The 72,089-nt window shown below is 39.6% G+C and overlaps 1 protein-coding gene across 1 annotated transcript; it reads right to left on the bottom strand.

Annotated features, from left to right (window-relative positions):
* Positions 1–7,469: 7,469 nt before the first annotated feature.
* EDNRB (endothelin receptor type B) lies at positions 7,470–41,853 on the bottom strand. The gene is made up of 8 exons (XM_075850261.1): positions 41,699–41,853; positions 40,508–41,043; positions 20,518–20,630; positions 19,753–19,957; positions 15,378–15,527; positions 14,629–14,762; positions 11,641–11,749; positions 7,470–9,466 (listed from the first exon to the last, which is right to left on the bottom strand). Exons 2-8 carry the CDS (start codon positions 40,964–40,966, stop codon positions 9,329–9,331), a joined length of 1,308 nt encoding a protein of 435 aa, XP_075706376.1. The 5' UTR covers positions 40,967–41,043; positions 41,699–41,853; the 3' UTR covers positions 7,470–9,328.
* Between the last annotated feature and the right edge of the window lie 30,236 nt (positions 41,854–72,089).

Raw genomic sequence — 72,089 nt, forward strand, 5'->3', positions numbered from 1 at the left:
CTAGACACGTACACTGTGCAATCAATGCTGACAGTCACACTGTGTGGGGACATGCCCCTTTGACAAGAGGAATGGAAACGCTCAGTTGTCAATTTATTCAAATATTTCCAGGAGGAATAACAGAAGAATGACACAATGAAGAGTTGTAAGAAAAGGTTTTAATGCATTGATATTTTATGGGGAATATAAATATTTACTAGAAAACACATGTCATGAGAGCTGACAGGTCCCTTTAAAGATGGACATCTCTAAGATGCCAATAATGGTTAAAGTATAGGGTGAATTTAAAAGTTTTTCTTCTTTGGTGATTTTGTCTATGTTTTGCAAAGTAAAATGAAACGATCTATAGACTTCTTTTTTTTGAGTAACAACCCTAAAATGTATAATACCAATAAATTACATAACAATCAATTTTCTCTAGCTAAGATCTTTTAGGAAGATGTCCCTGATTGGAGATGCTGACTCTAGGTTTTCTCATCGAGGACAACATAAGAATATTTAGTTGTGTTTTTCAGTAAGGAATATTAGGTATAAAAATCTAGTAAACATTATTTCATCCATAAAAAAACAAAAACAAAAAAAAAACAGCCCTGATATTTGACATTTTCTCTGGAACTGATACAATTCCAGGCACTTGGCAGTTCTTCAGATGATTGAGCTTCTTTTTCTAAAGTCAGAGTGACTAAACTTAGATGGAACCTGAAAGTGTCATTGCTTAAGTGCTTATGCAACACTTGTGTTGTTTTGTATTTGTTTGTAATGAGTTTGTATCAAGGAATCCAGCAACTTCACAGGACCAACTTATCAGAAGAGGCTATCTCTTTTCCATATTTTCTTGGTGGATTTCAAATAGCCATTGTACACAAATCACATTGATATGTCTTCTGTTTTATTTGCTGGGTGGAATGTCTCATATACGTGATCATGACCTTTGAACTTGATACATGACTGTTTGTCTTCCAAATTTGTTAAATCTTTGGGTTGGCACCAACAGCATAAACATGACTGAAAGAAAAAAATGAAACATATAATAATTGGTTGGTATATGAGCCTCATACGTAGAAGTCCTTTTGATGCCATGATATTTTCATAGCAGCGTGTGCATAGAAACTTTGGCTTGTGTTAATGGAATTTTTTTCTTACCAAAACAGGGATGAACCACAGGAGGGAAAAACTTACCATAGTTATCAGTTGGAAACTTTTATTTTGTTCCCTCTCAATGGAATAATTTCTCTTTAGTGGGTATAATAGAAGGGATAGTAGATCGAGTATTGGAATTGGTATTGTGGGCTCACTAGATAAAATTACTCTGAGTGATAACCCTACAGCTATACAGAATGTGTGTATGCCCACTGCATGCCCACTTCATGCCCACTGTTATTTGCATCCTGATCATATCATCAGCAATGACCAATGGGCTCTTTGTGAATTAACGAAGAAAAGAAAAAAGATAGAGCCTATCAGTGAGTGCCTAGTTGTGGTTGGGGACTCGTAGATAAAAGTTCCCCCAGCATAACATGTTTCTAATTACCTTTTCATTTGATGTTTTATTCAGGAGAAACAAGAACTTTAGACAACAAGAATGCTACATTTAATCATCTTTATAATCTTCAAATATGAAAGTGCAGAAGCCAAACAGGACATCTGATAGAAATCCTAAATATGTATTGTTAGCAGGGATAGCATTCAGCTGGTTCTTTCAAAGCAGTTGTTAAAATAACAGCTGGTTTGCAAAACTAGGGAGAAGCAAGACGCCGACCTGGGTGCCCCTTGGATTCTGTGTCCTTAGGATGTGGATACAACAGGCACTGGCAGGTGAAACTGAGCACACAATGATGCAGACAGGACCAGAGAACATGTGAGTATTGTTTTTTTTTTAGTTGGAGCGGCACTCGAGGCACCTTGTGCAGCAATGTGATTTTTATTTTTTAAGGGGGCACTATGTGTTGCAATGTGATTTTTTTTGGGGGAATGCTATATGTAACATGTATTTAAAGGGTCACTTTGTATGCCCCCGTTATTTTTTAAGAGCATTAATTTAAAGTGATTAGTGATTAAGGCCCCATGCACACGACCGTATTTTTCATCCGTAATTACGGACCCTAATTATGGACCGTAATTACGGACCCATTAATTTCTATTGGCCACTAACACCTTTCCGTATTTTGTACGGATGGGTGTCCGTGCTGAAAAAATTATAGAACCTGTCCTATTCTTGTCCTTAATTATGGCACATGCTCTCCCATAGAAGCCTATGGGCACTTCCGTAAATACGGACGACTACGGATGTGCATCTGTAAACCATCCGTATTTACAGAAGCGTTGCTCTGCAACATGTTGGTGACATCATTTTCCGCCTTCCTCTGTTTTTATAGATGCAATACGGACTGTATTTGCGGATACCGTTCCGTATATGCGGATAAAATACAGATGACTACGGATCCGTATTTACGGACAGTATTTACGGATAGATGAAAATACGGTTGGGTGCATGTGGCCTTACAGAAGCACTACATTTTTCCGGTCAATACAGAGATCTTTCTTATGAAGTTTTATACACGTCATATCAAGATAACAATAAACTTCATCTAAAGGAAAGACATTATTTATCTTCTTTTTTACTATAAGACTATGGATCAAGTTGTATGGTTGATTCATGAAATAAATATTAAAGTGATTTGGATGCTTTTTTGAAAGACAACATACTACAAGTTCTCTGCACTGGATTGTTTGAGATGGGTTGTTGCTTGAGATTAGGATACTATTGGCCGAGCATGCATGTGCTTTCAACAGGGAGAGGAGAAAAAGCTGCTGCCAGACACTTCTGGCGGCAGCTTATCTCCCATGGGAACAAAGGAGATCGTAGATTGAAATTCAACATGCCTAATCCTTCTTTCCCCTGACATCTGCCATTAGAAAATGTTGCGGCACCCCTATATACATTAGAGAGTAAGCCAGGTTATAAAGACTTTCATCTAATGTGTATGGGCACCTTAAGTGTTCTACAATTTGTTACTCATCCAATTTAGAGTTATTTACATAAAATGGCTTAATATAACATTTGGATTTTAATTTTACTCTTTACTTTAATTTGATTAATTAGAACTCATAAAGAATGGATTAATAGATTGTTCCAGGACCTTATCCTAATTTTTAGGCATTGTTTGAAAAATCAATCACTCATCTCTAGTCATCAATATACTGTATCTATGAAAAATTCGATAGGAATATTTTCACTTCCTGGAATTATATGTGAGTGACCTGATAGCATTGTAATAATTCTCATATGTGGTTACAACTATCCTGGGTCCTATTTTCTGCAATAAAGTTGACCTGCTGCACACAATCTAGGGAGAGAGTCTGGAAGAAATTGATTTATATGACATTTATTCCAGTGTAGTTATGTATGTCTATATTATAATAATATGCATATGTTGGATGTTCCATAAAATAGAGGACTCCAGGCTAAACAGCGTGTTTTTAGCATGAAATAACAACTGATCACATTCAATTTATATTTTTTCACAATTGTTTAAATCATATACTGTATGAGAGGCTTCTTTGTTTTCTATTGCTAAGGGAAAATCTAAATGTAATCTCTTACCCAGCAAATCCAGTTAGACAAAGCCATTTTTCTACATAGAACAAAATTAAAGTGTAATTGTTATTTAACTTTTTCCTCATAAATCAAAAGTACAAGCGTGGATAAGAAATCTTGTAATTTATCTTATTATTTTTTTTTAATTTTTTTTTTAAATGCAGCTTTCTTAACTTATCAGACTCCTCTCCTCCTCTCCCGTTCCCCCTGCACTGATCATTTACTCTAAATTCACTTGTAGAATATGTATTCAGTGAGGATGAAAAACAATTTTCAAATCACTGAAAGATTAGGTTACAGCTGCCGCCCATAGAAGTCTATGGAGAGGGGTTGGAGGAAGAGGAGGCAGCTACTGGAATAACACAGGGGAGAGAGACACATGCTAGTGATGCTTCTAGTAAGTGCTTTACTAGAATCTAGTACTAGGTTAAGACACTAGGTAAAACACTTACTGCATTCGGTGGTACGTTGGTATTCCCGGGCGTGACGTCAAGGGGTGGTCGCGGGGGCGCATCCAACACAGACGGATGCACACATCTGCAGCTCTGGCATTCTGCACTGAACCGGTATGGCTGCCCCTGTGCATCTGTGTGTGGCGCATGGACTGTCCTGACCCCTACCTCTCGACAGTGCATGGAGATGTGGGCGCACATAGACTTGTGCAGTCCGCATCTTCCGGGACACAGGGATGGGGCGGTCGGAATGGGAGTGTCTGCCATAGACACGCTCCATAGGACTAACATTAGGACCCTGGTTTGAGGCGTTTCTTGTAGTGCACTGATATGCAGTGGTTTACTGAGTGTATACATTTTTTTTTCCCAGGAAGTTTATACTGTTTTATACCATGCTATACTCATATTGTGATTCATGACTATTTGTACTGTGGTCCCCCAACCGCCATCACATTATTTTAAAATTCTGTGTATTTTTAGGTCTTGATGGCCAATCTGTTTTTATGTTATCTCAAATAAAGAATTTATTTTTTGTATGGTACAAATTGTGTGCTATAATTTATTTTGAATTGGATATGAATATGTCCACATATATGTTTATAGGTATTATTACTGCATTCACAGTAGCCCATTAATCACTGCCGATAGGGGCGGGGAGAAGCAGGGGACGGGCTCTGCTCATGAATACACTCGACTCATAGTTATTTTATATTCTTAGATGTCTCCTAATAGCCAAACAGCACAATACAGTTTTGGGTAAGAGGAGAACAGGCCTGTCCCTCTAATAGAGATGTATCCACCCTTTGATTGAATTTGTCTCCTCAAACAAATTCAATACAATATTGCAACATGCTAGCAAAACCTTTGACAGGCTTCAACTCACATCACAACCATTTAGTGGCAACACATAGACCCATATACGGTAGCATAGACATCTCGTGACAGAGTTTCGTGAAATCATGGTTAATTTCAAATCTGGCACCAGAGATATGTTGAGACATGATGAAAGTTAAAGAAAAATACATCTTTATGCTGCCATTATCTAGGGCAGCATATTCAGCTGACAGATCGACTTTAACTTTTACATATTCTAATTCTCTAGACCCCTGAACTGAAATCAATAAAAGCAGAGTGTTTGAGAAGAATAATTTTATTATTTATTACTATATAAAGAGCATTTTTCCCTAAAAATATAACAATATAGATCCTTGGGTTATTCTTTTCTGTCTAATTGTTTCTTAGTTATATCTGCATCTGGAATACAATAACAGCTTCCGCACGATGTCACCTAGTTTTTGCATAACTACTGAATGGTGATATTGACTAGTAATACCCCTCCCCAGTACTGCTGCATTACTAAGTTAATTATCTACAAACAAGCCACTATTACAGTGAAAGGAAACATCTTGTGTATAGTATGACAATTTCCTATCCTAACATCTCAATGCATTTCTCCATTGTTCCTCTGGCTTGGCTACGGCTCTCGCTGCTGGCCTTATGCCCGCTTTAGCGCGATCCCGCTTGTTTAACCCGTTAAATGCCGCTTTCAATACAGATCGCAGCATTTAAATTACTAAAAACAGGGGGGGCGACCCCCTGTAACGTCCCAACGCCCCCCCGGCGGCGAGATTGGGGGGAGCCGTTGGTTGGCACGGCTGCCTGGGGGCCTGACGAAGTCCCCCAGGTCCGCCATCTTTGTACTCCTATGAAGCGCTGCCTCCGGCAGGGCTTCATAGGAGACTGTCAGAATCACGATATACTGTAATACATTAGTATTGCAGTATATCGTGCAAGCGATCTGACGATCGCTGGTTGGAGTCCCCTAGGGGGACTAATAAAAAAAGTAAAAATGAGTTAAATGAAGTTTTTTTTTGTGTAAAAAAAAATAAAAAAATGAAAAGTAAAAAAAAAAAACCCTTTTCCCATTTTTCCCCTAGAGCATAGTAAAACAATTAAATAAATAAACATAATTGGTATCGCCGCATCCGTAAAAGTCTGAACTATCACAATATATAATTATTTAACCCGCACGGTGAACGCCGTAAAAAAAAAATTGTAAACGCCAGAATCTCTATTTTTTGTTCACCTAATCTCCCACAAAAAATGAAATAAAAAGTGATCAAACCGTCACATTTACACCAAAATGGTATTATTAAAAACTACAGCTTATCCCGCAAAAAATAAGCCCTTATACCACTTAATCGACGGAAAAATGTAAAAGTTACAGCTCTCGGAATTTGGCGAAACAAAATAAATTTTCTTTTTTACACTTAGGTTTTTACTTGTAAAAGAAGAAAAATATAGAAAAAAACTATATATATTTGGTATCGGCGTAATCATATTGACCCATCGAATAAAATTAACATGTTGTTTTAATTGCACAATGAATTCTGTAAAAATGGCGTGCAAAAAACCATAAAGGAAACGCTGTTTTTTTCATTTTCTACCCCAAAAATAATTTTTTTTCTGTTTCCTAGTACCTTATATGGCAAAGTAAATGATGCTACAAAAAACTACAACTCGTCCCGCAAAAATCAAGCCCTCATAGTATTATATCAACGGAAAAATAAAGGCGTTATGGCTTTTGGAAGGTGGGGAGGAAAAAACAAAAATGAAAATCTGAAAAAGGGCGTGAAAGTGTTAAGATGCCATTGCCATGTGATGTCTACATGGTATAGACTGCTAGCCTGGTCAATCAGATTCCTGTCATCTGTATTTAAATGAGATGCTGGCACCATGTTATAGTCCTTTGAACTTTGCTGGCTCTCTTTCTATTGCCAGACATTTGACCTTTGAAGTTCCAGAGTACGACCCAGCTAGTTATACATCTATCGTCTTATCTTGTTCCCATTGCTGATTACCCACATGAACCCTGGTAAGCTTTGCCTCCTCATTTCATACTATAATGGCTGCATCTGCCGACCTTTCCAGAATCTGACTCTATTATTCTCTTCTGAATAGGTACCGCCTTGATCTCTCCATAAAACACCTGTCTTGATGAGTACTCTCATGTTCCCCATTGCTAGAGGTTACCATTTTTTCTGTTAACAATGTTATGCAATAAGCCTGGGAAGAACCTAGTGAAACTCAAATCCCAGGCCCAGAAGAATACTGGTGATGTGAGCTGAAGTTTATGGGAAGCGGGGGTCCAAAAGGTGGAATGTAAGATCTGCTGGCCTATCTGAATACCCTGAATATCTGCAGGACCAGAAAGCAATGCAGCAATACTCTTAAACTGACATAAAAGCATTTTGGTTTTAGTTAGACATACCCTGATATTAATACATACCACCATTTTTATAATATTTGCTCTGTATAGAACTAGTTTAGAAACATATGATAAATATTATCATATAACAGAGCGCACATACGCTGTGCATTTTGCCATTTTGCAAAATTATGTACAAAAGAATCGCAGACAATAACTAAAATAGCTTTATTGGGCACTTTATAAAGTTGCATATACTGCATTGTAAAAGTTCTATATAAAGTCACATAATTGATTCCCTTACCCAAATGAATTTTCGTCAATATATAACATAATAATATACCATGTAAGTTACTTTAGGAAATATAACAGTTTTGTGTTTACCCGTTTTGAATATAAAATGCATCTGTACAGATACAAAATAATATAATTGTGACACAAATACACTTACATACCAGCCGTAGTCCATTGCTGAGCTATTAAATCCTCTAGTTACTACAAATTATGTAATATTTTAATTAGTTTTATAATATATAAATATTTTTGTGCTCTTCTCAGGCCCACATATAGTTTGGCTGATATGACCAATAATAAGCATTTAAACTTGTAATCTGTGCATCTATGGTAGAAAGACAATGGGGAAGATTTACTAAAATTGAGCCAGAATTTTGTCGTACATGTAACAACTGTTTTAGACACTTTTTGCCCCGTGCTCAACATGGGGGCTTGGCTTAGTAGGGAAGGGTGTGGTGTCTACCAGAAAATGCTTGGCTTAAAATGCGACACCTTGTGGCTAAATTGTGCATAAAAAAACTAATGCAAACTAAGTAAACCAGTAGGTTATATAAGGAAGAGAAAAGTGTCTAATATTTCTAGCTAGATGTGACAAATTTAATCATACAACACTTTGATAAATTTGGTGCATCTTCTAACTGCCTTGTCTAAGTCTACACTATCTAAAAATTAGACAGTATTATTAAATCTGCCCCCAAAGATTTGTAAATGAAAATGCCACTGTTGCCCAAGGCCCTTTAAAGATGACTTTCAGCTCTCCTGAGATGGCTGCTTTAGTTAAATACTTTTTATGGAGCATCTAGTATTTGAACTCTGCCATGTGCCATTTCTTTGCTATTCCTCCTGGAAATGTATGACTATATTGACTACTGGGTGTTACTATTTCCCTTGTCAAAGTGACCTGTACCTCTAGACACGTACACTGTGCAATCAATGCTGACAGTCACACTGTGTGGGGACATGCCCCTTTGACAAGAGGAATGGAAACGCTCAGTTGTCAATTTATTCAAATATTTCCAGGAGGAATAACAGAAGAATGACACAATGAAGAGTTGTAAGAAAAGGTTTTAATGCATTGATATTTTATGGGGAATATAAATATTTACTAGAAAACACATGTCATGAGAGCTGACAGGTCCCTTTAAAGATGGACATCTCTAAGATGCCAATAATGGTTAAAGTATAGGGTGAATTTAAAAGTTTTTCTTCTTTGGTGATTTTGTCTATGTTTTGCAAAGTAAAATGAAACGATCTATAGACTTCTTTTTTTTGAGTAACAACCCTAAAATGTATAATACCAATAAATTACATAACAATCAATTTTCTCTAGCTAAGATCTTTTAGGAAGATGTCCCTGATTGGAGATGCTGACTCTAGGTTTTCTCATCGAGGACAACATAAGAATATTTAGTTGTGTTTTTCAGTAAGGAATATTAGGTATAAAAATCTAGTAAACATTATTTCATCCATAAAAAAACAAAAACAAAAAAAAAACAGCCCTGATATTTGACATTTTCTCTGGAACTGATACAATTCCAGGCACTTGGCAGTTCTTCAGATGATTGAGCTTCTTTTTCTAAAGTCAGAGTGACTAAACTTAGATGGAACCTGAAAGTGTCATTGCTTAAGTGCTTATGCAACACTTGTGTTGTTTTGTATTTGTTTGTAATGAGTTTGTATCAAGGAATCCAGCAACTTCACAGGACCAACTTATCAGAAGAGGCTATCTCTTTTCCATATTTTCTTGGTGGATTTCAAATAGCCATTGTACACAAATCACATTGATATGTCTTCTGTTTTATTTGCTGGGTGGAATGTCTCATATACGTGATCATGACCTTTGAACTTGATACATGACTGTTTGTCTTCCAAATTTGTTAAATCTTTGGGTTGGCACCAACAGCATAAACATGACTGAAAGAAAAAAATGAAACATATAATAATTGGTTGGTATATGAGCCTCATACGTAGAAGTCCTTTTGATGCCATGATATTTTCATAGCAGCGTGTGCATAGAAACTTTGGCTTGTGTTAATGGAATTTTTTTCTTACCAAAACAGGGATGAACCACAGGAGGGAAAAACTTACCATAGTTATCAGTTGGAAACTTTTATTTTGTTCCCTCTCAATGGAATAATTTCTCTTTAGTGGGTATAATAGAAGGGATAGTAGATCGAGTATTGGAATTGGTATTGTGGGCTCACTAGATAAAATTACTCTGAGTGATAACCCTACAGCTATACAGAATGTGTGTATGCCCACTGCATGCCCACTTCATGCCCACTGTTATTTGCATCCTGATCATATCATCAGCAATGACCAATGGGCTCTTTGTGAATTAACGAAGAAAAGAAAAAAGATAGAGCCTATCAGTGAGTGCCTAGTTGTGGTTGGGGACTCGTAGATAAAAGTTCCCCCAGCATAACATGTTTCTAATTACCTTTTCATTTGATGTTTTATTCAGGAGAAACAAGAACTTTAGACAACAAGAATGCTACATTTAATCATCTTTATAATCTTCAAATATGAAAGTGCAGAAGCCAAACAGGACATCTGATAGAAATCCTAAATATGTATTGTTAGCAGGGATAGCATTCAGCTGGTTCTTTCAAAGCAGTTGTTAAAATAACAGCTGGTTTGCAAAACTAGGGAGAAGCAAGACGCCGACCTGGGTGCCCCTTGGATTCTGTGTCCTTAGGATGTGGATACAACAGGCACTGGCAGGTGAAACTGAGCACACAATGATGCAGACAGGACCAGAGAACATGTGAGTATTGTTTTTTTTTTAGTTGGAGCGGCACTCGAGGCACCTTGTGCAGCAATGTGATTTTTATTTTTTAAGGGGGCACTATGTGTTGCAATGTGATTTTTTTTGGGGGAATGCTATATGTAACATGTATTTAAAGGGTCACTTTGTATGCCCCCGTTATTTTTTAAGAGCATTAATTTAAAGTGATTAGTGATTAAGGCCCCATGCACACGACCGTATTTTTCATCCGTAATTACGGACCCTAATTATGGACCGTAATTACGGACCCATTAATTTCTATTGGCCACTAACACCTTTCCGTATTTTGTACGGATGGGTGTCCGTGCTGAAAAAATTATAGAACCTGTCCTATTCTTGTCCTTAATTATGGCACATGCTCTCCCATAGAAGCCTATGGGCACTTCCGTAAATACGGACGACTACGGATGTGCATCTGTAAACCATCCGTATTTACAGAAGCGTTGCTCTGCAACATGTTGGTGACATCATTTTCCGCCTTCCTCTGTTTTTATAGATGCAATACGGACTGTATTTGCGGATACCGTTCCGTATATGCGGATAAAATACAGATGACTACGGATCCGTATTTACGGACAGTATTTACGGATAGATGAAAATACGGTTGGGTGCATGTGGCCTTACAGAAGCACTACATTTTTCCGGTCAATACAGAGATCTTTCTTATGAAGTTTTATACACGTCATATCAAGATAACAATAAACTTCATCTAAAGGAAAGACATTATTTATCTTCTTTTTTACTATAAGACTATGGATCAAGTTGTATGGTTGATTCATGAAATAAATATTAAAGTGATTTGGATGCTTTTTTGAAAGACAACATACTACAAGTTCTCTGCACTGGATTGTTTGAGATGGGTTGTTGCTTGAGATTAGGATACTATTGGCCGAGCATGCATGTGCTTTCAACAGGGAGAGGAGAAAAAGCTGCTGCCAGACACTTCTGGCGGCAGCTTATCTCCCATGGGAACAAAGGAGATCGTAGATTGAAATTCAACATGCCTAATCCTTCTTTCCCCTGACATCTGCCATTAGAAAATGTTGCGGCACCCCTATATACATTAGAGAGTAAGCCAGGTTATAAAGACTTTCATCTAATGTGTATGGGCACCTTAAGTGTTCTACAATTTGTTACTCATCCAATTTAGAGTTATTTACATTTGTTGTCGTTATCTCACAAAATTTTGTGACCCCATTTTTCTGCTTTAACCAAGTTGTGATTATGTTATTCAACAAAGACTACTACTGTGCATAAAATACTGTACATTAATATGAACAATGCTACCAGAATAGCTTACCTTGAAGCAGTTTTTATATTTTGTGCTAACCAAGTATAGTGCTACCGGATTAATACAGGAATTTAGATCAGCCATATTTAAGCCAATGTAGTTGACTGAGATAAGAAAACTGTGGAAAAAAGCAGAAGCAGCAAATGAACATCAGGCAATATTTTACATAACAAACAAAGGAATGACATTCTTATAACACAGATTAAACATTAAACCCTCCCACTGTACATTATTATCTGTTTTACCATATTACATTTTGTCCATAGTCACATTACAATTATACTATATGAATACATGTTGTAACAATTCAGATTATCACGAAAATCTTAGAGGTTGTCAAAGTTCTACCTATGTAATTTATACCAGTGTGTAGAAATGTGAACTTGTTATTTTCCGGTCCTCTGAGCAGGAGCGGCTTTCCGCATCATACGGTTGCCTTGGCAACTAGACTGCCCAGTCTGCCGTTGCATCTTAGGTCGCCAATTGCAAATTTTTCAGAAAATGCATTTAATGAATTGTTGCAGTGTTATTCTGGTCTCAAAATAAAGTGGAAGTGAAAAAATTATTGTGGTATTACTATAATATGCAATGTTGGCCATCCCTACTTCAGGGTGTTACTACTGGTCAACTTTGCCTGGATAAGCACTTTTTATTTGGTTTGTGGGACTATTTTTCAGATCCTTACAAACAGCCCCTCAATATGCAGGCCAAAATTTTCTAAAGCTGCCGTGTATCTCATGAAGCGCATCTCAAGACCAGCTCTGCGTATTAGGTAAAGTCGAGAATTATGGGTTACGCAGGTGACAAGTGTCTTTATAGGATAACCCTCAAAGTTTAGTTTCGGCATCAGTATAGTTTTGCAAATATACCAGGGGCTTTCCAGGAGTAGAAGGGACTGCTTTTGCAAAAAAATAAATAAAAAAAAAAGCGTTATAGGACTGAATCTAATATTTACTTGTGTGGTGCACTTGTTTCTCTATTAAGACTTTGTTATATTATAGTCATATTCTGGCTTTTCGGAATGTCTGTCATGTAATACTATATTATAGTGTTTTCTCTGACAACATCATCGGATCGAGGGGGGTTCAAAAGCCTGATTTGGCTTCATTATAAAATGGGATTATCTTAGTGAGAGTGCAGTAGTTAAAAGCAATACCAGTCTCTATTAATAATGTGAACAATACATGAAAAAATATTGGTCACAATGTACATAAACCTGGACACCACGCTTGCACTGTGTCAGTGCTCGGAAGTAGACTACACGTCGGTAAGAGATGAGAATGCACAATAATAACTGGATGTCCGGCAGACAATCCAAATAAAAGCAACTTCGTTTATTTCATCTGGTTTAAAAAAACAAGTAAAAGAGGCACGTGATAGACAAAAACACGTGTAACCTCTTCATTGCCATAATGGCCATATTATAATGAGTTTGAATACTTAAGTGAACGAACGATGAAAGTACTGTACAAGTAGAAATACCTACATGGATTCCGAGAATACATATATAAAGTATTCAAAAAGATTGCAATTGTTCTAATCAATGTAGATGGGGGCACAAGCAATATGTAGATATAGTTTTATAAGGAAGACTTGATTTAGCACATATATGCCTGTTAAAAAAAAGCACATCTCTAAGGGGAGAATGGCAGCGCTTATGTGCAAAGTTAGATGTTATTTATTTGATTATTTATTATTTATGAGTTCCTTAAATACTGATGGAAATAATTTTGATATTCTTTTTAGTAAATATACATTTAAGTCTGTCTTATAATTAAACCCTTTAGAAAACCGTGTATCCATTTTAAGGATTCACAAGGCTTCTCTATTTAATAACAGTTTCTGCCAATCCCCTCCTTTTCTAGGTTTATAGACTCCCTCCAATGCAAGAGCCTGTAGATAAGTTGTGTAACGTCTATGGCCACGGTCCGTCGTTCGGTCGTTAACCTCGAAGCAGTGGCCATGGACATCTTACCTTGCAGCAGTGTCGTCCTCCTGTGAGGCGCTGGCACTCACTTCCGGACTTCGAGTGTCTCCGGCGGGCGCGCATTTTTGCAGGAAGTCTGCAATCTAGCCCAAGATGCCCTGGGCTATAAAAAGGGCTCTGTCCTCTTGCTCTTTGCCAGAGCATTGTTTGTTACCCGTCGTTTGTCGTGCTTATGGTCTCCCAGTGTCTTCCAGTTTCCCAGTGTACATTGCTCCTGTAACCGTATCCCGTTTCCGTGCTACCTAGTTCTAGTGCCGTGCTGTGCTATTGCCGTGCTGTGCAACAGTTTACGCTTGATCGGCTACGCCTCACCTAACGACTTCCCGCCGCCTGGTCCTGGACTTGCCTGCCTCGCTACTGCCTACGATTGCCTCAGGTACCCACGCTGAACTAATTAAACTCACTACTTACCTGTTTGGCCAGCTGCCATTCCGCTACGCGGTATGGCCCACTGGGTCCACACCCCGCATCGTGACAAGTTGTATCCCCTGGTGAACAGCTAAAATATGTCTTGATGCTCCTTTGACATTGCGTTTTTTAGGGTTATGTATGTCTGCCATGTGTTAACCCTGCTTTAAATTTGGACAAACTAGCATAGGAAAATTAGCTATCAGTAAGAATCTGCTGCTTTGAAATGCGTAAGCACCACTCCTGGGAATTTGAATTTTTAAACCAGATGAAATAAAATAAATTGTTTTTATTTGCATCGTGTGCCGGACATCCACCTATTATTGTACATTCATAATGTGAAAACCAGTCAGAAAAATACACATTTTCTTAGTTAAAAATTAAAGGTAAATATGTGCCATTACTATAAAAAATTATGCGGAAAGAATGAAGCAAAAATTTGCAGCAAAATAATATGTGTGATCAAATCCTTGTAGTGATCAAAGAAAACATACACATTGAAAGCATTAAACCATTGTATTTAAATAAATACATTTTAAGCAGCAGTAATAGTAATAGAAAAAGGTAAAATAAATAATTTCACTATAAAATGTAGACTTTACCTCAGCAGTTCGCATTGCATGGTATATCCTCTGTAGTCGAATATATACCTGATCATCTTACTGAGGTGCAGAGGTAGCCAGCAAATGGCAAATACAAGTACTAGGCAAAATACAGTTTTGGCAACATCACGTCTCTGAAAGGAAAATATAACATATAACATTATTCAGTTCATTGACTTTCTTACTTTTGTTCAACAGATACAATTCATTTAGAACATTTTGAATTTATAGGAAACAGATCTCATATGCTTTGGGCTTAGGCCTTGTTCACGCAGTGCAGATTTGCGGCAGATTTTGCATGCATGTTGTAAGCCAATACCAGAATTGGATCCAGGAGAGCAGACTTATAATGCCTTATTTTATATATTTCTTCTGTTTAAGTTCCCTTTCTGGTTTTGGCTTAAAAATACATGCAAAATCTGCAACAATCAACATGTGTGAACAGGGCCTAAGAGTGAAATGATGAAGTAACGATCGCTCGTCTCCATACATAACCAAGCTTTGTGAAAGGAGCATACGAGCGCCGATCAATGAGCTGTCTTGTTATCGCCGCTCGTTTTCAAGGCCCATATCAGGCTGTGTAATATGACCTTAAGCGTCTTACACCATCAGAAGAGACAAAAGATGAATATTTTACTCAAATAAACACCGTAGCTAATTGTACAAATCTGTACTCTAATAGAGGAAAAATCTTAAGATAAGAGATGGACATTGCAGACACTTGTAAGGCAGATAATTTAGTACTGTACCTGTTTTATGTGGTCATTCAGTGAAATTGTAATTCCACTTTTCTTGCGAAGCAACTCATATGTCATCAGAGTATAAAAAATTGCAGTAACAAGCAAAGGGAGGCAAAAATAGAAGCTAAAAAGCCAAGGGTCTTTATAGGTCTTGTAAAACTGAAAGAAGAAAAATATAATATGTAAAGTACAATGAATAAATAGAGAACAATCAAAAACTTGATTCAGATGACATTATTTATATTCACTTTCACATCATTCCTTATATATTCAGAAAATGTAAAATGTAGCAAATTTGCTTTCAACAAGCACGTCAAATACTGCTCATACATTTATATAGAAATAGATATTTTAAAGGGCAAATGTAGTTTTTTTAAAGGCATTTTATAAAATTATTGCCCACAACAGATATGGCAAAATGCCTCCCCCATTAAACTCACTTTGTCAACCTTCTTCGTGTACTAGGTTCAGAGGTTAGTTATAGCATTCCTGATAATATCTCTAGTACTCTAGAATGTTTTAAATGGGTTGTCTGGGATCTAAAAATATTTTTGTTAAGAACAGGAAAGTTGATAAAAAAACAAACAATAATCATCTGCTCAATCCCAACCCCCCCCCCCCCCCTGCTCGAGCACGCCTATCTGGTGATCTCCACCAGTTTTGGTTGACCTCCCTGTATCTATGACGTGCCCATCACTGGCCTCAGTAGTGATGATAGCATGTATGGCACGAGACCGCTGGGGCCAGTGATTTACTGCAGTGTCCATGAGCATGAACGGCACGTTATCGCTGCAGGAAAGTCAACAAAGACGGAAGGGAACACCAGGGGCAGTGGCACTGGAGCTGCAGGGGATTGAACAAGTGAGAATTATCTTGTTTTTGTTCTTTTTTTTCAACTTTCTACTCTTGTCAATTTTTTTTATATTGGATAAAACCAGATATATCTAGTGATCTAAAATCCAAAAATATACCTGATGTAAAAAATAACACCAAGTAGGCAGAAAATAAAATATGTAAATCTTTATTATCCCATACGGGAGAAGTTACCCACAAAAAACATACATCTAAAATACAAAAAACTAAAAACACCCCAGAAAGGAATGTGCATCAAGTCCCACGGAAATGACCATATGATATAGCAAGATAATAACATGAGACATATGAGTGAATAGCCAGAAGATCCAATATCTAGAATGATGGCAGAATATGACTCAATATAATGCAAAGGTGTATCAAAGTCTACAAAAATCTAAGTAGATAGTCATTTACCTGAAGTGGACATGATAAGAAACACACTCCGATCCAAGGACCACCTCGACGCGCGTTTCGCTTCCTTCGTCAGGAGGTGAAGTATGCCTGATGATTCCCCTCTTAAGTACACCTCCAAATGAGGTGATGTGAAGCGGCGCATGACAGGTCACGCCCATCTCCATGCGTCAGACCATCCGCGTCACGGCCGGAAGTTCGTACCTGGAAACCAGGACTCGTTCTCAGACCTAGAGACAACTTCCGGTCTGACGCATGAGAGATCACGCGACCCGCATGCGCACCCATCAAGTACCCAACAGGTGAAGCAGGAGGCACACTGTCATAAGGGGAAAGTGTCCTAAATCCGATACTTACAACTGTCAAAAGCTATCAATAATACATATATATATGCTCACGATAATAGACCGGAATATTGCGAAAATGACATAATAGACGTAACATTAAATCCAAAATTAAATTGCTTAACAAATAATTATATAAATATATAAATATAGGTATACATGACTGACCACAATTACCCTATACATATAATGATTAAATGTGATTAGACGTAACATACAGGATCCAACATAACAAATAATGTGTATTAAAACCACCCATTAAAAATAAAATTATTATTATTTAGTTTAATTTATTTTTATAATTTCTTGTAAATATATTATATATTTAATTTTTATACTATACTACTACTGTGCACTTTATATTTATATACTATTATGGGTTTGGTCCATTTTTTGGTCCTCTGAAATTATTATTAAATTTTATTTTTAATGGGTGGTTTTAATACACATTATTTGTTATGTTATATATAAATATAAAGTGCACAGTAGTAGGTAGTTGGATTCATAGATGCTGATCCCAAAAGAAACCCATAACAATAAATCACGGGTACCGATCAGGATGAGCAGCACGGATCCAAAAATGAAGTGAAATAAAATAACACTATATTTCATACACATAAATTATTAAATATATAAAAATTAAATATATAATATATTTACAAGAAATTATAAAAATAAATTAAACTAAATAATATGTTGTTATGGGTTTCTTTTGGGATCAGCATCTATGAATCCAACTACCTACTACTGTGCACTTTATATTTATATACTATTATGGGTTTGGTCCGTTTTTTGGTCCTCTGAAATTATTATTAAATTTTATTTTTAATGGGTGGTTTTAATACACATTATTTGTTATGTTGGATCCTGTATGTTACGTCTAATCACATTTAATCATTATATGTATAGGGTAATTGTGGTCAGTCATGTATACCTATATTTATATATTTATATAATTATTTGTTAAGCAATTTAATTTTGGATTTAATGTTACGTCTATTATGTCATTTTCGCAATATTCCGGTCTATTATCGTGAGCATATATATATGTATTATTGATAGCTTTTGACAGTTGTAAGTATCGGATTTAGGACACTTTCCCCTTATGCCAGTGTGCCTCCTGCTTCACCTGTTGGGTACTTGATGGGTGCACATGCGGGTCGCGTGATCTCTCATGCGTCAGACCGGAAGTTGTCTCTAGGTCTGAGAACGAGTCCTGGTTTCCAGGTACGAACTTCCGGCCGTGACGCGGATGGTCTGACGCATGGAGATGGGCGTGACCTGTCATGCGCCGCTTCACATCACCTCATTTGGAGGTGTACTTAAGAGGGGAATCATCAGGCATACTTCACCTCCTGACGAAGGAAGCGAAACGCGCGTCGAGGTGGTCCTTGGATCAGAGTGTGTTTCTTATCATGTCCACTTCAGGTAAATGACTATCTACTTAGATTTTTGTAGACTTTGATACACCTTTGCATTATATTGAGTCATATTCTGCCATCATTCTAGATATTGGATCTTCTGGCTATTCACTCATATGTCTCATGTTATTATCTTGCTATATCATATGATCATTTCCGTGGGACTTGATGCACATTCCCTTCTGGGGTGTTTTTAGTTTTTTGTATTTTAGATGTATGTTTTTTGTGGGTAACTTCTCCCGTATGGGATAATAAAGATTTACATATTTTATTTTCTGCTTACTTGGTGTTATTTTTTACATCAGGTATATTTTTGGATTTCTGATATATCATTGTCATACCTGATGGTTTGACTTATGCTTCAAGTACAATTTCTGTTGATAATATCTAGTGATCTAGGCTGGAGAAGGTATTAACTGTATTATCTATGGTGTTCTAGGGAGGTTATGGATTAATAGGACCAAATTGCTGATGTAATAAATGTCATAATATATATTTACGGGGGTTGGAGCTTTTCTTCACATAGAGTCCAAAGCTTTTTTCGCCAAAAAGGTTAAATGTTTTCTCTTCCTACAGCCACCACTAGGGAGGGGTCTCACTGCATACATGCCTATACAGTAGTCATTAAACTCAATACTAGGTGTAAAAAACCATATATAAGTAGCTACCTCTAGTGGCGGCTGCAGGCTGGAATAATTTAATAAACTTACTCTATGTTCTCCAGAGGAGGAGGGGTTCTATGTACTAAGAACCCTATCTAGCTACACCCCTGATTCTGATTTAAAAAAAGCACATTATATGACAAAATGGGTATGGACACATTTGGGTATTTTTCTTAAATGCATTTATTTAGTGATAAAAAATTTAATCCACTTTAAGTTGATCAGAACAGAACTCAGAAAATTGCTCAGGAGCACACAGTAGCTGCTGTCAGTTGAGCCGCCAGTGCAGACCACTGACGGATTTGGCTCAGAGCAGCTTTCTGCAGCTTCAATGTAATGTGATAGATATAAGATGCAAAAGTGAAACAGTGCAGTTTTTTGAAAAAGTAAATTACAAAAGTGTTTTTTTTTTATCACTAAATAAATTCATTAAAAAAACAAAAAAAGACCACAAAGGTGTCCATAGCCCTTAAAGCAGTTCTCTAAGATATTATTCAAAATATGAGCTTCATTTTAAAACCATACATGTTTTTATATTTTCTGGATAAACGAGTTAGCTTTCAACCCTGCACTTGTAGCACTTCTGTCATGTTCTTGCAAACACTTAAATATATTTTCTGGCACAGTATATAATGGGGGTTTATTTAAATTCTACATAAAGAAATTTTACCTAATGTAAAATCCAACTTACTTCCAGGAAGTATGCAGTTTGACTTGGGTAAAACATGCAGGTTTTCATGTCTTGTCCATTATAGTCATAATGCATAACATTAAAGCCTATGGCCTCTGGGATTGCCAATATGACTGATATAATCCATATAAATGTAATCTCCAATACAGTCCATTTGGTAGCACAATTCCCACCAATGTGATTCCAGGATGCGACCGCTCTGTACCTAGATTGAAAAAAAAAAAAGAAGTGAAATCCAGCATGGGACAAAAATAGAGCGGAATTACCTGGAAATTTCACTAAATCAAGTTTCTAAAGTAATTGTCCCGTGTAGGTCTCAGACATTCATGTGCTGTTGTATTATACAAAATTATGTTTTATAGGACATACTGTACATATTCTATAACTATACATGTCAGCCTGGGCTTACATTACTCTTATGAGACTTCAGATACTGACATCTCTATGTCATCCCTATGTCAATGTCCCGATCTTGACCTTGACCTTGGTGCCAGTGTTTCAACACATCCTGAGGCTCGGCAATGGAGCATATTAATTTATGAAGTTATAATTATAAAAAATGTCTTGAGTACATCTTATAATGCACAACTTTGTATAATACAACACCGCATGAGACCCTGAAGCCCACAACGTACAACTACTCACCAAATTGCTTTTATATGTAGTATAAGGTTGTAATAGATAAATCTTCTAAAGAATTCCAATAAACAATCAGTGTGGAAATCGACTTTTATCCTCTTTTTTTTTAAAGAGATTAATTATTACCTGTCAATACTAAGTGCACACAGGCTCAGAACTGTGATTCCAACGGAGGACTTTTGCAGGAATGGCATGAGTTTGCAGATTTCAACTCCAAAAGGCCATGTTTGGGTTAAAAGCTTTGAATAAAAAAAAGAAAGAATAAGAATTAGGATTAAAATTTCATTCTTGGTCACTGTCTTTTGACCAGAGCATTTAAGTATTATAATATAAAATGCAATGTTTAAATATGTATATTTGTATCATTTATGAAAATCTATTTTAAAAAGCTATTGTGCATCATTGTGAAATTTCACACAAAGAAAAAGGATGTATTAAGGACAGTTGATAAAGTAATACTTACGTGTACCTTACGAAAAGATACAAAATAAAAGTACATTAATCTCTTAGCAGTCATATCTTGTTTCAATTATCATGAAAAGGAAGTAATATTAAAACATTTTGTGTCTAAAAATTGTGTCTCTCTTGTACTGCATTATTCAAAATACCTATAAAAAGTATTTGATTTATAAAATAAATAAATAAATAAATAAATAAATAAAAACCAAACAAATGCGTTCTCTAAACCTTGCTTTCATTAAAGTGACTTGGTAATCACACAGAACAGAGGCCAACAATCACAGTGAAGTCCAGTCACTGGAGTCAATTGAGCAAGTCAACTATATCCAGGGTTTTATTCTCTTGAAGGGGGCTTATGATAGACCGCATCCTTGTGCATGTCTTGTGTGGCACATTCACATCTTTGGCTCTTGGGTAAAATAAAGCACAATTTCAGTCTTCTAAAAAAAAATGCGCAGGGTCCTCTATAATGCTGGCCTATATATGTGTGGCTAGGGGGCATGAAAGTAACCCATATGTAATATGGGGAAAAAAATTGGGGGAAAGTAGGTATAATATACCTACTGTTAATTTTGATGAATGTAGAATTATGTTGGAAGGCAAAAAAAACTATTAGACCTTATAGTTAAGTCTTGATTTTTAACATTATCAATAATTTATTTCTCACTAGTCAATGAGACTCTTTTATAACCATGTTGTCAGTAGGTTAAGGGCGTACACTGAAAGTTCTGAAAGAGTTTTTGTCCCCAAAGACTTTTATGGTATATTAACTAAATGTGCCATAAAACCCTAACTGCTGAGACCCAATGCTAAAGCGGAAAGTGGCCACGTGTAAACATTGCAGCCGCGGCTTAGCCGGTATATGCCCCCCTTTCGTTCTTCAATGAACGGAGCAAAGATCTGTAGAGCAGCCACGTAATTTATAATAAATCATAGCACAGACAGTAATAATTTATACATAGTAACATATGCACCTCTAAATGCTACAGAACCTCAACTGCTAGCCAGGTTATGTTAATGTTTAAAATACATGAAAACTTTGTAGATCAAAGCACCTTCCTTTGATGTATTTCAAAGCAGCATTTATCTAATGCAGTTCAACTGGTAAAATACTTAAACTCTTCCTTAAAGGGAACCTGTCACCAGCATTTCACCTATTGAACTTTACTTCTCCCTCACTAGCTACTGCTATAAAAAGTTCACTGCCGTTATCCCCTCTCCTAAACTCCTCCTCCGACTGTAAATAACGGTCTGCAAACGTTTTGCGCCTTTTATCGTAATAATCCGGTGTCCCTTTGTGCGCACACACCAGAGGAGGACATCAATGCACAAGCGCGGGATGTTGTGTGCTGGGGGAAGGCGAGGAGCTGTCAATCAAAAGTAAGAAGGTGAGGTAAACTCGGAAAGACTTGAGGAATGAAGATTTGACTCTTTTCAAAACGAAGATTTGACTCTTTTCAAATGAAGATCTGACTCTTTTATGCTCATTAGCATACGGTGTGGGAACACTAAAAAGCTAAATACTAAAGCTTCAGAGCCGACTAAGAAGATAATTATAGGTTATATAGAAATGATTTTTCACCCTCTACCACCAGGTATAGTCGGTTTAATAGGTGAAATGCTGGTGACAGGTTCCCTTTAACACCCATTCTCTTTTTTCTGTACAGGCTTACCAAAATGGCACTGCTTAGTAAACCCACAGTGATTATAATGTTATATTGAATGTAACAGAAGGTAGTTGCACGGATGAACTTATATATATAAAAGAATATATATGATCACATGTAAGTGTCTACACTCATTCCCATCTATGTCTCATTACTGGTGGATTGGCACACCGATGGAGGAATTTACTGGACAGCCATGAACAAGGAAGTCGGCCAATAAATTAGCAGTTGAAAAATTAGGGGCCAATAAATTATTCATGCACAGGGGCCCCCTGTTGTTGGTGTCCATCCCTGAATAGTTGTCTCTTGTGTTCCTTTTGCGCGTGAATATACTCAGAAAAAAAACCTGGGGTTTGTGTTATTAAATTAGTTTCCTAGGAAAGCCTGCAGCAAAATTAATAAAATGTCAGCTGTGTTCTTGGAAGCCGTGGCTACAAAATGATGGCCGCACATGGCTCTTCGATCACTGTTTGGACATCTTTGGTAGATTTGTAACCAGACTCTGCTGTAGGATATTTGAATTCCACTATTTCTATTTTCTGGCTAGAAAAGCATTGTGCTAAAGATTAAATGTCATGGTTTATAAAAACCTGCTGAGATAAATGAGATTGTTATCTTTGTGACTATATAGCCAAGGAAATGACTGGATATATCTCAAGTAACATGATTTCTATTTGCACAGTTTGTTATCTTTTTGGGGTAATGTTTATGACTTTCCAGATTCTGATTTTAATCCTTTTTTTAATTTACCAGTAAGTTCATAAATCTTATTATTATATGTCAGACCAAACGTGTAACCAAATGTGTTACATTTTATTGCCGCATAAAACAGTAGTAGAATAAAGTGTTTGCAACAGTGTACTAGCTTCATAAAGTTGTTCCCCTTTAGATGTATTAACTGTAAAAAATGATGTTAATTCACAAAATGTGACCTCTTTGACTGATGCCTGTCTAGAAGTTTGATACGGTGGTGTAACTATAGGGGGTAAAGAGGAATCGATCATACCTGGGCCCGAATGGTCTCTGCCCTACATGAGGAGACCAGTACTATAAATGATGCATGATAGTTGGGGGTCCTGTTATAGAATTTTCATTGGGGTCCCTAAAGTTTTCCCCCTGGTTGGTGAGATTCAGAGAATGGAGGTACTAATACCATAGAATCTAGAGACATCAGCTAATGTAATGTCCGTGGCTGCGGGCCGTCAGCTCCAACCTCCTCCTGACAGCCACGAGTCGGCAAGCGCTGGCCCCAGCCTCCTCCTCAGGAGATGCCAGCACTCGCATCCACTCACCTCAGCCGGATCCCATAGGGTACGCGCACACGCTCGTGCCCGCTCGTGTCCGCTCGTGCCCGCTCTTAAAGGGGCAGCACGCGCACCGGACCTTTGATGAACTTTGAACCCGTGAGTTCCCTGGACTATAAGAGGGGTCCAGCCCCCTGCTTCTATGCCTAAGCGTTGTTAATGTTTCCTAAGTTTGTCTCTGTGATGGCCTCCTAGTGTGTTCCTGTTTCCTGTTCCTGTTTCCTGTTCCTCGTTCCTGTTCCTTGCTTTCCATACCATCCTGGTCGAGCACTGTGCCATGCCAAAGTCGTGTTGTGCTTTATCCCACGTCTGACCTGCTTCATCTCGCCTGGCGTCTACTTGCTGCCTAGTCCTAGCCAGCCTGCCTTACTGCTGTCCGAGCTGCCACAAGTACCTATACGAACTACCATTGTCCTGTGCCCTTTTGGCCAGCTGTCATACTGCCACAGACCCTTCGTGACAGCTAATATGTATCAATGTAGTCAAAGCATGTACATTTTAAAACATCTGCTTAAAGGGAACCTGTTATCGACAGTGTGCACCGGGAACCGGGAGGTAAGCTGTCGCCGACAGGTGTCACTCCACTCTTGCTGGCCCGCGGTCCTTTGCCGCTGATTTTGGCAAATTAACCCCTTAATTTTAGGGGTTTCTAGTCATTTATTATAGGAAAAAAATGAAACCGTTAAAAAAGTACATATATTTGGTATCACCGTGTTCGTAATGACCCAAACTATGAAACTATAATGTTATTTATTCCGCACGGTGAACGCCGCAAACAAAATAAACGGAAAACTATGTCAGCATCGCTATTTTTTGGTCACCACCCCTCCCAAGATATAGAATAAAAAGTGATTAAAAAGTCGCATTTACCCCAAAATAGTACCAATAAACTACAACCCGTACCGCAGAAAACAAGACCTCCCACAGCTTTTTTTACTAAAAAATAAAAAAGTTCGGCTCAGAATATGGTGTCTCAGAAAATAAATTATTTTATAGAAACGTAATTTTATTGTGGAAACGCCGCAAAACGTAAAAAAAACTATATACATATTGTATCGCCATAATCGTACCGACCCGCAGAATAAAATAAAACGTAATTTATTGCGTACGGTGAACGCTGTAAGAAATAAAGAATTTAAAACGCCAAAATCGCTGTTTTTTTGTCACCTTAGCTCTAAAAAAGATGTAATAAAAAGTGATCAGGAAGATGTATGTACCATAAAATGGTACCAATAAAAGCTACAGCTCGTCCCACCAAAAATAAGCCCCAAGACTGCTCAATCGACCAAAAAATAAAAAAGTTCTGGATGTCAGAATGTGATGATACAAAACAATTAATTTTTTTAAGAAATAGTCTTTTCTTTGTAAGTAGTAAAATATTTTAAAAAATATATAAATTTGGTATCACCGTAATCGTATTGAGACGCAGAATAAAACTAAAGTTGTTGTTTTTACCGCACGGTGAAAGACTTAAAAACAAAACCCCAAAAACTATAGAGGAATCACAGTTTTTTCCAATTTCAGGCTGCAAATTATTTTTTTGCAGTTTCCCAGTACATTTTATGGTACTTTAAATGATGTTATTACAAACGACAACTCTTCCTGCAAAAAATAAGCCCTCACACTGCTCTATTGACGGAAAAATAAAACAATTATGGCTCTTCGAAGGCGGGGAGTGAAAAACGAAAATGAAAAAGCAAAAAAGGATCAGTACTGAAAGGGTTAAATAATTTCTAATAAAAAAAACATTTATAACCACATATGGGGTATATGGTAATCGGGAGAAATTGATTTACAAATGCTGGGGTGCTTTTCCTCTTTTATCCATTGTGAATATTAAAAAAATCCAAATTTTAGTGGACAAAAATGTTGATATTCATTTTCACGGCCTAATTCCAATAAATTCTACAAAAAACCTGTGGGGTCAAAATGCTCACTATACCCATAGAAAAATTCCTTGATGTGGGTAGATTCCAAAATAGGGTCACTTTTGGGGGGTTGCAAACCCGACATTGCACTGAAAACCAATCCAGCAAAATCTGCACTCCAAAATCCAAAAAGCGCTCCTTCGCTTCGGAGCCCTGCAGTGGGACCAAACAGCCGTTTATTACCACATATGTGGTATTGCCATAATCGGTAGCAATTGCTTTACAAAAGTTGGGGTGCTTTTTCTCCTTTATTCCTTGTAAAAATGAAAAAATTCTATGTTTCCACAGAAAAAAAGTTAATTTTCATCTTCGCAGACTAATTCCACTAAATTCTGCAAAAACAACTGTGGGGTCAAAATGCTAACTATACCCCTAGAAAAATGCCTTGAGGGTGTAGTTTCCAAAATGGGGTCACTTTTGGGGGGTTTCAACTGTTTAGGTACCACAAGACCTCTTCAAACCTGACATGGTTCCTAAAATATATTCCTAAAAAAAGGAGGCCCCAAAATCCACTAGGTGCTCCTTTGCTTCTGAGGCCGGTGCTTCGGTCCATTAGGACACTAAGGCCACATGTTGGATATTTCTAAAAACTGCAGAATCTGGGCAATAATTGATTTGCGTTTCTCTGGTAAAACCTTCTGTGTTACAGAATTTTTTTTATTACAAATGAATTTCAGCAAAAAAAATGAAATTTGTAAATTTCACCTCTAATTTGCCTTAATTCTTGTGAAACGCCTAAAGGGATAAAACTCTTTTTGAATGTGGTTTTGAATACTGTGAGGGGTGCAGTTTTCAAAATGGGATGATTTATGGGGACTTTCTAATATAGAAGGCCCTCAAAGCCACTTCAGAAGTGAACTGGTCCCTGAAAAAAATAGCCTTTTGAAACTTTCTTGAAAATATGAGAAATTGCTGCTAAAGTTCTAAGCCTTGTAACATCCTAGAAAAATAAAAGGACAAAAAAAAATGATGCCAACATAAAGTAGACATATGGTGATGTTAACTAGTAACTATATTGTGTGGTATTACTATCTGTTTTACAAGCAAATACATTTAAGTTTAGAAAAATGAAAATTTGTGAACATTTTTGCTAAAATTTGACGTTTTTCACAAATAAATATTGAATTTATCGACCACATTTTTTTTCACTAACATAAAGTACAATATGTCACAAGAAAACATTCTCAGAATTGCTTGGATAGGTAAAAGCATTCCGGAGTTATTACCACATAAAGTGACACATGTCAGATTTGAAAAAATCATCTGTGTCCACAAGGCCAAAACAGGCTGTGTCCTAAAGGGGTTAAAAGTACAAGTAATTTGAATTTGTGTTGATGAAGGGGGGGGGGGGTATAAACCATTAGATCTCCTTTTAGAAAGAAAAATATATATTTGCATGCTCCTGAGGTGGCATTAATAGCATCAGGCTAAAATTAAGGATGTTGGAAATCATTTCAATAGATATTTGCCTTTTTGCTAAAAGTGTATAATACACTGGTCTAATCTTTGATAAATTTTAAATGGGTTGCACAGGATTCTAAAAATGTGGCTGATTTATTCCAAAAACAGCACCACACCTGTCTTTGGGTTGTGTCTGATATTGTAGCTCCACTCCATTGAAGTAAATGGGGATGAGCTGCAATACCACACACAACCTGTGGACTGCTGTCTCCGTCTCTGTTACATTTATGTTGGCTAATCAAAATTGTACCGGAGATGTAAATCCAGTACTGGTAATAATTTTCCATAAGCCTCCATATGCTAGGTGCTGTGTTCTTCCATAATATCATAAGGGGACAATTACGGGATCTCACTGCAGTTTGCACGCTATTGTGCATAATGGCACTACCTCATCACCATTGATGTGGATGCTAGTTTTTTGCTAGATACACCTTCAAGACTCAACAGAATTTGTTGCTTTAAAGAGGCTCTGTCACCAGATTATAAGTGCCCTATCTCCTACATAAACTGATCGGCGCTGTAATGTAGATAACAGCAGTGTTTTTTATTTTGAAAAACTATCATTTTTTAGGAAGTTATGAGCAATTTTAGATTTATGCTAATTAGTTTCTTAAAGACAAACTAGGCGTGTCTTTACTTTTGACCAAGTGGGTGTTGTAAAGAAGTGTATGAGGCTGACCAATCAGTGACCAATCAGCGTCATACACTTCTCATTTTTCCAGCCCAGCTTCTTTCCCTGCACAATCACTCTGTGCTGTGGATCGTGCTGGGATGGGACAATGAGAAGTGTATGAGGCTGATTGGTCACTGATTGGTCAGCGTCATACACTTCTCTCCACAACGCCCACTTGGTCAAAAGTAAAAACACGCCCAGTTGGTCTTTAAGAAACTAATTAGCATAAATCTAAAATTGCTCATAACTTGCTCAAAAATGATCGTTTTTCAAAATAAAATCCACTGCTGTTATCTACATTACAGCACCGATCAGATTATGTAGGAGATAGAGCACTTATAATCTGGTGACAGAGCCTCTTTAACTTATTTATTTGATATATTTAGATTTACTTCCTATTTACCACAGTGGTAATTCTGTTACTTTTATTTTTAGAGCTTATAAATCAAACAACATTTCCACTTTAGCATACATTTAAGTTATCAATGGGTCATTTATAGAGTTTCTGTACTTTCAAATAACTTTTGATATGTCCTAGAGACATATCAGAAATATTGATTGGTGGGGAACCGGTGAGACCCCCAACATCGCTGAAACAAAAGTGCAGAAGGGATCAGCTGAACGCCCTGCACCTTTGGCTGTGATCCACACTCCTTGATAGGCTGAAGATGGGCTCATAGATGTTCTATGTAAGACATCTTCAGCCTAGCAAGGAGTGACAATCAACTTTATACTATTTTAACAAATCTGGTACTGAAAAACCACCATTACTATTATGCAGAACAATTTTTTATCCATGATACCTTAAATGTCTAATATTTCCAGATGTATTTTATAATATTCCCCTGTAAATTCTTAATGTGAAATGATTTAACTTGAACTAGTAAAAATTGAAAAAAAATATTTTTGGCAACACAACCATTTTTATAGTATTAATCCTACCCAAAAACATAAGGTTTAGTAACCCAATCTTTCAGACCGCTTCTATATATATATATTTTTTAAAGATCTCCAGGTAATTTAATCTTTATAGATCTTCTACTCTGCCTGTAATTTTTACGCCAAGATATGGAATATACATATATATATATATATATATATATATATATATATATATATATATATATATATATATATATATATATATATCCCTTTTAATAAAATCAAAACTCAAGTCTACTAATTTTCCCATATTTCTCTCTACATTACAGTGCATGATCTCAGATTTATGGTGATTCATATTCAACCCAGACACATAAGCAAATTCTTCTAAGTTTTTAATACCGTAAATTTGGTAGGGATATCAATGGTCTAGACAGGTTCTGCAATAGATTATCGACGAAGTGATTTACTTTCCCTTCCCCCCACCCTAATACCATACGTATTATTGTTTTGCCTAATCGTAAATGTAAAAGACTCTATAGCCAGTGCAAGGATAGCAAGAGAAAAAGGACACTCTTGCCCAGTTTCCCTTAAACATTTTTATCTGACCACTCTCCAGATCAGGTAGTTTCACTACTGCTCTGAATATACCAACTTTAAAAAGGTTTATCCGACGGTCCAAAAAGGCGGAAAAAAACCTCCCCAATCACATATATATTGCTTCCCTAATGGTACTACAAAATGTCCAAGAAGAAAAAAAACTTATGAATATATATATATGAATTATTAGATAAGTATTTTGTAACCTCTTAAGTAATCTAGCCAGGGGCCTATCAATTTTAGCCCTGGTCCATTTTAATGCACTCTCTATTTTTTTCTCCTATAAGCACATTTAATTGGGTCTTAATGTTCTGAATCTTTTTAATGAGATATAGCAAATAGGTCTCTTAATTTGCCTTTTCTAGTAAAAAAAATCTTCTCTCAAGATTCATCTATTACTTATTACTTATTTTTTCTTTTTTTTTTTTCTTGCTCCATACTTGATTAGATTAGCTTGAGTAAATGCTTCATGAGGAAGCCTTAGGGTATGTTCACACGCAGTGTTTTCAGACGTAATTTTACACGTCGCTGTCAAAATACGGCGCGTAAAATGATGGCTCGTCAAAGGAAGTGCAGGACACTTCTTGGGACGTTTTTGGAGGCGTTTTTCTTTGACTCTATTGAAAACAGCTCCAAAAACGTCCGTAAAAAGTTTCACGAAAAACGCTGCGAAAATCGAGAGTGGATTAAAAAACTTCTGAAAATAAGGAGCTGTTTTCCCTTGAAAACAGCTCCATATTTTCAGACATTTTTGGTTAAGCGTGTGAACATACCCTTACATCTGCCACCTCATTATCATTAATATATAATTTAAGATCTTCCTCAACATGTTTCCTAATAACTTTATCATATAACAAAGTCCCATTTAATCTCCAAATGCTCATTTTCTCCCCTACCTAACTAATATAGTTTCAATTCTACCATAACAGCGTCATGGTCCTATGCCTGGCAAATAGTAGGCTAGGGATTATTCCAGTACTCAGCATAACCAAATCAATCCTAGAAACCGGAGAGAAATACTATACACTGTTCAGCCATAGCATTGAAACTACCTGCCTAACATTGTGTAGGTCCCCCTCGTGCCACTTAAACAGCTCTGACCTGTCAAGGCATGGACTCCAGAAGACCTCTGAAAGTGTCCTGTTGTATCTAGCACCAAGACATTAGCAGAAGATCCTTTAAATTATTTTCTGTAAATTGCAAGGTGGAGCCTCCTAGGATTTGACTTTTTTTTACAACACATCCCACAAATGTTTGAGCGAATTGAGATCTGGGGAATTTGAAAGCCAAGTCAACACCTTAAAATATAGGGAACATTAGGGAATACCGTTTCCAGGAACAGGTGTGCTTGTTCAACAAGAATGATTAGGTAAGTGGTACGTGAGAAAATAACATTCACATGAATGTCATAGCCCAAGGTTCCCCTGGCTTGCCTTCTTCACCTAGTTCATGGGGGTGCCATGTCTTTCCTAAGTAAGTAAAGCACACGCACATGATGTAAAAGAAAATGCAATTCTTCAGACCAGGTCACCTTATTCGCTTGCTCCATGGTCTGGTTCTGATGCTTACGAGCCCATTGTAGGGCACTCTGACAGATTTTCAGCTATGAAGCCCCAAATGCAGCAAGCTGCGATCCAGTGTGTGTTCTGACACCTTTCTTTCATGGTCAGTACTAGTTTTTCAGTCATTTGTGCTACAGTAGCTCTTCTGTAAATTGGACCAGAAGGGCTGACCTTCGCTCCCCATGCACATCAATGGGCTTTGGGTGCCCATAACTCTGTTGCCGGTTTACCGGTTGCCCTTCCTTGGGCCACTTTTGGTAGGTACTAACCACTGTATACCAGGAGCAACCCACAAGACCTGCTATTTTGGAGTTTCTCTGACACAGTCTTCCATCCATTACAATTTAGCTCTTGTTAGTTGCTCAGATCTATAACTTGACTATTTTTCCTGCTTTCAACACATCAACTTCAGGAATTGACTGTTTGATTGCTACCTAATATATCCCACCCCTTGACAGGTGCCATTATATTGAGATATTCAATGTTATAAACTTCACCTGTCAGTCAACTTAAAGGGTCCACATACACCATTCAGCCATAACAGTAAACATACTATTATGTATTCTCCAAGAATCTACCAGATTAATGTCCCTTCACATATTTTCCCTGTTCTTTGTATATTCCTTAGAAATTGTATTAATACCTGCATTCTAGCCATCTATTAGGCTGCAAGGTAAAGTTAAACTGTCCGTTCCAAACTAACCATTTATAACTTAGATAAAGCAATTTTCCATAAAAAGTTTTAAATGTTATATAGGGTCTTTCGAGGATGCATAATAATTGACTCTGCACAATTCCTATATAAATCACCTATCAAAAATCTTCTAATGGCACAAGACAAGTTTAGAAAAATGAGTCTCAATCTGGAGGGACTTTTTGCTATGTAAGAAATAGGGTGTAATTTTACTAAACATATTATATATCGCCTTAAAAGAAATGTGATAGCTTAACATTTTAAGATGGGAAAAATCTTTTTCTTTATTTCTTTAGATATATGGGTTGAGAAATACTTCTAAGTGCTAATGGACTATCAAATTAACACATGAATTGTTAGTATAGGTCAGTAAGTTTCCATTGAATATTGTTTGACATAACAACACATTCCATTTAAATTGGATTAAGCAGCAAATAGCCTTATAATTGACATGTGTAATTTTAATCTGATTTGGCATGGTTGAAGTTAAGTTGGATGTGCCAGAACAATAACAGATGTTTAATACATAAGCTATGGGATGTCTCTTGAAATAGTACATTAATATATATGCAAGCTTGTTTTAATATATTCTCCACTTTATGTACAATATATACATAGATATTGCCCAAAAAATAGTATATTGCTGCTGCTATTCATGGAAGAAATATAATTAAAGAGTAATTTTCACGTTTTTAAATGAAATGTTTGTATTTCCGAAATTAAGTAAAAAACAACTAAAGTATAGCAATAGTTTGTCCTTAAACTGGTATTCCTTTCATAAGAAATGGGGGAATATCTCTAGGATATGCCATCACTTGATGATAACTAGGGGTTCGACCTTTGGAACACCCACTGATTACCTTAATGAAGATGCAGAAGACCCTTCATCTTTTTCCATGCATATCGATGCTCCTTTTCACCCACTGTGCAAGAAACTGTGCAAGAAATTGAATTACAGCTCAATTGAAGCACTGTGGCCCGTTGTTATGTGGATGGTCCTGGCAGTCAGAGCCCCACCGATCAGAAAACGATGGTATATTCTAGCGATATGCTATCACTTCTGATAGGGGGAAAAACCCTCTAATAAAGCAACAATAACCATGACTTATATCATCTATAGCAATACTACACTTTTTGCTATGTACGGTAGTGCAGTGGTGTTAGTATATAGAACTACATCTTGCAAGTCACTTTTATCACCTTTTTCATTAACATTTAACGTTAGGTTCAGTACTGACACTTGCTTGAAATTTTTTGCATAAAAAATGGAAGAGTAAGGATAATTTGCCAGATTCCTATGACTTGTATGGAATGCAAACTGATATAAAATGTATCAGTTTATATTATTTTGTATTAAATCAGTTAGTTCATAAATGTTATACAAAATGGCTCTCCTTCAGAAGGACGAACATTGTCTCTCTAGTGCCTCCTATAGGTGATTACTTTGTAAGTCAATGGCCGACCCTTTATAGACCAATCTGGCAATCTCTACAATATTTTTGTTTTGCCATTTTTCTTTGAGACTCTTGTATATTTGGCCCCCTGAGGAGTCCAAAACGCGGTGGACAAAAATATGGCATGTCGGGACATTGTTCTCTTTTGTCATTAGGGACATATTAGGACACTTAGTTCTTAGGGCTATGGTCCAATCCACTTTTAGGGACCTCTAGACCCACCCGAGGGCACATTAGAGATAGGAACAGTCCCAACCAGTCTTTTTCTCTGGACTGATGGCATGATCCTCGGTAAATCGGAAAACTCTCCTGATTATCATCCAATGGTGTAAGACTGTTCCTTTTAATCAGATGTATACGGGTGTATGTGTTTAATGTATGTCCAAGTATCATGTGATATCATTAAGTAGGTATACTATCATACTACTTTAGTATCCTTGGAGATAGCAGGTATAGTGTTAATTGTTTGTGTCTGTTTTTTGTCTCAACATATACAGAAATACCCTACATTACGCCATGGCTGCAGCAATAAATTATTAGTAGACCCCATTGACCATTGTAGGTTCGGTGTACAGATATTGGGCTTCTTGTGACACATGTTGGTTTGTGTCTTTTTTGGTGTTTTTGTTTATAAATTACTATATTAACCCCTTGGAGACACAGACAATTTTGGCCTTGTGGACACAGCCCATTTTTTCAAATCTGAAATGTCATTTTATGTGGTAATAACTTTGGAATGGTTTTACTTATCCGAGCAATTTTTCTCGTGACACATTGTACTTTATGTTAGTGGTAAAATTTGGTCGATACATTCAGTGTTTATTTAAAAAATAAAACAACAATATTTAGAGAAAATATGGAAAAATGTTAATTCTTCTAAATTTAACTGTAAATGCTTGTAAGAAAGACAGCTATACCACACAAAATAGGAACTAGTTAAAGGGACTCTGTCACCAGTTTATCAATTCCCTATCCCCTAACTAATCTAATAGGCACATTACTGCTGATAACTACAGTGTGATTTGTGTTAAGAAAAACAACATTTATTATTTGCAAAGTTATGAGCATTTTTTAAAATATGTAAATTAACCTTTATTAGACAACTGCGCGGTAACCAGAGCTTCTCCTGAGAAGTGGAGCTAGCACACAGCCTATGACGCTTTCCTATCAGCATGAAGCTGGCTTCACACAGTATGAGAGACAGTCCAAAGGGAAGTGGCATCTCTTTAAGCAACCATATCTCGAGCTGTGGACCACATAAAACAGCTCTGGTGGCATATGAAAGAGGAGATTCAAATTGCAGTTCTAGCTGTGACACCACCGGAGATATCGCCAGTTGAAAACACAGTCAGGAATGGAAGCTGTATACTATATTATCACACTGTGTTGCTGGGCAGAGAAGGGAGAGAAGCTGTATGCTGATTGGACAGCGTCATACAGAACAAAGTACACTGCCCAGAGCGAAAAGAAAGAGTCATCTCCTATTTGGCTATTAGAGCCACATTACCTTCTGGCAGGACCTAATAGGCTTCCATGCTTTGCAAACCAGTAGGCCATTGTTGGGCCTCTTGTTGCTATTGCAACCATTGGCACCCCCATAATCACGTTGCGAGGGTGCCGATCAGCTACAAACCACCTAGATGTCGTGGTCGCCATTGACTGTGGCAACTGATGGATTAATCGGTAGGGATCGTACTTCACTCAAGCCTTGCCGTTACAGCAGAGTGTCAGCTGTAATATACATTTACCTGACAATGCGCTAACCCCTTGGCGACAGCAATATAACTATACGTGAGATGTCGCCAAGAGATTGGAGGTTACATTTTAACAGTCTCGCCCCATTTGTATTTATAACCCTTTTTATAGACTTGAAATGCGACTTAATAGCCATTAACAGCTATAAGGGTTAAAAGCCAAACCGAGATACCAATCTGTAGACAGCACCATTTCAAAGTTATTGCTCCTTATCAGTACAAAGTAGGGTTCTATCTACAGATGGGTGTCTCTGGATTGGCTTTTAACCTAAGTCACATGTCAAGGCTTTATAAAGGGTCAGACATTGACTTACAGGGTAATCCCATATAGGTGGCACTAGACAGACAGTTTTATTATTTCTGGAGGAGAGATATTTTGCATACTTTTACCCAGGGAGCATTGCCCTCATGGAGAATCAGTGCCTTCCAAGAGTTCATCCAATTTGTTACAAGACCCAAAAATGCTGCATGCCAAGTGTTTGGATCTTGTAAATACAAGTGGCACAAAAGAATTATAGAAAATGTATGCAAATTGACATCAGTAATTCTGTCACTTTGCATTAGTTGTGTACAAATAAATCAAAAAGACAAATGTGCAATAAAAGCTAGTGCGAGTCTAGACTAACACTGTTGTGTGATGCTAGAAAAATCAATTAGTGTCAGAGAGAGAATGATTATGACTGAGAAATGTATTGTCAGTTGAGAAATTGTTGCCTTGTATGCTGGGCACAAAGGTTGTGGTAGCACACAAGTATACAATTTAAAAGACATTGGGGGTAAGCTTATGAAACATTGCAGAGTATTCAGTGAAGCAGATGTTAGATAGCATAATGTAGATAAGAAGCAACAACCAGCACTGTCTATAGAAAAAGCATCTTACATCTTGCTGGAAATGGAAAGGAGGGTGGTAAGTGAAGCAGCTAGCGGTGGAAAGGATTAGAAAGAAAGAATCATGTAGGAAAACATGAAGGGAAAGAGGGAATCAACATATAAGGTACAAAGCTTAGGATGAAAATGGGAAAGTCAAAGATAAGGGAAGTGATAGAAAGGTAACTATAAAAGTGGGTGTAAGCATAATAGAGGACAGGGTATTGTGCATAAATAATGCCAAGGGGCAAGGAAGACAAGGGTTAAGGGGACATCAATGAGTTGCCCAGATAAGCAAGTGGGCACTGACCATAAGAATGTACGGTGTTATATATTAGTCAGCGAAGCTGTAATGTGGAAAGGGGAAGGACGGAAAATAATTTAGGATTGAGGTAAGCAATAGTGGACGTAAGAGACATTGAGAAAACAAAGTGAAACATTTGGGGTGAAGAGAGACATGGATTCACAGCAGTAATGTCTCAGGAGGACCTTATGCCTTGTTACCATGCTTCTTTAGTTGTTATTTCATATGTATACCTCCTACAAATATTACACATTATTACACAGGATTTATTATAGACCTCCTGGATTCCATGCTTTGTGTAAGCCAGAAACGATGAAAACCTTACACCACAAATATAGGCAGCCTTGCTGTATGACTCCTGAATAATAGAAATATAGGAGGACTGCCCACACATGCATGTTTTACATGTTTCTAGGCTCTACATAGCAAAATATTTTATGATGGAAACGTTAATAATGTTCGGTGTTGTGTATTTTTCGTGGCGTTCTTAATGGCTTTTTTGTATGCATTTTTTAGTGCGGCCAGATGTTACAGTCTGCAGTAAACTATCAAATGCACTACACACAACTGCGTTTTGATTTGTTACATTTGAAATCTGCTAGTGTTGTTAGAAGCATTATTTGATGCAGTATAAACGCAAGAAATAATCTGTGTGTGAAGGCCCTATGGTACGGTGAGAATTTTTTTAATCTAACTTATTGGAATATAAATTTATATTTTGGAATTAAAACAATACTGTTTTATTATCTTTAATCTTATTCACTTGCATAACAATGGTAAACATATATTTTAAACATCTATCTATCTATCTATCTATCATCTATCTATCTATCTATCTATCTATCTATCTATCTATCTATCTATCTATCTATCTATCTATCTATCTATCTATCTATCTATCTATCTATCTATCATCTATCTATCTTTCTATCTATCTATCTATCTATCTATCTATCTATCTATCTATCTATCTATCTATCTATCTATCTATCTATCTTTCAAATTTATCAAAACAGTTGGGTTCTTTTCTGATTATTATTTACTTACTAGAATTCTGTAGTGTTATGAGATGATCAAATTTACATATGGTAAATTAAACATTTTAAGTCCATCTCTTATTAATATTAACATTTATTTTAGTTCATATTTATATCATACAACTAAAACCTTGGCAATTGACAGTTGTGACACTAAATATGGTGATGTTTAAGTACAATAGGATATTCACTTCTTGCATAAACGCTTGCTTTTAATAATATGCTTTGACACCCTCCCCCCCCCCCGTTTTCCCCATAGACTTCTCTATAGTACTCTATAGGATTTCAAAAATGTTAGACAAAAAAGCATGTACAAAATTACACTAAATGAAAGACGCCACAAAAAGCCATAAAAAAACGCATGTTACATTTGAAATCTGCTAGTGTTGTTAGAAGCATTCTTTGATGCAGTTTAAACGCAAGAAATAATCTGTGTGTGAAGAAGGCGCTATGGTACGGCGAGAATTTAGTTATCTAACTTATTGGAATATAAATTTATATTTTAGAATTAAAACAATACTGTTTTATTATCTTTAATCTTATTCACTTGCATAACAATGGTAAACATATATTTTAAACATCTATCTATCTATCTATCTATCTATCTATCTATCTATCTATCTATCTATCTATTTATCATCTATCTATCTATCTATCTATCTATCTATCTATCTATCTATCTATCTATCTATCTATCTATCTATCTATCTATCTATCTATCTATCTATCTATCTCATATCTATCTATCTATCTATCTATCTATCTATCTATCTATCTATCTATCTATCTATCTATCTATCTATCTATCTATCTATCTATCTATCTATCTATCTATCTATCTATCTATCTATCTTATCTATCTATCTTATCTATCTATCTATCTATCTATCTATCTATCTATCTATCTATCTATCTATCTATCTATCTATCTATCTTGAAGAAAAAAAAGAAGAGACAATAAATACATAAAATTGATCAAAACAGTTGTGTTCTTTTCTGATTATTATTTACTTACTAGAATTCTGTAGTGTTATAAGATGATCAGATTTAAATATGGTAAATTCAAAATTTTAGGTGCATCTGTTATTAATATTAACATTTATTTTAGTTCATATTTATATCATACAACTAAAACCTTGGCAATTGACCGTTGTGACACTAAATATGGTGATGTTTATGTACAATAGGATATTCACTTCTAGCATAAACGCTTGCTTTTAATAACAGCATTAAGTGCAGTAAACATCAAACAGTAGAACAATAAAAGATATAAAACCAAAAGAAAACATGACTTAAATTATAAACGTATGAAAAAACATTTTGAATACAGTTTTTTCCCCCCTATAAATACAGTTCAGAGCAGCTACAGTATGATTATCTTCAGAAAGTCATTTATAAGAACAATATATATAAAAAAAAAAAACAAGAACTACAGTTCCACATTACTTTCATTATCATTAATAATTTTTTCACTAGTTCATCAATCATAACTTGATACTTTAGCAATAAATGACCCGGGAATGTTCATACAATGTGCATGTAATATATTAAGAAAACGAGCGTTGAAATTCTTAGTAAAACATAATATGGATGACGTCACTGTTTACATGACCACTTAACGCATAGTTAACGCTAGTTATCCTCTTATGTAATGTTTGAGCAATGTTTAGAAATGTAGATGACTTACTTGTCTAACATTACAAATTGCTTCCTCTTTGATTTAACCTCTGTGTCAGGCCCTGTACATTTACAGTACTTGCTGCCCTACTCCCTGCTCTTATGTTATAACACATTGCTTAACTTTTTTTTTTTTTAAAAGATTGTAATTGTTTTGTTGAATAAGTGGATTGCTTAAGGGCGTTTACACCTAACATAAAAAGCAGAAAAGCTTCAAAGGCTAATCAGTCCTCCGTGAGATCAAATCTATGCAACCATTATATATATGAAGTCCAACCATTTAATTATATTACAGCATATAGGGCATACATTAAACATACAATAGTATGTTTTAATATTTGTATGTATATTTATGTGGGTTCTGGGGGGTATCCATATTTATGGAATAATAAAATAAATATTTTTGGACTAAATACATGTCTAAGATTTATTTGTCACACGTTATGTGCATGTGAGACATATATAGATTTTCTGTATTTGGATTATGTCTTGTGGTTATACTTATGCCCAAAGGGTATTATAGGTGCTAATCCATTATATACATGAAGTCCAACAATTTAATTATATTACAGCATATAGGGCACGCATTAAACATTGGCATAGCTGGGCGAATGGTTGGGCGTGTGTTCTGGGTACTGACTTGTAGCGAGGGCCAACAAGCCACTCTGCCTTTGCCTGGGTATATGGATACAGGGCTAAGGCAGAGAACTGAATCTTTCCCCGGGTGAAGGAAGCCTAACTACGACTCTGCATTATAGTATACAAATATGTTAAAATATAGGTTCTCTAGGGAAATAAAATTAAAATAAGAAGCAATACATAATTCCCTGCAAATTTATTGAACAAACTATAGTACGATACCTGACACGTAGTCAAACACACAATACCGAATTCTTATGATAGATATTAGTTCTTCAAATTTTTTTGCATGGAAAATAAGCAGTTGTGGAAAACATCAGCTCAGGTTCCACATTTATTACTCACTCTTTTAGTATTTTAAATAGTGAGACAATATAGATCTAATTCTGTGTTCTGATTTAACTGTTGCCTTCAGAAAGGCAGAATGATAACTCTTAGATACAGGAATACTCCAGGCATATTTCTCTTATTGAAGATTTTAGTTCCTTGGCGTAATTTATTAGAGTGCGAATTGTAGAGACATCTTCATAGACTTGTATTTATGCTAAACATCATGCAATAGCAGAAGCAGAAATAGCGAAATATTTTTATTTTCATTATATCATTGTATTATAGGGGTTTTCCAGTTTTATATAATAAAGTTTAAACATTGTATAATGAAAAGTCCTGCATCTTTCTAATATACTTTGTGCTTTAATTTCTCACCATTTTCCAGATCTTTGTTTGATGTCAGTGAACGAAAATATTACCCATGCCCTGTGAGCTAAACCGCCTTGACTTTGGACATACACATTTAGCAAACAATGAGGTAAACTATTAAAAAGATTTGTGCAACTTCTGCTGATGTATTTAAGTCACAGAGGACTGTCTAGACTGGATACAATTGCATCCACTTCTCAGCTGAGAGCAGGATTAGGTCTGTATGCTCACCCTTTGGGTGTAAATAATGTTTTCATCCACTGACAGCAAACAAATATCTTGAAAATGGTAAGGAACTGAAACACAAAGTATATTAGAAGGATGTATAGAATTTCATTTATACAGAGATTAAGCTTTAATAAATAACACTGAGGACCCCTTTAAAAGATACAATGATAAAACAGAGATGTTAATAAATTGAATGAAGAAATGGAGCTAAACCATATTGTTCTTACCTTATACGTGGTGATTGGTATGTCAATTATGATATGGAGCAGGTCTCCTAGTGCCAGGCTGGCAATCAACAAGTTGGTCTTACTTCTCATGCTCTTGTTTTTATAGATTATTCTCAACAGCGTTGAGTTTCCAATTACCCCGACTATGAATATCAGGCATGATACCACTGTGTTAATATATTTGAAAGTGTCCTTGATCTCGATCTGCTGTCCACAGACTGGATACATCCTACTCTTTCCTGATTGATAACCCTCATTTTGAGTCGTGCTGTGATTTGATAGCTGATGAGCATCTGAAGTCTGGATTTCATTTGTCCTTACTGTTGTGGACACACTTGCCAGCAATGGTATCTCTTTATTAGATAATGGTTGAAGGGTAGGGCTATGATCTTCACCAAGGACTACAACTGCATAGAACAACACTACCGTCAGTCTTGCATACTGCCGTGCAATCTCCATGATGATTAAGGATTGCAAAATTTTGTGTAACTACTTAGAACCGATTGAAACAACTAGCATAAATATCCAATCAGGACCTATATAAAAAGACAAAATATTACTACTTGTGTTTGCTTTGATAATTTTTTTTACCACATTTTAAGACAGAAAATCATTCAACTATTATGCATATACTCTATCACATGATAAACATTTCTATCTATCTATCTATCTATCTATCTATCTATCTATCTATCTATCTATCTATCTATCTATCTATCTATCTATCTATCTATTGCACAGTTTTATTTATTATAAGATATGCATGATATATTTACAGAACATATATGCGTATTATTAATATGTATTTATTTTCTTAGTTGATTTATAACTATAGTAGAGCTGAACTTGTGATTTAACTCTTTGTGGTTGCAATTTTGTAGAATTGAGAACTCAGCAGATTTACCTGCAGTCTATATAAAACCACAGATATGTGATATTACGATGAGTTGTGCCATATAACATACTTAATTTAGCTACATTCGAAAAATATTTGTTTAAATACAATAATATGACATAATAAAAACAAGTATATCAATATTATATATAAATGTAAAACAATGTAAAATAAATAACATATTTGTATCTATGTTCTATAGAATACTAGAAAGCATTATATAGTAAAATGTGGCAAATAAAAACAGCCATTAAATGTTGACAAAGTGAGAAATACTCCTAGAAATGGTCACTTACGTTAATATATATTCCAGTCTAGAATTCAATAGTAAAGATGTAGTGAGGTAATGATTGATCTTCAGCTAGTGAGACGTCCTGGGGAGTTACATCAGGCCGGGGATCTTCTGAAGTGTCTCAATGGACATGGATGGAATGAACATTTCAGACCTTTCTCCTGGTATGTGTGTGTGTGTGTGTCTGAAAACCACTAGTCAAATACTTGTACATCAGTCACTGACAGACCCCGCCTGTTCCCTCCTACAACAACCTATCCCTAGACCACTCTTGTCCCTGTAGTCTGGACAGCATCATTGGTACAGACCAGAGATCAAACCAGACTGAATTCATAGATATGTTTTACTTGGGAGATAGAATAAACACGTTAGCACATAGAATTAATCACTTAGCACATATTTATTATATCTACTCCAAATTATTGAATTATTTGTGTACCTCTACCATAAAAAAATTAATATCAGCAATTATGTAGGAACCTCTGATGTCAGATCTGTTCTTGCATCAGGCAAAACAGAAGGCTATTAAAAAACATGAGGATTTTTGAGAAAAGCCATAATTGTCAGTTTTTTTTGTTTTTTTTTTATTAGCGCACATTAGTTATTATATACATGGCAGATCTGCTTGCATGGAAGCTTTAGGCTGGATTCACACATTGAGGCAGATTTACTATTATTGTTGCGCCAGAAATCTCGCTTAAGGGCACATTCAGACGTGGCAGAGTTTTTCAGCTGCAAATGTTGGTGCAGATTTGGGGCAATTACGCAACGAATCTGCACCAACATTTGCATATTTGACAGGTAATTCAGACGTTGCAGAGAACACAACGGACTTGCCAGTTTTTGCATTGCAAAGGCTGAAATACGCAATGAAATTCCGCTTATTCTCAGCAACAGTATGCGGAGGGAAAATTCCGCACCACAGTCTATGGTCCGCAGCAGAGTTTTCCGCAACGTCTGAACTAACTTTACAATAAATGTATAGAAACAAATGTAAAAAACGGCCGCTGGAGAATTCCACTGCGGACTGTCCGCATCGGAATTCCACAGCAATTCCGCCACGTGTGAATGTGCCCTAAGTTGCATTTTTTTTTCTGGTGGAAATCAATTTAGACAAATGTATTATTGGTTTGCGCCAAAAAAGAACAGATGTTTGCGTCTGACTAGACTTTTCAAAAGCGTCTAGAAAATGGTGTGTGGCTAAGCAAAAAGGTGCCGTGACATAAATGCACTGACGTGTGCCACAATTGCACCCAAAAAACTGCCGCCAACTAAGCCAACTAAGAGATGGTATAAGGAAAAGAAGTGTCTAACATGTCTAGCAAGATGCGCCAAATTTCTCACACCATGTGCGCCACTTTGATTAATTTGGTGCAATTTCTGACTGCCTTGTCTAAGATTAGACAATTAGTATTAGTAAATCTGCCCAATTCTATTTTATTGCAGTCTTTGATGCCTGGAGTGAATACAAAAGAGACAAAGATGTATCCTTCTTTCCTCTATGCTTTTCCTTTCTTTTTTGTCCATCACTTCTGGCTTTGGCTCAAAAAATTGCATCAAAAACTGCACCAAAATCTGAATGTGTGAATCCAGCCTCATGGTGGCATATGAAATATTAGGTACTCTGTGTGCCATTGTATAGTGCCTCAGTATGGCACTGTATCACATTGATATTCTCCCTTAAAAACAAAGCTTCTTTGGAGTATTTCTCCATAATACACCATCTGATGGAACATGCCCCAATTTTTTTTCTATCAAATTCATACACAGAATTACATTGTTACGATAGTCAATAATAACCTCAAAGGGAAACTGTCTCTAGGTTTGGACCCACTAAACCGCCAGCATACCGCCATATAGCTGGGGTTCGGTGTCCCAAATCTGCCCACTTCAAAGACGGACAGTTCAGGAATGGTTAGCCGGGGTGCAGCATCGGCGTATGCACATTGTGCACATGACGGAAAGGACAGTACACTGCGCATGTCTGACCCATTGGATTTTCATTGATTCCTATCGTAGCATAAGATGAAATGATCATATTACTTTATTGCATGAAAAATCATATGGCAGCTTCGTTACGATTTTTGTCCACAGAAGATAGCTTTTATCTGGTATCTTCATTTTATTTTCTGATTGTCAGGCTCAGTGGTTATGACAAGACTGACACAAGTGTTTATCTCTTTTTATATTTAGTCTTGGTGACTTTGTAGCATAACTAGGTTTTATAGACTGACTTGTGAATGGTACTGAATAAGACTATTGTAATAAAGTGTTGTGTCCTGTAAAGACGCAGAATGGAATGTTAGTGAGGATATGAAGCAGAATGCAGCCCCCGGGGCACAGATTGACATCTGTGTGTGTCTCTGTTAGCATCCAGATAAACTTTTTGAGTCTGTATTGCTATCTGCGTCTTGTAATTATTTTATTGAAATCATTATTATGTTCCTAACTCTTTCACAAAATAATGTTATGTACCAATGCAGAAAAGCTGAGATTGACATTTAACTCTTTAGTGCTGTATTATGAAGATAATGCTTTAGGTTTTCTCTGCAGCCATTTATAAAACCATAGGTACATTTTTGTGATATCATTATAAGTTCTACCAAGTGACAAGCTCAGTGCTACTACTGTACATCTTACAAATGAATCTCTGCTACATTTTCATCATGTAAAAGAGGCGTCAGTGAATTATATCTCTTAATTATATCTATATATAGAAAGATATAAAATTAAAATATATATATAAAAAATATAAATATTGTTTATACTTCCCTAATATGTTATATACCTACTAGACCAAGAATGAGTAACCCTGAGGCCAAATATATTCCGAAAAATATCCTACAGAGGCTTAGGTAGCCAAATTTTTTTTTTTTTCAGAGGTTAAAAAAGTATTCTTTATTATGAAATTCATATATTAAAACGTAGTAAAACATAAGGAGGAATAAATAATGACACAGCATTTGTTGGTCAGACTCCAGTAACATTGTTACGGTGAATACAAGCATAAGTGCATAGAAATAACTGCTCATAATCAATACATAATTAAAACGTAATGGTCTATGGTAGTGTCTATATGATTAAGTGCAAAAACAACATAATAACCATGATCAATTACATATTATCCTGTGGCTTGGACGCTGGACCAACCCTCAACGTATGTTTCGCCTATGGTTATTTCAAGAGGAGTTTGCAGGGGCCCAGGTTGCATTATCAACCTATTAGAGCATAAGTAAATATTACACCTAAATCCATGACGCTTGCCCACATCTTTTGGCACCAAAGGCCTTGTTCACACAGCGCAGATTTGATGCAGACTTTGCATGTATTCTTCTGTTTAGGTTTCGTTCCTGTTTTTCGGCTTAAAAAGAATACCTACAAAATCTGTATCAACTCTGCACTGTGTGAACAAGACCAAACAATCTCACATGTGGCACGACATCATACCACAGCATCCACACAGTCCATTTTTCACAGCCCTAATCAGTAGGAATAGGGTATTCTGGGAAGACAACAAAATAAATCAATAAATCTAACATTAAAAACTAAACCAGTCAGTAATATGTTGTTTATTTAATCCAGAGCATATTGTACTTTTCATACTTTTCATCACCCGTGGTCGGAAGTTCTTTAGTTTTCCTGCTCTTGGTGAACGTGTCTCAGCTGCAGCAAGCGCTCTCCGGTCTTCCCGTAATGTAATGGTATGAACTGGCAAAAGTCAGGTGACTGACTGCAAGCTGTATATACTAGTAGATGGCGGCAGGTATGAAAAAAGGCATAAATGAACAACATGAGTCTTGAGACATATGGCTTAATGTAAATTGATGACAACGGTTTCACATTACATTAGTCTCAGATCCGACTGTAATAGTTATATACTCTAGGTTTTGGCTGATGAACAAAGTTGAGGAAAGTTTTTCTCCTAAATTAGGTGTAGGTTATCTCACCCCTTAAACTAGATGTGTCACAGACATTATAGAAAGGCTAGAAGGGGAATTAGAAAACAGAGCTTTCAGACATGACCCCCAGAGTGTTCAAAGCATATGAAGACCACCTGCCCATGCCATTTAAAGGATCTCTTGCATTCAGATGCCTAATCATCCTTTTTATTCTGTATGAATTTTATTGAGTATGAAAGTTGGATGTCTGTTAATGTTTAAGCAACAAGAACTAATATTGCTACCTTCTGGTATCTAGATCATTGGCCACCCTGATGAAATTACACAATAAAGCCACTAAGCAGTGCACCAGTATCTCTTCCCCAGTGCAGCATGCACTATATATTAATTAATAGGGTGAACATCCTGTAGATTAGCGGTGGGGAAACTTTTTTCTGCCAAGGGACATTTGGATATAAAATTATTCACGGGCCATACATAATTATCAACTTAAAAATAAGCCTGCTATATTTGGTCAAACATTATATTAACTCCCCCCGAATGTGACGTCTGGAACTGCTTCTCTTTGGTGAGGAATGTGATGTTAGCTGGTATTGATGATGTTGGGTTGGTCAGTCGGGAGCGCAGTCGACTCTTTGGTAAGTTTTGAAAAGAACTCGCAGCAGTAAATTGTTCCGACTTACTTAAAGAGACTCTGTCACCACATTATAAGTGGCCTATATTGTACATGATGTGATCGCCGCTGTAATGTAGATTACAGCAGTGTTTTTTATTTAGAATTTTTTTTGACATTATGACCTATTTTAGCTTTATGCTAATGAGTTTCTCAATGGACAACTGGGCGTGTCTTACTTTTTGACCAAGTGGGCGTTGTACAGAGGAGTGTAAGACGCTGACCAATCAGTGACCAATCAGAGTCATACACTTCTCTCCATTCATTTATACAGCACATAGCGATATAGGTGCGGGTTCCACCTCTGGGACCCGCACCTATCTCTAGAACGGGACCCCCAAAACCCCGTTCTACCTCTCTCTGTGTTCCGGCTGATTTCCGAACATAAAAAGAAAACAGCGTAGCTCGCTGAGCTACGCAGTTTCTGTAACTCCCATAGTAGTGAATGCCAGTTACGGAAGCAGCATAGCATGCGAGTTACACTGTTTCCATAACTACCATTCAGTTCTATGGGACTTACGGAAACAGCGTAGCTCAGCGAGTTATGCTGTTTCCATAATTCATGGCTGGAAATCAGCTGGAACACAGAGAGGTTTAGGGAGCCCCCATTCTAGAGATAAGTGCGGTGGGACCCGCATCTATCGGACAATTAAGACATCCTGTGGATATATCATAAATGTCCTTGATGAAAAAAAAAACTTTAGTCACCTGACCGCACTTCATGCTTTTAGGACAGGTCCTATTACATAGTTACATAGTTACATAGTTACATAGTTAGTACGGCTGAAAAAAGACACATGTCCATCAAGTTCAACCAAGGGAAGGGAAAAGGGAAGGAAAAATTTCTACACATAGGAGCTAATATTTTTTTGTTCTAGGAAATTATCTAACCCTTTTTTAAAGCCATCTACTGTCCCTGCTGTGACCAGCTCCTGCGGTAGGCTATTCCATAAATTCACAGTTCTCACTGTAAAGAAGCCTTGTCGCCTCTGCAGCTTGAACCTTTTTTTCTCCAGACGGAGGGAGTGCCCCCTTGTTTTTTGAGGGGGTTTTACAAGGAACAGGATTAAACCATATTTTTTGTATGTGCCATTAATATATTTATATAAGTTAATCATGTCCCCCCTTAGTCGTCTTTTTTCAAGGCTAAATAGGTTTAATTCTTTCAATCTTTCCTCATAACTTAAATTCTCCATGCCCCTTATTAGCTTCGTTGCTCTTCTTTGTATTTTTTCCAACTCCAGGGCATCCTTTCTATGAACTGGAGCCCAGAACTGAACTGCATATTCTAGATGAGGCCTCACTAATGCTTTGTAAAGTGGCATTATTACATCCCTGTCCCGCGAGTCCATGCCTCTTTTAATACACGACAATATCCTGCTGGCCTTTGAAGCAGCTGATTGACACTGCATGCTGTTATTGAGTTTATGATTTACAAGTACACCCAGATCCTTCTCAACAAGTGAATCCGCCAGTGTAGCGCCCCCTAGGACATATGATGCATGCAGGTATTCTATGTCTACACTACAGCTACATTTCTACATTTAGACCTCAGCTAACTTTTCTAAATTTTAAGAGGAACAGAAGGAAGCCAGATTAAGCCAAGTACTGAGTATGTGGCGGCATGAGTGAGGAGGTCAGTGCGGGCCGGCTCGGGAGTGGACTAGTTCAGTCACCTGACCTCACGTCAGGTGACTGGACTGGTCCACTCCCAGGCCGGCACGCAGTGGCCTCACTTAGACTGCAGCCATACTTGGATCAGACCACCGACCTCCTCCTACTCCTAAATGTGAACGAGTAGGGCTGACAGAGCTAAGGAGGGAATGACATGGCGGCAGTGGCGGTCAGAGTAAGGTCGGGGCATGCTGTGATGGGACCGGACCAGTCTAGTTACCTGACCTCACGTCATCGATGTGAAGTCAGGTGACTGGACTGTGTCGGCCCAGGAGTGGACCAGTCTGGTCACCTGACCTGAGTCACCTGACCTCACGTCACTGACTCAGGTCAGGTGACTGGACTGGTCCACTCTTGGGCCGGCACGCAACGACCTCACTCAGACCGCCGCCACCGCCTTGCTTGGCTCCGTCCACCCTTCTCCTGCTCCTAAATGTGAGTGAGTAGGGCGGACAGAGCCAAGGAGGGAATGAAACGGCGGCAGCGGCGGTCAGAGTGAGGTCGGCGCATGCTGTGACGGGAGTGGACCAGTCCAGTCACCTGACCTTTAGTCACCGACATGAAGTCAGGTGACTGGACTGTGTCGGCCAAGGAGTGGACCAGTCCGGTCACCTGACCTCACGTCACTGACTCAGGTCAGGTGACCGGACTGGTCCACTCTCGGGCTGGAACGCACTGATCTCACTCAGACCACCACAGCCACTATACTTTAGCCAAGTAGCGAATGACACGGCGGCAGCATGGTCTGAGTGAGGTCGGGCCAGACCAAATGATCTTGCGTACCTTATACGGCCCACCCCTGATGTAGATGAATATGGCAAGGGCTTAAAACAAAGGTCAGTTAAAATTAGCATTGTTTTTTTACCACTTTTTCCACCACAGAAATTTCTGTTGTACCAGAGTATGTAAACAATGTGGCAACAGCTGACTTTTTATCTTTAGTAATGCCGCATCCAGTGGATTCTTAAAGTATTTTTTTTTTTTTTAAATCTAGCCCTCATTCCTGAAGACTGAGAGAGCTTTTCCATTAAATGTTTTAAACTATATGCCCTCCCTCCCTACGGCACCCGCCGACTTGAGCGCCACTATTTATTGACATTGCAGCCCCCATCAGATCCATATATTGGCCTCCTCTCATTCTCAGTGCAATGTATGTGACACGACACCCCAGTCTCTCCCTTTGTATGCTGCAATCAACAATGAGGCTTCTCTAATCTCATCCGTTAGAGCAGGACTGCTGCTGTATATTACAGCTCTTGCCCTGCTCCTTTTCATTTGGGCACTGTAGCACAGAGGCGTAGCTAGGTTCTCCTGCACCCGGGGCAAAGATTCAGATTGGCGCCCCCCCCCCTAACTTATTTCCCGACATCTCCTTCCCCCTCGCCATGTTTTCTTTCCCTACCAATCAATGAGGTGTAATTGTTTTTCACAATTTTTTTAATGTAACTCGATTATAAAAGCATTTCTACATTTACAAGCGATATAGTTCTATAATGTAATTAACATAAAAATAAATTAAAAGAAAATAAATTAAAGAGGCCACACACAGCCCCCTGAAGATAGCGCCACACAGCTCCCCTTGTAGATAGTGCCACACACAGCCCGTTGCCCCTTTGTAAATAGCGCCACATTTCCCCCCTCTTGTAAATAGTGCCACATTCCCCCCTTTTAAATAGTGCCACACTCCCCCCCTTGTAAATAGCGCCACACTCCCCCCCTTTTAAATAACGCCACACTCCCCCCTTGTACTTAGCGCCACACTGTGAACAGACCGGTGAGTGGTAGCCTACCGCTACCACTCTCTACTCTGCCTGGTGTGACTTACCAGAGGAGCCGAGGAGGTCATGCGGCGCAGGCAGCGGCGGAGTTCCTTCTGACTAGTATTGGTGACATCCAGGGCCGGCCTTAGCTTGGATGGCACCCTGTGCGGGACTCTCTATTGCCGCCTCCTACACAAACCAAATATTAACCACATATATAGACACGCTGGAACATATATACTGTACATACATAATGACAGATATTTAGACATACAGGCAAATATACATACACATATCTGGAATATCTACATACAGGTAAATATATAGACGTACAGACACATATACGCACACACACACCGGCAGATAAATACACAGACAGGAACATATACAAATACATAAAAGGCACAAATATACAAGCACAAAGACACATTCACAAACAGACCCATATATACCCACACAGGCACATATGTACACAGCACAGATAATGTAGTAGATGTTACCTGCAGTCCTATGTAACACCACAGATAACACAGTGATAACTCTCTGAGTACAGATAATGTAGTAGATGTTGCCTGCAGTCCTATGTAACACCACAGATAACACAGTGATAACTCTCTAAATACAGATGGTAGTGTTACCTGCAGTCCTATGTAACACCACAGATAACACAGTGATAACTCTCTGAGTACAGATAATGTAGTAGTGTTACCTGCAGTTCTATGTAACACCACAGATAACACAGTGATAACTCTCTGAGTACAGATAATGTAGTAGATATAATAGACAAACACATGCAGAGACACAGACAGAGACACAGACAGAGACACACACACACACACACACTGTAACATATATACATACTAAGACAGAGACACACACTGTATACACACTACACACATATACACACAGACACTCACCATGTCTCCTTGCTGACAGGTTAGGACGGGCTGTGGGCGGAGCTTCCTCTTCTGCTCGTCGGCTGTGTGTAACAGGAGAGCAGAGTAGAGGCAGATGCTGGGAGGCTGCAGCACGGGAGTGGACCTGTCCCCTGACCTGAGGCATCTGACCTCATGTCACTGACGTGAGGTCAGGTGACAGGTCAGGTGACTGGACTGGTCCACTCCCTAGCCGTCACAGAACCCAGTCAGAACGCCGCTGTGTAAACATACGGGGCGCCTATCAGCAGCGATCAGCTGCTCTTCGGCGCCCCCCCTTCCCTTGCGCCTGGGGCACATGCCCCGCCTGCCCCCTCTAGCTACACCCCTGCTGTAGCATACTCGTCATATGTCTGCAACCAGTTAAACGCAATGAATATTGTTGCTGGGGATCTGATGGATATTTCTATCATTACATTTCTTGCATCTGAGGCGAAGTTTTCCCCCTGGCCCAGTGACGAGCACCACTATTGCATAGCGACGGCTCCCATGAGAGCCGTGTAGTGGACAAGACTAGCTATTGTAAATGTTAATGTCGCTACGAGCGGCATTTACATTTACAGATCATGCCACTGATAATAATGGTTTCTATGGCAGCGCAATCGATCAAGATTAATTACGTTTTGAATTTGTAAACCTTTAATAAACATAAAGACATTATTTTTACCCTTATATACTTACTGTATATTAGGGTCAGGGAAGACCATTGTGTATGGAAGCTTACTACTTTGACCTATGTACTGAACACCCTAGTATCTTGACCTGGTGCCACTGTCATACTTACCCTGAGGGCCTGGTTATGCTACAATGTTTTTGTGCATTGTGAATAAGTTATCTGTGAATAGAGAAATAGACCCATACTACACAGTCTTGTAAGGCGTTTTCCAAACTATGCTTATTCATAAATTTTCAGCAAATTTACTCTGCTTTTCAAAGGTCAATGTCCAGCTAAATATTAGGTTCAGACTTAAACATTTCCAATCAATTAATTAAATTACAAAGAATTTTATATATTTCAGAACTGTTGCCTTCTGAATGTAATGATATAACTGGAATCTGAATGCAGTGGTATAAGGTTGTAACACAAACTTCCTGGAATATTTATTTTTAGCGTAATCTTCTTTTCATTTTCTGTAGTAATGTTCATTTTTCTCACTCTGGGGTTGCCACTTGTCAACGACAAACAATGTGTGGACATTCTGTCATGTGACCTCCACAAGAACACATATTAGTGGAGGCCACAAAACAGAAAGTCCATGCCCAGAGGAGTTAGGCTCTATTCATATCCACAATGGTGCCCAGGGTTCTGTTTCTGACAGATCCATTGATAGATCAGTTTTTAACAGATTACAATGAAAGCCCACCACATTGTAATGATTCCCATTGATCTTAATAGGATTCATCAGGCACCATCTTTTTTTTTTTATACTGGGTAGAATAGCCTATCAAAAGCAACTGAAACCTGGTAATAAAGCCCATTTGAAGCCAACTATGAGCACAAATATATCCCACTGAGACCGAAGAGTATATCGGAACATTTTTCCATAATTATCTGTACAAATGATATTACAGCTGTTTTGTTTAAAGCTCGATTGGAACTGTGCTGACAGTATAGATAGGGAAAGCTTGGCAGCAGTACGCCTGCAGTATTAATCAGATTTTTCTGAAATAAATATGGGTGGAGAATTTCTTAAATTTCTTACATTTCTTGGTCTGTACATAATATGAAAAAGAAAAGTATAACTCAAAGCTTTTACGCTTCACTGATTTCATATACAGTACTAACCACTTTGAAAAAGCCCAGTGAAGACCTAGGTACAAATATTTGCGGTCCCAGAATCCATCTGGCTCTCTAACAGATTAACCAATAGAAGAAACTTGTGTCTATGACATAATGTAATATGGAGGGAGAAAAGTAATAAGAATGTAAGAACAAGAAACCAAGCCAAAAACGTTCCATGGAGAGTTGCATCACTTTTTGCATTCTTCCCCTGAAGTGAATTCATTGTATGTCAATGATTGCTGTACCCTTTAAAAAAGCATAACAAGCCAAATTCACTATGAACAAGTGGTGAACAATTCAAAATCAAAGAGTAGAACGTTATTATGCTCATCTTAATGCAAGTAAGCATAGCTACGTTATAAAGAGGAAACATATCTTAAGCTTAAAATATAAATATTTGTGTTATTTCCCACAGGTTTTACTGATACTTTTATATGAACAGTAAGAAGATACAGTACCTATGGAACATAATGGGTTTCTAATGCATTTTTTTTTTTATTACTTCCACTTGGATTTTTTTATGGCCATAAGATTCCTGAAGCTCTATATCAGAATTATTTTGTATGCATGTTACTCTGGGAGAAGTTTTATTTTTCAGTGCTACCGAATCAAAGCAAAAGGGATAAATGAAATGCCAAAGGAATTTTATCTTACTACATCCCAAATGTGTCCTATGGAATTGAGCTCCGGGGACTATTCAGGCCATTACAATGAACTCATTGACATGTTTGTGGGAACAATTTGAGATGATTTGTGCTTTCTGGCATGGTGCATTCTCCTGTTGGAAGTAGCCATTAGAAGATGGATAGATTGTGACTGTGATGGGATGCACATGGACAACAACAACAACAACAACAACAACAACATCAGGTAGGCTGTGGTATTTAAACAATGCTCAGTTCGTATTGAGATCCCAAATGCATTCCAAGAAAACATTATTCTCACAATTACAGAACCACCAGCTTGAACTTGGCCAATGGATTAATGGATGCATGGATTTGTATGGTTTATGCCATATTCTGGCCCTATCATGTGAATGGTCAAACATAAATGGAAACTAGAAAGAACAAGTGTCATATCTTGTACTGTGCAGTTTGGTGAGGTTGTGCCAACTGTAGTAATAGGGAGTATTTATTATTCTTTCTTCGACGGTTTTCTGGCTTAGATAAGTCGCAAATGCCTCAAAAGTCATAAAAACTGCCGTACGCCTCTTTAAAAGGCAAAAAAAAATTTCAGGGCCTTTTTGATTAATACTGGTGTCTAAAATGCAATTCTTAATAAATTCCCCTATAGTGTTCTGTTCTTAGCAGTCATGCGAAGAGGTTGATGTTATCTCCTACTGTTAAAGCTAATCCACTTCAAGATTTGATGTGCAGTACATTCATAGCTATTCAAGGCTGGATCCATGTTTGTTGGGGCCTCTGGCCAAAATATTTCAGTAGGACTCACTCCTCCTTTTTGAAAGAAATGAACAGAGTATGTATGTATGTATGTATGTATGTATGTATGTATGTATGTATGTATGTATGTATGTATGTATGTATGTATGTATGTATGTATGTAAACGAAAGAAATCCCACAGCACTCCGATGGTTCCAAAAAGTATGTGATTTATTCAGTCAACAGCAGCTGTTGACTGAATAAATTACATGCTTTTTGGAACCATCGGAGTGCTGTGGGATTTCTGTCGTTTATGACATAATCCACGGGTCTGGATTACCTGCTTGCACCCACTACCGTGTTGGAATTTGTCGCAGAGTGCTGCTTATCTCTACCTATATATATGTACGTACGTACGTACGTACGTACGTACGTACGTACGTATGTATATAAGTGTGTGTGTGATTGTATTTGTGTCTGTGTGTATGTTTGTGTGTGTGTGTGTGTGTGTGTGTGTATATATATATATATATATATATATATATATATATATATATATATAGTGGAAAGAAATTCTTGCAGCACTCTCAGAATAAGTGAAAAATTAATTCTTATTTATTTCAGCTTAAATAGTTTGACGTTTCAATCTCACACTGAGATTTTTTCCTGCAGGCTGTAGCTAGCAATATGAGCTAAATTAGTGAAAAGAATTTTGGCGCCATTGCTTTGTAAGTTAATAAATTGTTTTAATTGCTAGCATTCAGTTGTTTGAATAATTTTTAATTTGGAGATTGTGGAGGCGTTCTCAGGTCTCCAGGTGTTAGAGGGCCCTTTTTCTCACCCAATAATCAGGATTGTCTGAGATCACTCTACTTCAAACTTCCTCAAATCACATTTCTTTTCTGGTGTTTGTTCTGAACAGCTGTTATTCATTCACTATAGACCTAGGTCCTAATTCATATGTGATTCAGAATTCAAATGGCACTTTCATCAATGAACCTTAAAACCGTTTGGTGTATACAGCCCCTATGCAGGTCTATGTTCCTCCATAATTACGACCACAGATAAACCCTGTATGTAGTCCAACCCTGGATTCATGTATTACTCTCTTCCATCTGTTCTCTCTTCTACTATCTGTACGTTAGCAGGAAAAAGACTTAGGAAGTGGAGTCTATTTACACAGGCCAACCAAATAATCTCCATTGTAGGCAGCACATCTTCGTTTGTAAATAGGGGATGTGCTGCCAACAATGTGGCTAACTGTATGGGGACTGAAAAATCCTATTAACAATCGTTCATCCCCTATACAGTTTTAAGGGCCTTTAAACAAGTGCCCATCTTCTTGTTATACCATCAATCGGCTCTCGCTATGGTCAGTAAACTAGCCTTAACACATGACACCAGGATCAGGACTGGGTTTGTATATAGTCTGTAACTATGAAGACACATAACATCAGTTATAATAGTGTTCTGTGGTATAGGGCACTAAGATTTTAGCAGCAGATCCTGTAAGATGCGAGGTGGGGCCTCCATTGATAGGATACCTGAATTTTTGCAGTGTGTCAGGCATTAACCTCCTTCTGAAAGAGGTCAATGCCATTAGGGAATACAGTTGTCATGAAGGGGTGTACTTGGTCTGCAACTATGTTTAGTTAGTTGGTACATGTCAGAGCAACATCCACATGAATGCCAGGATCCACGGTTTTCCAGAACAACATTTTTTTATAGTGCCTTCTGGTGGCATCTCTTCCCGAGGGAAGAGACACCCACCCACTTAGTCTTCCCCATGATGTAAAGAAATTGTGATTTATCAGACCGGCCAACCTTCTTCCATTGCTTCATCCAGTTCTGATACTCACGTGCCCATTGTAGGTACTTTTGATGGTGGACAGGGGTCAGCATGGGCACTCTGACCGGTCTGCAGGTATACAGTCCCAAACACATCAAACTGCATTGCCCTGCTTGTTCTGACACCTCTCTATCATAGCAGCATTAACCTTTCAGCAATATGTGCTACAGTCGCTGTACTAAGGGATCGGACCCGATGAGCTAGCCTTCACTCTCCTGGTCTATCAAAGAGCACATGACCCTTTTGTCGGTTTACCAGTTGTCCTTACTTAGACCACTTTAGAAGGTTCTAATCACTATGAGCCGTACAAACAAAATTGAAGGATATTTTTAATCAGGACTATTTGCAAAGTTGCTTAGTTTTTTTTAGATGCTTTGGAACAATAAAAAATTGGTTGCAAAGGAGGACATATCTGTTAAATTACGCAGATATATAAGTCATTCTTAAATTTTAAGATAAAGAAAAGTAATAAAAATGTTAGCACAGGAAAACAAGCCAATATTTTTCTCAGAGCGTTGCATCACTCCTTGCATGGTTTTATGCATTTAGTGGCTGACACATGATTGGCTGATTTGCATTAAATAGTAAAGCTAACATTTCAGAGAATGAAGACAATTAGTATATATAGAGACATATTGTAGGTTAGATGGATCCAACCACCAACCAAGCTATATCATATCACACATCTTTAGACAAATAAAGATAGGTACGCTACAACTAGAGATGAATAAATCCGTGAAAATTTGATTTCCTCGCTACAGACAAATTTCCTATTATGGAGCCTTATTTTCCCAGTATAAGGCAATAGAGTCTGAAAGAACAATCAGTATTAAAGAATTTCAACCTTTATTCACATTTGTCTATTGGTAAAATAGAAAATAAAAGTGAGTTTTCACATTTTTTATGTAGTTACAACATTGTACATATTTCTAAACAGTTCAACCTCTTTTTGTGTTTTGGTCAGTGTCCCTACACCACCATACTGCCACCACTATATTTGACTGTTGGTATGATCTGTTTGTTTTGCCCAGAACGAAAGTGTTTAACTTTTGGCTTTCTATAGAAATTACCATTGCCATTATTTTTTTGCAAATATGAGTTGAGTATTGGATAGTAGTAGTTTCTGCCTTGCTACTCTTCCATAAATTGTTGCCCTATCTTTTTCGTATTGAGGAATCCTACACACTGATCTTAGGAAAGGCTACTGATGCTTATAATTCTATGGATGGGCTGCATTGGGACTTCCGTTATATTTTGGTGGTGTAAATTTGGAGTCTTTTTTGCAGGCTAGCCAGGCTACAGTATCTCTCAGCAAGGAAGAAATAAAATGCTGCAGTAATTCAAGTATACTCCTACTTAACTCCATATTGCAATGAATACTCCAGTGCAGCCTGCTAAGAAACAGCAAAGACCACTCACTTTTTAATTCTAGATTAGATGCTTGAATTTTAAAACTGAGGTGCATATCCCGAGAGGTTATAAGTGGATCACTGAATGCATTCTTTAAAGCGACCCTCCAGTCCAAGAAAAAATCTGACTATACATTGGAGAGCTTTTTCAAATCATCAGCGCTTGTCTATTGGAGGGCAGTGGAGAGGGTGTATCTCAGATGTCTAAAGAAACTCCCCATAGCAAAGTCTAAGACTGTGGTGGCCATCTTGGAGAACGGAAGACAGGGCACCAGAACAGAGGGTGTATCATTCAGGAGTGGGGCAGCAGGTAAGTTTCCAATGTATAGTCAAATTTTTTGGACTGGAGGGTTGCTTTAAGTGAGACAAATAAGCAATAATAAAGGACATTAGGAAGGGGACACATACTATTTCACAGCACTGTATATGTTCTATAGGTCCACTGTAGAATATTTTTTTTTATATATGACTACTAGGTGACACTTTTATGCTGGTTACAGACAAACAGGGGACATCAATTATGCAGTGGCGTACCTACCACTGTAGCAGCCATAGTGGCTGCTATGGGGCCCGCGGCATGAGGGGGCCCATGCCGCCAGCAACACCACATTCAATAGGATCTGCGTCCTTCGGACGCAGATGCTATTGAGCACTTTGACAGAGCAGGGAGGAATCTAGCTGTTCTACCATAGGTTACTGTAACAGTGGCGTAGCTCTAGGGGTCACAATGGTCGCAATTGCGACCGGGCCTCTAAGCCTGGCGGGCCAACAGGGCCTCCGTAGCCACACAGCGCTGATTGCGCTGGTCCCTATTCATGAATGCTGGAGCAAGGAGCTGACAGATCCTTGCTCCAGCATTCACTCTGCCATGAGCGGCTTTGTGCAGGCAGGCATGATGACATCACTACATTGCGCTTGCCTGCGCCGAGTCACTCACAGCACAGACCGGAGGAGAAGGATCTGCGACCCGGCGTGGGAACATGTATAGGTAAGTAATTATGTTATTTTCTATTAGGCACTATGGGGCATTATACTGGGTAAAGAAGAGGGCTGACATGGTGGCAGCTATAGGAGCATTTTACTATATGGTGGGCATTATACTGTATGGGCGGCATTATACTGTGGGGGCATTATATGGTGAGGACAGCTATGTTGGCATTATACTGTATGGGCAGCATTATACTGTGTGGGGCAGCTATGGGGGTATTATGCTGCATGGAGGAATTGTTTGGCCATTGTACTGCATCGGGGCATCTGTGTGGGCATTATACTGTATGGGTCATCTGTGTGGGCATTATACTGTAAGGGGCATCTGTGTGGGCATTATACTGTATGGGGCATCTGTGTGAGCATTATAATGTATGGGTCATCTGTGTGGGCATTATACTGTATGGGGCATTATACTGTGTGGGGGGCACTATGGGAGCATGATACTGTGTGGGCTGAACCGGGTGTGTATGGTCATGGATTGGGTGGGATTAGAGGAGTGTCTTAAAATAAAACAAAATTGCCTGTTAAGGATCTGCCAGGCACAGCTTCTGTATCCACGCACATAGGTAATCAGTCTGCACCTGCTTCTATGTCTGTGAGACTGACTCCATCTTCCACCACTCAGGATGGCAGGCTTAGGAGTGGGAGAGCCTATCACAGCCTGGCCAGATGGAGCTAGCTCCCGCCCTCTGTCTATTTATACCTGCCTTTCCTGTTCCTCCTTGCTTGTGATTCTTCTCTGTTGGTTTCCTAGCCCTGCTGCAGCTTCTTGAACTACTTGTCCCTGCTTCGTATTGACCCTGGCTTACTGACTACTCTTCTGCTCTGCGTTTGGTACCTCGTACACTCCTGGTTTGACTCGGCTTGTTCACTACTCTCCTGCTCTACGTTTGGCACCTCGTACTCTCCTGGTTTGACTCGGCTCGTTTACTACTCTTGTTGCTCACGGTGTTGCTGTGGGCAACTGCCCCGTTTCCCTTTGTTCTGTGTTTCCTTGTCTGTTGTCTGTCATGCACTTATTGAGTGTAGGGACCGTCGCCCAGTTGTACCCCGTCACCTAGGGCGGGTCGTTGCAAGTAGGCAGGGACTGAGTGACGGGTAGATTAGGGCTCACTTGTCTGTTTCCCTATCCCTGTCATTACATAATCACAAGCCCATATAACTACTCTATCCTGGTCCCTCACACCACTATGGACCCCCTTGAGACCCTGGTTCAGCAAATGCAGGGTCTCTCCCTACAGGTCCAGGCCCTGGCTCAGAGGGTCAACCAGCCTGATGCTACCATGGTAGTACCCCTCACCTCACCTCTTGAACCCCACCTCAAGTTGCCTGACCGGTTCTCAGGGGACCGGAAAACTTTTCTCTCCTTTCGGGAGAGTTTTAGGCTCTATTTTCGTTTAAAGCCCCACTCCTCAGGTTCTGAGAGCCAGCGGGTGGGTATAATTATGTCCCGGCTCCAGGAAGGGCCCCAAGAATGGGCCTTCTCCTTGGCTCCTGACGCCCCTGAACTTTTCTCCGTTGATCTTTTATTTTCTGCTCTCGGACTCATTTATGACGAGACTGACAGGACTGCCTTTGCCGAGAGTCAGCTGGTGACCTTACGTCAGGGTAAGAGACCTGTTGAGGAGTATTGCTCTGACTTTAGGAAGTGGTGCGTAGCGCCTCGGTGGAATGACCCTGCCTTAAGGTGCCAGTTTAGGTTGGGTCTGTCGAACGCCCTGAAAGACCTGCTAGTTAGCTATCCCTCTTCTGACTCCCTAGACCAGGTTATGGCTTTAGCGGTACGACTTGACCGACGTCTCAGGGAACGACAACGTGAACGTTTATGTGTTTTCTCCTCTGACTCCACCATGATGCATCCCGAGGTTCCATTGCTTCGTTCTTCCACGGAAGACTCGGAGGTACCTATGCAACTCGGGGCCTCCGTGTCCCCCCAACAACGTAGAGAGTTCCGCAGGAAGAATGGTCTCTGCTTCTATTGTGGGGATGACAAGCATCAAGTGAACACCTGTCCTAGGCATAAGAATAAGCAGCTGGAAAACTTCCGCGCCTAAGTGATCATCGGGGAGGTCACTTGGGCGCACAGGTATTTCCCGTAAATATGAAACGTAATAAAATCTTGCTTCCCTTTCAGGTCTCTTTTGGTGGTAGGTCTGCTAATATCATGTCTGTGGAATTTGCTATGTCTCTAGCTATGCCTTTGATTGATTTGTCTAAACCTGTTCCGGTAGTGGGTATCGACTCCACTCTTCTTGCTAATGGTTATTTTACACAGCATACCCCTGTTTTTGAACTCCTTGTTGGCTCCATGCATTTGGAGCAGTGCTCTGTACTGTTGATGCAGGGATTATCGTCCGATTTGGTTTTAGGCCTTCCCTGGTTGCAGTTGCATAATCCCACGTTTGACTGGAATACTGGGGATCTTACCAAATGGGGTAATGAATGCTTGACGTCATGTTTTTCTGTTAATTCTATTTCTCCCCCTGAGCAGGTGAACACGTTACCTGAGTTTGTTCAGGACTTCGCTGATGTTTTCTCTAAGGAGGCCTCCGAAGTGTTACCTCCTCATAGAGAATACGATTGCGCTATCGATTTGGTACCAGGAGCTAAGCTCCCTAAGGGTAGGATATTTAATCTCTCTTGTCCCGAACGTGAAGCCATGAGAGAGTATATCCAGGAATGCCTGGCCAAGGGTTACATTCGCCCCTCTACTTCTCCGGTAGGTGCTGGCTTCTTCTTCGTAGGGAAGAAGAATGGTGGTCTTAGGCCATGCATTGACTACCGTAACTTGAATAAGGTCACTGTAAGGAACCAGTATCCCCTTCCTTTGATTCCTGATCTCTTTAATCAGGTTCAGGGGGCCCAATGGTTCTCTAAGTTTGATCTACGGGGGGCGTATAACCTTATCCGCATCAAAGAGGGGGATGAGTGGAAGACTGCGTTTAACACGCCCGAAGGTAATTTCGAATACCTCGTCATGCCCTTTGGGTTGTGTAATGCTCCCACGGTCTTCCAGAATTTCATAAATGAGATTTTAAGAGATTACCTGGGGGTATTTCTTGTAGTGTACCTTGATGACATACTTGTGTTTTCCAAGGACTGGTCCTCCCACATTGAGCATGTCAGGAAGGTGCTCCAGGTCCTTCGGGAAAACAAACTGTTTGCGAAGACCGAAAAATGTGTGTTTGGGGTGCAGGAGATACCGTTTTTGGGTCAAATCCTCACTCCTCATGAATTCCACACGGACCCCACCAAGGTCCAGGCTGTGGCGGAATGGGTCCAACCTGCCTCCCTGAAGGCGTTACAGTGTTTCTTGGGGTTCGCTAATTATTACAGGAGATTTATTGCTAACTTCTCGGTCATCGCTAAGCCTCTTACGGATCTCACTCGCAAAGGTGCTGATCTCCTCCACTGGCCTCCTTAGGCTGTCCAGGCTTTTGAGGTCCTTAAGAAGTGCTTTATCTCGGCCCCGGTGTTGGTTCAGCCCAAAAAAATGGAGCCGTTTATCGTGGAGGTTGACGCATCCGAGGTGGGAGTGGGGGCTGTCTTGTCCCAGGGTACCAGGTCCCTCACCCATCTCCGTCCCTGTGCCTACTTCTCCAGGATGTTTTCGCCCACTGAGAGTAACTATGATATTGGCAACCGCGAACTCTTAGCCATTAAATGGGCATTTGAAGAGTGGCACCACTTCCTGGAGGGGGCTAGGCACCAGGTAACGGTCCTTACCGACCACAAGAATCTGGTTTTCCTAGAATCTGCCCAGAGGCTAAACCCGAGACAAGCTTTCAATATTGTTTCTGACAGAGGGGTACAATTTGTTTCTTTGTTTTGGAGAGCCTTCTGTAAAAAGTTGGAAATTGATCTGTCCTTCTCCTCTGCCTTCCATCCTGAAACTAATGGCCAAACCGAGAGGACTAATTAGTCTCTAGAACAATATTTAAGGTGTTTTATCTCTGACTGTCAATATGATTGGGTCTCATTCATTTCCCTCGCCGAATTTTCCCTTAATAACCAGGTCAGTAACTGGTCAGGGGTCTCCCCCTTTTTCTGTAATTTTGGGTTTAATCCACGGTTCTCCTCCATTTCACCTGGTAGTTGCAACAATCCCAAGGTAGAGGTCATTCATCGGGAACTGTGCACAGTCTGGGCCCAGGTTCAGAAGAACCTAGAGGCGTCCCAGAGCATACAAAAAAACTCAGGCAGATAGAAGACGTTCTGCTAACCCCTTGTTTATGGTCGGGGATCTGGTGTGGCTATCGTCAAAGAACTTGCGCCTTAAAGTCCCTTCCAAGAAGTTTGCTCCCCGGTTTATAGGGCCGTACAAGGTCATTGAAGTCCTCAATCCTGTCTCCTTCCGACTGGAGTTGCCCCCATCTTTTTGAGTACACAACGTGTTTCATGCCTCCCTCCTTAAACGCTGCTCCCCGTCCTTGGCTCCCTCGAGGAAGCCTCCTTTCCCTTTTCTCACCCCTGAGGGGGTAGAATTCGAGGTGGCCAAGATTGTGGACAGCAAGATGGTCCAAGGCTCCCTCCAGTACCTGGTCCATTGGAGAGGATACGGGCCTGAGGAGATGACTTGGGTACCCGCCCGGGATGTTCACGCTGGGGTATTGGTCAGGAGGTTCCACCTTCGTTTCCCCAATAAACCAGGTCCATCTAGAAAGGGTCCGGTGGCCCCTCATAAAAGGGGGGGTACTGTTAAGGATCTGCCAGGCACAGCTTCTGTATCCACGCCCATAGGTAATCAGTCTGCACCTGCTTCTATGTCTGTGAGACTGACTCCATCTTCCACCACTCAGGATGGCAGGCTTAGGAGTGGGAGAGCCTATCACAGCCTGGCCAGACGGAACTAGCTCCCGCCCTCTGTCTATTTTTACCTGCCTTTCCTGTTCCTCCTTGCTTGTGATTCTTCTCTGTTGGTTTCCTAGCCCTGCTGCAGCTTCTTGAACTACTTGTCCCTGCTTCGTATTGACCCTGGCTTACTGACTACTCTTCTGCTCTGCGTTTGGTACCTCGTACACTCCTGGTTTGACTCGGCTTGTTCACTACTCTCCTGCTCTACGTTTGGCACCTCGTACTCTCCTGGTTTGACTCGGCTCGCTTACTACTCTTGTTGCTCACGGTGTTGCCATGGGCAACTGCCCCATTTCCCTTTGTTCTGTGTTTCCTTGTCTGTTGTCAGTCGTGCACTTATTGAGTGTAAGGACCTTCACCCAGTTGTACCCCGTCGCCTAGGGCGGGACGTTGCATGTAGGCAGGGACTGAGTGGCGGGTAGATTAGGGCTCACTTGTCTGTTTCCCTATCCCTGTCATTACATTGCCACTGTGCGCCGCATCGATAATCCCTCTATGTGATACTTGAAAGTATAACACTGTCTACAAGGGGTGGCTGTATAGCACTGTATGGGGAGGCTGTATAGCCCTGTCTACAGGGGGCGCTGTATAGCCCTGTCTACAGGTGGCGCTGTATAGCACTGTTTACAGGGGGGCTGTATAGCCCTGTCTACAGGGGGCGCTGGATAGCACTGTCTACAGGGGGGGTTGTATAGCACTGTCTACAGGAGGGGGCTGTATGGCACTATTTACAGGGGGGCACTATCTACAAGGGCGGGTGTGTGTAGCAATCAGGGGAGGGGGGCCCAGTCAAAAGTTTGCCTTGGGGCCCAGTGTTTCCTAGTTACGCCCCTGCATTTATGTTCTGTATTACTAATATGAGTTACATGACTAACATTATGTATTCTAGCATCATTTATCATAAGATCTCATTATAGGAAAACAGATTATTTAACTATAATATAACAATGCAATCTCAATCATTGTTTCTGGTTTGTCCTGAATCACAATGTTTATTTCCTTTTGCTATTCTTATTGTAATAAAAGGTCAGAATTACAACTGTTTCTCTGAGTAAACTAGGCGGGTGTAGACTGTCAGGGATAAATTGCAGGCGGTTCAAGGTTCTATGAAAGTTACCTGGGATTTGGGAACATATCCTGTTTTTTCATGTTAAATTTAACTTAGAGGAAGTGTTACATGGGATTGAATAGAACTGTTAAATACACTTCAGAAGATCTCGCAGAATAACTATTATCTGCCTACAGTTTATTCAACTAGAAACTTTCGACGATGTGTAAAACCATTATTTATATATTTCTTTCTCTCAGTACTTTGGTCAAGAACACTGCAGAATAATCCAGCATTCAAAGAAGAAATGACTAGTACTCTGATCATTGCATGATTCAGCACCTGGATTTTTAAGTGCAGTTTTCAATGCTGTGTTCCCCAGTGAGGTCAATGGCAAAAAAAACCTCATCAAATCTGTGACAAAACCGGATTTTCCATGGATTAATTTCTCACTTTGTGAAGGGTTCTGTGTGTTAATGAGAAAAAGAATATGATCCATAGGGAACTGGGGCATGGTAAAAACTAGAATAAGGCCCCACTTAGTTATACCCGCCCCTCATTTAGTTATATGCATCCCCATCAGCTCAGGGTCTCTGGAAATAAACCATAAATTGCAATTTTACATAAATAGAACAGTAAGATTTATTTGGTAGCATTTCAACCATGTCACTGTTCCTGTATCTGTCGATAAATTCCAATAGCCTCCCATTGCTCTTCTTTTTCCCTTTATATAATTTTTTCCTGCACTCACAGCAGGGGAGGAAAAAGCTGTCTTGGTGCCCAAGTCAAGGGTCTTAGAAGGACACCCTCAGTACCCTGAAGTTAAGCATGATAGCCGTCAGATTAACAAACACTTTTTTAATTGCCTGTCTTGCCAACCAATTCCTAGCACTCTTATTGATAATACAGTACATACTGTCCATGATCCTTAAAAAAAAAACATCCCCACCACATATGTGTAATTCTCAATGTAGGTCCAGCTGACCACCCTTCAGCACCTACAGCATTATTTTTAGTCTAGACACAGTGTCCAGTTGATTCTACAAAATAATCATTGTGTTTTCTTAATACATAAATTGTAGCCCTTAATAACGCCCTAGACAGCTGCCTACTCTCTTCCCCTCATTTTAGCCCTGCCTATAGGAGAATAGCTGTGATTTATAGCAGTGGCCGGGATTGGAGATGATATAATCCCTTCTGTACCATGATCGGTAGCAGTTGTGGAGCTGTCAAAAGCAGTTATGCTCTAGCAGGCAGCATGTCTATTGTATACGGACAGGCAGTAATATGACATTACATTACCCTTAAAAGTAAATGTATTATGATACATGTTCACACGTAGCTGAATTACTGCTGATTTTCTGCGTGGATTTGCGAGCAGAAAATCTGCAGCGTATTATAGTAGCTACAAAGTGGATCAGATTTTAACAAATCTCATCCACACACTGCGGAAAATTTCTATGCGGAAATTGACCAGCGATGCAGATTTTTTACCAATTTCTACTGCAGAGTGGATGTGTATTTGTTGAGTATTTTCCCCATTGAGTTGAATAGGTAAGTCAAAATCTGCAAAAAAAAATGCTGCAGATTTTGTTTTAGATTAACCCCTTCCCGCTCCTGGACGTACTATTAGGTCATGGTAGCTGTATCGTTCGCGCTCCATGACCTAATAGTACGTCTCGGGAGTAATGGCCATTTCGGCCGTCCTCCCGACACATAGAGGAGCTCCTACAGCGGGGACCGATCACGGTATCCCCACTGATTAACCCCTTAAAAGCCACGTTCAATAGAGATCGCAGCATTTTAGGGGTTAAGCTACCATCGGCGGCCTGCTACACGATAGCGGCCGGCGATGGTGACTATGGCAACCGGACACCAAACAATGGCATCCGCCTATGCCATAGACGGAAGCCTAGTGGGTCCTGACAAAGTCAGGACCCACTATGCTTGAAGTCAGTGAGTAGCTGACAGCTCTAATACACTGCACTACGCATGTAGTGCAGTGTATTAGAATAGCGATCAGGGCCTCCTGCCCTCAAGTCCCCTATTGGGACAAAGTAATAAAGTAAAAAAAAAAGTAAAAAAAATATGTGTAAAAATAAGAAAATAAAAGTTTTAAAAGTAATAAAAGTAAAAATCCCCCTTTTTCCCTTATTAGTCCTTTATTATTAATAAAAATAGATAAATAAACAAATAAACCATACATACTTGGTATCGCTGCGTCCGTAACAGCCTGAGCTACAAAATTATTTTGTTATTTATCCCGCACTATGAATGCCGTAAACGAAAATAATAATAAACCGTACCAGAATCACAATTGTTTGGACACTTCACCTCCCAAAAAATGGAATAAAAAGAGATCAAAAAGTCACATGTACCTAAAAATGGTAATGATTGGAACTACAGTTCGTTACGCAAAAAATAAGTCCTCGCACGGCTTTATTGATGAAAAAATAAAAAAGTTCTGGCTCTTAGAATATGGTAACACAAAAAGTAAATGATTTTTTACATAACGTATTTTATTGTGCAAACGCCATAAGACATAAAAAACCTATAAACATCTGGTATCGCAGTAATCATATCGCCACACAGAATAAAGTGAATGTGTCATGTATAGCGCACGGTGAACGCTGTAAAAGAAATAGAATAAAAAAACAATAGTAGAATTGCTGTTTTTTAGTCACCACGCCACCTTAAAATAGAATAAAAAATTATCAAAAAGCCGCATGTACCCCAAGAAAACTACAATGAATTCCTCAAGGGGTCTAGTTTCCAAAATGGGGTCACTTTTGGGGGGTTTCCACTGTTTTGGCACCACAAGACCTCTTCAAACCGGACATGGTGCCTAATAAAAAAGAGGCCTCAAAATCCACTAGGTGCTCATTTGCTTCAGAGGCCGGTGCTTCAGTCCATTACCGCACTAGGGCCACATGTGGGATATTTCTCAAAACTGCAGAATCTGGGCAATAAGTATTAAGTTGCGTTTCTCTGGTAAAACCTTTTGTGTTATAGAAAAAAAATGGTATAAAAAGGATTATCTGACAAAAATAAATATGTAAGTTTCACCTCTACTTTGCTCTAAATTCCTGTGAAACACCTAAAGAGTTCATAAACTTTCTAAATGCTGTTGTAAATACTTTGAGGAGTCTAGTTTCTAAAATGGGGTGTTTGATGGGGGTGTCTAATATATAGGCCCCTCAAAGCAACTTCAGAACTTAACTGGAACCTAAAAAAAAATGAGGCAATACTTTGCTTCTCCTAATGAGCATTGCCTACTCCAAGACGACTCCAGTTTTGACCGTTTGTATAAACGGAGACCCCTATTAGACTGTTTCAGTGCCAGGTTTTCCCAAGCATACACCCCCGAGAAGTGGTATTTCTATTGATGAGTCCTTGGTACATTTTAAAGGGAGGCTTCAATTCCGCCAGTACCTGCCGTGTAAGAGGGCAAGGTATGGTGTGAAGATGTATAAGCTGTGCGAGAGTGCATCAGGGTATACCTACAAATTTAGGATATATGAAGGGAAGGACACCAGTGCTCAGCCCCCAGAATTCCTCCCCTTACTGGGAGTTAATGCAAAAATTGTGTGGGATTTGGTGCACCCACTGCTAGACCAGGGTTACAACATCTACCTGGATAATTTTTATACCAGCGTCCCACTCTTCAAATGCCTCGCTTCCAGAAGTCCTTCGGCATGCGGCACTGCTAGAAGAAATCTGAGAGGCCTCCCTAAGACTCTGCTTGGGCAAACACTCAGAAGGGGTGAGAGAAGGGCACAATCTAGTGGCAACATATTGTGTGTCACGTACAAGGACAAGAGAGATGTCACACCAGTACCCATGTACCTGTACAAGGTACCAGTACAGAGACCCCCAAACCAGACTGCATCCTGAACTACAATAGGTACATGAGACCAAGTCCTGAAGCCCTACAGCGCCATGCGGTGTGGTATAAGAAGCTGGCCGTGCACATCATACAGATGGCATTGTACAATGCGTACGTGCTACGTCACTGTGCAGGCCAGACGGGAAATTTCCTGGAATTTCAAGAGGTGGTTATCAAGAAACTAATTTTTAGGGACCAAGAAGGGGGGGGGCACCAAGTACTTCTGGAAGCGGGGCCACACGCATCGTACCAGGGCAACACTTTCCAGGAGAAGTTCCCCAAACTGGCAAGAAAGGAAAAAGTCAAAAGAGGTACTGTAATGTCCGTGGCTGCGGGCTGTCAGCTCCAGCCTCCCGCTGACAGCCGCAGCCACCAGTCGGCAAGCGCTGGCCCCAGCCTCCTCCTCAGGAGACGCCAGCGCTTGCATCCACTCACCTCCGCCGGAGCCCGCAGGGTGCGCGCGCACGCTCGTCCCAGCTCTTAAAGGGGCAGCGTGCGCACCGAACATCTTGAACGACCTTTGACCCGTGAGTACCCTGGGCTATAAGAGGGGTCCAGCCCCCTAGTTCGATGCCTGAGCGTTGTTAGTTTTCCCAGTCTGTCTTGCAAATGGTCCCTTAGTGTTTCCCGTTCCTGTTGTTACCCGTACCTTGTTCCCCGTTCCTGTTTCCCGTGCTTTGCCCTAGTATCTAGTCGTGCCACGTCCTGTGTCATCTGCCATGTCCAGAGGAATCTGCCACGTCCTGTGTCATCTGCCACGTCCAGAGGAATCTGCCACGTCCGGAGGAATCTGCCACGTCCTGTGGAGTCTGCCACGTCTGGAGGAATCTGCCACGTACTGTGTCATCTGCCACGTCCGGAGGAATCCGCCACGTCCTGTGTCATCTGCCACGTCCGGAGGAATCCGCCACGTCCGGAGGAATCTACCACGTCCTGTGTTATCTGCCACATCCGGAGGAATCCGCCACGTCTGGTGCAACTTGCGGCTCCTGTGTCATCCGCCACGTTTGGCGCCATCTGCTGCACCCATCTCATCTGTGCCAGAGCTGTGGCCACCATCTGGACTATTCAGGTACCCTTGTGCGGGACATTGTATTTCTGGGGTGTCCTGTTGTTTGGCCAGCTGCCTCCCCGCTGCGGCGGTACGGCCTAGTGGGTCCACTAACCCGCTCCGTGACAGTACGCTCAGGCCATGGACCCCGCTGGTCAACCTGAGACGTTGACTACACAAGCCATGCTGGCTGAGATGGAGGATCTCCAGTCACGACAAGACCAGCTCCTCCTGTCGGTGAACGCCATATCCCATCGGCTGCTTGCTCCGTCCACAGTCATCACCGCACCCGTTCCTGCGGTTCCGCCTGCTACACCACCTGTCTGTACCGGTACCAACCCCCTGTGTTTCTTGCCGCTACCTCCACACTATGACGGAGATCCGAGGGGGATTTTTGAATCAGTGCCTGATCCATTTCAGACTACATGCCAGGTCCTTCTGCTCGGATGACGTCCGGATCGCCTTTATCATCTCTCTCCTTACCCGCAAAGCCCTGGCATGGGCCAATCCTCTGTGGGAACATCAGGGACCTCAGACCCAGGACTTGCAGTGCTTCTTACGGACCTTCCGCTCGATCATTGAGGAACCTGGGAGAGTTTCTTCGGCTGCTGCATCCTTGCTGACCCTACACCAGGGAGACCTCTCCGTGGGCGAGTATGCCATTCAGTTCCGTATCCTGGCTGCTGAATTGACCTGGAACAACGAGGCTTTGGTGGCTACATTCTGGCAGGGACAGTCTTCAGGGATCAAGGACGATCTGGCTGCTCGCGATCTGCCATCTACCCTGGACGACCTTATCCTACTCGCCTCCCGCGTCGACATGAGGATCCGAGAACGTTCCCAAGAGGTTCTCCGGGAGAGAGAACTTCCTAGGCTGGATTCTGCTGTCCCGCAATCCTTCTCAGTCGTCCCACCAGAGTACCCGATGCAGAGTAATTATGTTAAATTGTCTACTCAGGAGAAACAACACAGACGCACTTCTGGACTTTGTTTGTATTGCGGCCATGGAGGCCATATTGTGCGCCTGTGCCCCCAGAGGCCGGAGAGACCCCATTGCCTAGGATTGGTTGGAGAGACAACACTAGGTGGAACAGAATCTAACAGAGGATTCGCTTCCAAACTGACTATTCCTGTGACCCTGGTATCCGGCGACAGGACGCATCAAGTCTCTGCCTATCTTGACTCTGGCTCTGCTGCAAATTTCATCCAGAAAGAGCTTGTGGATCATCTTCAGCTGCCCACAGTTCCCCTAGAGACATCTTTGGCTGTGGCCTCAGTTAATGGACTGCCTCTGCCTGATCCCATTATCTCTAAAACCAAGCCATTGAAGCTCCAGTTTGGAGTACTTCACTCTGAATTTATTTCGTTCCTTGTTTTGCCCAAGGCCATCAATCCTGTTCTGCTGGGCCTGCCTTGGCTTCGACTTCATGCCCCAGTCCTGGACTGGAATTCTGGAGAGGTTCTCCAATGGGGCTCCAAGTGCCATGGTCGTTGTCTGTTGCAGATCCATCCTGTCAAGCCTTCTCTGCCTCAGTCGCTGTCAGGACTGCCTCCCCATTTTGCTCAGTATGCAGATGTTTTCAGCAAAAAGGAGGCTGAGACGCTGCCTCCACATCGCACCTATGACTGCCCCATTGAACTGGTTCCTAATGCCTCTCTTCCCCGTGGACGGGTATATCCTCTCTCATTGCCTGAGTCTCTATCCATGTCGGCCTATATAAAGGAGAATCTGGAGAGGGGTTTTATACGAAAATCTTCCTCCCCGGCCGGTGCTGGATTCTTCTTCGTTAAAAAGAAGGATGGATCCCTTCGTCCCTGCATTGACTACAGGGGCCTCAACCTGATCACAGTCAAGAACAAATACCCGTTGCCACTCATCTCTGAGCTATTTGATCGCATACGAGGGGCCAAAATTTTTTCTAAGCTAGACCTGCGTGGGGCTTACAATCTAGTTCGGATTCGCCGGGGTGACGAATGGAAGACGGCATTTAACACCCGGGACGGGCACTATGAATACCTGGTGATGCCCTTCGGACTGTGTAATGCTCCAGCAGTGTTTCAGGAGTTCGTTAACGACATCTTCCGAGATCTACTCTATGTCTGTGTTGTTGTTTATCTCGATGATATTTTGATTTTCTCCCCAGATCAGACGACTCATCGGAGGCATGTTCGTCAGGTTCTACTACGATTGAGGGAGAATCATTTATACGCCAAGCTGGAGAAGTGCGTCTTTGAGAAGAGTTCTCTGCCCTTCCTGAGCTACATCATCTCGGATCAAGGCCTCAAGATGGATCCTGAGAAAGTGAAGGCTGTCCTGGAGTGGCCACGTCCCCAAGGCTTAAGGGCCATACAGTGGTTCCTGGGATTCGCCAATTTCTACCGGCAGTTTATTCCTAACTTCTCTTCTCTGACGTCTCCTATCTCGACCCTTACAAAGAAGGGTGTGAACGCCAAAGTGTGGACTCCAGAGGCAGAGTCTGCATTTAATAGCCTGAAGAGTGCCTTCACTTCAGCCTCGATCCTCCATCATCCTGACGTATCTCGGCAGTTCTCACTGGAAGTGGACGCTTCCTCTGTCGGTACAGGTGCACTTCTGTTACAGAGGAGCTCCAAAGGAAAGGCTGTAGTATGTGGCTACTACTCTAGACTGTTTTCTTCTGCTGAGCGCAATTATTCCATTGGAGATCGGGAGCTGCTGGCCATCAAATTGGCCCTGGAGGAGTGGAGACATCTTCTGGAGGGCGCTGCTCACCCCATCCTGATCTGCACCGACCACAAGAACCTCACTTACCCTCAGTCCGCTCAAAGACTTAATCCTTGTCAAGCCAGGTGGTCGCTGTTCTTCACCCGTTTTCTGTTTGCGCTCCACTACCGTCCCGCGGACAAGAATGTGAGGGCAGATGCCCTGTCCAGATCGTTTGAGATGGAAGACACGGTGGAGTCCCTCCAGACCATCATAGACCCATCCTGCATCGTCACTGCTAATCCTCTGCAGGTTAGAGACATCCCTCCTGGGAGGACTTTTGTTCGGTTGGCGGACAGGAGAAGAATTCTCCGCTGGGGACATAGTTCTAAACTTGCTGGGCACGCCGGTGTCTGTAAAACCTTAGACCTGATCGCTCGTCACTTTTGGTGGTCCACGCTACACAAGGATGTTCTGGACTTTGTCTCTTCTTGCACGGTGTGTGCCTCTAACAAAGTGAC

The sequence above is a fragment of the Rhinoderma darwinii genome, chromosome 2 (genome assembly GCF_050947455.1).
Source record: "Rhinoderma darwinii isolate aRhiDar2 chromosome 2, aRhiDar2.hap1, whole genome shotgun sequence".
NCBI classification, from domain to species: Eukaryota; Metazoa; Chordata; class Amphibia; order Anura; family Rhinodermatidae; genus Rhinoderma; species Rhinoderma darwinii.

Bases quoted from the DNA above. Each gene is read 5' to 3' on its own strand.
- EDNRB (XM_075850261.1), bottom strand. From the start codon at position 40,966: ATGGAGATTGCACGGCAGTATGCAAGACTGACGGTAGTGTTGTTCTAT. The intron at 15,528-19,752 runs GTAAGTTGGATT...TTCTTCTTTCAG, and splicing joins AAACTGCATACTTCCTGGAA to TTTTACAAGACCTATAAAGA. The intron at 11,750-14,628 runs GTAAAGTCTACA...TTTTTTCCACAG, and splicing joins ATGCAATGCGAACTGCTGAG to TTTTCTTATCTCAGTCAACT.